Below are 66,479 nucleotides of genomic sequence, written 5' to 3'. Positions count from 1 at the left end.
GTCAAAACTGATAGAGAATGAGTCTCGCTTAAAACTTTTGATTTCCTTTGGATCGTTCGTTCACAAAAACTTGAAGTATTATACTTCTTTTCGTTGCTGCAAGTTTCGCTCACTGTATGCTGATTTAAACAAATGGAACTGTTTAACCAAAACTTATTGTTTTTTTGAAAAACTTCATATATCTTGTATGATTTTATCCAACAAGATTTATACTGTGACATAAATAAAGACAGTGATTGGCTTAACACATTTAAATCTTTTGCTTCGCATTCTGTAAGATTTCTAATTTCTTCATTCAAAAAATGAAATTGTTCGTTCATTTTAATAAACCCAGAATCTCTCATAATAACCACAAGTTTACTTCTCTAATACACAAAAAAATATAATGTTATAAAAAACATAATGTCTAAACCAATGATATATTAAAAATAACTAGATGTCTAACTTCCGCGTATTTTTTAAAGCAAAAGTGAGCCATTATGGGGGCAAATTTAAAAAATAGTAAATCACGGTTGTTTGGATCAAATAATATTCGAAATTTAATATTCAAAATTTATAAATCATGGTTAATTCTTTTTCTGGTTGCACTGGTTTTTATGGCTGCAGCTGGTTGCACAAATAGAGCAATGAAAAACGACAACAGAGCATTTCATAAATTTCCAATTATTAATAGGGAACTCTGTAAAAGGTGGATTGTTGTTATAAAACGTGAAACATTTATTCCTACTGAGCACAGCCGCACATGTAGCGATCACTTTTTACCTTCAGATTACAGTATACCTGATTTTAATAACAAGCCTAAATTAAAACCTTTTTCTATGCCATCTGTTATTATTGATTCAAAACCAAAAGTCAAAAGAAAGTTTAGTTATATATCGCCACAAAAAATAAAAAGAGACTCATTAAAAAAGTTTCAGAAACAGGCAGTCACCATTACATTGATTTCCATTCGGATATAAGTGATAACAATAATGTTGCTGCTAATAGAAACGAAATTTATATTAATAGTGTTATTTTAAAAATAACAGAGAGTATGGATTGCCAGGTGGATATAGATAGTAGCTTTAATATTATCGAAAGTAGTAACAAAATTATTAATGATGATACTATTATTTCTAAATGTACATTATCGACAAATGCAAGTCCAACTAAAGCAAAATTAAAGGCAAAAATTAAAATTCTTAAACAAAAGTTGCGACGAAAAGAAAAAAAAAAAAATTCATTAAAGGTTATGCTAAAAAATCTAAGCTGAAGATGCTGCTAATATTCTTTGTAAAAACTTTAGTGGATTGACTTTTGATATTATAAAAAAATCAGTTTAAAAACAATACCTCACTTCCAAAAGGGCATAGGTATACTGATGAAATTAAAAAATTTGCATTTTTACTCACCTAAAGCATACAATTATCTACGGCCTATACTCCATTTACCTGCTTCAAGCTCTCTAGCCAACTGGACTTCCTCTGTAGATTGTGAACCTGGTTTTTTTGAAGATGTTTTAAGTTATATTAGTATAAAAGCAGAGACTGACATTAATTATAAAGGTTGTGCATTAATTATAGATGCAATGGCAATCAAAACATCAATTCTAAACGATAAAAAGACAGGTCGATTCATTGGATTTACAGATTATGTAAAAGATATTGTTGCAATTGAACGAGATACACCAGCTACAGAAGCATTGGTATTTATGCTGGTAGGATTACGAGGTCATTGGAAAACACCTATTGGCTATATACTGTGTAGTAAAATAACAGCTGAAAACCTTTCATGTCTTATTAAAAAAGCATTAACAGTTTCCTCTGATAAAAAAATTAATGTACGTAGCATTACATTTGATGGTGTAAATGTTAACTTTAATTCCGTTGCATCACTAGGATGTACATTTGGGAAAAGACAAGAAAAAATATATGGAAGATTTACTTTTGAAGACTATAATCACTACTTGTATGTAATCCCTGACCCAAGTCATATGCTAAAATTAGCTAGAAATGCATTATGTGATTTAGAGGTACTTAAGGATTGTGATGGAAAATACATTAAATAGAGTTATATAAAAGCTTTTTATGAAATACAGGAAGAAGAAGGATTAAAATTTGCAAATAAAATCTCAATAAAACATATTTATTTCCAGCTTCACAAAATGAATGTTAAGTTTGCTGCACAAACACTTAGTAGTTCAGTTGCAGATGCAATTGAATTTCTGATGTTTTCCAAACATCCAAATTTCAAGCATGCTGAAGGAACTATAAATTTTTTAAGGGTCATTGACAAATTATTTGATATGCTGAACTCTAAAAATCTTTTTTCAAAATCGTATAAGAAAGCTCTTTTTTTGAATGATTATCCTTATTGGAATGCAACTTTTGATCAAATAATAAACTACTTATCAAAGTTGACAGATGCTAATGGTACTCCATTATTAAAACATAGTAGAAAAACCTTTGTATTAGGGCTAATTGTGGCTGCAAAAACTCTTCAACACTTAGCCTATGAGCTTTTGACTTTAAATGTTCATTCTTTTAAATTTTGCCTAACATACAAATTTTCACAAGATCATCTTGAGTTACTGTTCTCTTGTATTTGTGGAATGAATAGATTTAATAATAATCATCTTGAGTTACTGTTCTCTTGTATTTGTGGAATAAATGGATTTAATAATAATCCCGATGCCCTCCATCTTAAGTCATCTTTAAAAAGAATTCTTTTGCGCATTTCTATTGTAGGCTCAAAGCATGCAAATTGTTTAACATTTGAGGATATTGCAAATGGCTCTATTTTTGCATTAAAGTGGAGTAAAAAATATGCAATTTATTCAAATCCTGAAACAGATTTTTTAAACTTTGATATTCATATTGTTACAATTCAAAATTATCTTGATAATACCTCTCTCTATAAGGAAGCAATACTAGGATATATATCTGGATTTATTGTAAGAAGATTATTATCAAAGATAACATGTTCTGTGTGTGCAAACTCACTTTTTTCCCAAAACAATTTTGTGGAACATTCTTATGGAACATCAGTTCTTTCATTGATTAACATAAAAAATAGGGGTGGGCTTATTGCTCCAAGAAATGATGTTATACAAACTATAATAGTATGCGAGAGTGTTTTCAAAATTTATGTCTGCGGTGTCAATTTTAAAAAACCAAAAATGAATGTGGAACGAAAGCTTAAACTGAAAATGATTTATGCAGTTAATAAAATTATTAGTGAAAAATATTTTTTTAAAGACCTAAATGAACACAATGCTGAGCATGAAGCTGTAACTGAAGACATGCATTCCACACTGATAAAAATGTTAGCAAATGACTTTTTTAAAATCAGACTGCAAAGATATGGCCAATTATATACAGAAAAAGTTAAAAAAAAATCAATGATTGGTCTACGTCAACAATCTAATAAATTAATTACATTCAAAGGTTTATAACATTAATATAAAATAAACAAAATAAAAGGATAATAAATTACTTAAAAATTCAGTTTATATATATATATATATATATATATATATATATATATATATATATATATATATATATCTGTGTGTGTGTGTGAAAATATTATAAATAAAAATATTAAATTAAATTTTAATCACTGTTACTTTTTTTGATTTGTTATTTATATTGAAAGACTCGTATTTCAAAGGAAAGATATTCTTTGTATACCTGAATACCTATGGAGCTTTTTTTGTATTGAAAACCTTACTAGATTATAACATAACATTGAACTAAATTTATTTAAATATTGACGGTAAATCAATTATAGAAAAAAGTAATAATGATTTTTATGATAACAAGAAGTTTTTAACCATAAATAAAATTCTAACATTTCTAGAAGGAACCTCTAAGTTGTGTCACACAGAGCTTAGTTAATAATCAAAACAGTTTTATAAAATGTTTCATTACAATTTTTACCTTGCAGTTAACCTTACATGCATAACATTAATACCTCCTAGCACTACTGCAGAGGGTATTTAATGACTAACAGGTGCATAAAATGTTAATAGATTATAGATTAAAATCCAACTAAATCTAAGATTTGAGTTAAATGTTAAATTTTAAAATCAAAAAAACATGAAATAAGTATGATTTTGAAATGTTTAACAAAAAAAAAGCATATTTTACTTAATTATTAAATTTTAAATCAAAATAACATCAAATTTTTCAGATATCTGTGTATCGATTTTTTATTGATTACTTTAAATTAAACAATCTTAAACTTCGTATTTGTTTTGTTTTGATAAATAGCGTAAAGATTTTGCCCCCCATAATGTCCGATTTTTGCTTTACTTTTTCTTATGCCGATTTACGGCAGTTAGACATCTAGTTATTTTTAATATATCATTTGTCTAAACCGAAATCATATAAAAAGGTTAAAAAGGTTAACATCTCCTACTCCTTTTTTTCAAATAAATTTAGCCTTGTATATTATTTGTGTAATATTTATTCCATTGTTTCTTTTTAGGTAAAACAGTTATCATTAACTGGCAGTAAAAATTCAGCTGATATAATTAAAAATGTTTTGCAAATTATAATAAATATTATAATTTTTTATAATATATAAAAAAATTTAATTTTAACATTTATGTTTGACAGTATGATATTTATCATCTTTTTTATATATGTAAACTGACACTATTTTTTTAATCTTAAAAAAAAATGGAAATAAAAATAACTTGTATTGAGAGTCCAGAGAGCTATCAATTTAAATCTTCCTGTCGATTATTATTTTGCAAGCTTTTTGTGGAATATTTAATTTCAAAGTTATTTGCAATCAAGATGATTTTTCAACTCTAAAGCTTGATTTTAGTGGAATAGAAAAATTTTTTTCATTTACATACTTTTCCACTTGAAAAATAATTTTCCACACACATCTAAACTCTGTGCAATCATTAGTAGCACGAATATTTTTGAATGTTCGAAATATTTTAGACAACGTTCTTTTGAAAACTTCACGTTCTGGAAACCTTTTATATTAGGGAGTTTTGTCACGTGACATTTTATCGCGGAAAAAAATCGTTAATATATTTTTAAAAAACTTCGTCCAAAAAACGCCTGAAATGATTTTATGTAGGTGTTGAAGAATAAAAACCCACCCATGAAAATAAATAGTATATACGTACATGTAGATGCTATTTTTTTTAGAAAAGGTTGTACTACAATAATTTGTTTGGGGACGACGTTTTGGTTTAGAATTGATAAAGTTATTTAGTTTTAAATCTTTCAGTTTTGTTAAAATACAAGTAAGTTAAAATAATTCTTTCGTCCCCACGTAAAAACAAATTCTGCAATTATTTATTTATTAAGTGAATAAGTTTTTTTTTTTTTTTTTTTGTAGTCTTATAGGGTGGGTTTTTTGTTTTCTAAGTAAAGATTATTATAATTCCCCCCGTCTTTAGATATTTTTGGTAAATTTGCCGTTTCTTCTTTTACTTGACTAAAGATTTTTGCACACGTTGAATTCAATATTTTATACAGCTGAGATTTTATTATAAATTTTTACTAAAGGTATTCTAAAGTGAGTTTGTTTTGTGTTGTTAATGTGGTTTTTGCTAACCATTTGGTAATTGTATCACAGCAGTTTATCAGTAAGTCTTATTTGTAACTATATATATATATATATATATATATATATATATATATATATATATATATATATATATATATATATATATATATATATATATATATATATATATATATATATATATATATATATATATATGTATATATATATATGTATATATATATATATATATATATATATATATATATATATATATATATATATATATATATATATATATATATAATAAGTAAAAGACTTAAAATAATATATTTATATGTTTATATATTTTTTCAAATTGATGACTGGAAAATCTTTATTTATTTAGGTAAAATGATAAATGAAAGTATTTATGATTGGTATTTGGTTTTAAAAGATACATCTTATGATGCAATATATTGTAGATATTGTGTGGATTTTAAAGTTGAACTGTTCTGCTGCAAGAAAGCTTTAGCCAAAAAGATAAATAGATTAGTTGACACCATCAGAAAATTAAAGTAACAACGAAAAAATAAAAAATTGCCATTGTTATTAGGTAAAGCCTTTTTTCCACCTGTGGCAAATTTTTTTGATAATACAGTGAATGCATCCGAAATTCTTAAAGAAACAATACTGATAAGCGAAAACAAAATGCCTAAAAAAGAAAATAAAATTTTAAAAAGGAAAATGGAATCTATGATAGATTTACAAATTTTTTATTTTACACATCTAAAAGATTTTGAAGATATGTCAAACAATCTAAAAGTACTTATTTCAAAAAACTCTCTAATAGAAGCTGAATTAAACTTTATTAAAAAGTGTTATTGTGAAAAAGAAGAAAAGCTTAATAATATCGAAAACAAATTAGAGCTATTAAAGTCAAAAAAAGAATCATTTAATATTAGAAATTTGAATAAAAAAATAAAATATTGTGATACTCAGCTGGAAATAAAAAAGAATAAAATAAATTCGTTAAAAAATGAAGAAAAAAAAAAATAATATTGCAATTAAAAAATAAAATAACTGATATTAATTCAATTCTTGAAAACTCAGACATAAACATTTCTGAATTAAAAAACGAAAAAATAAAGCTGCAAAAAAAAGTGAGTAATTTAAAAGTTATTTTGCAAAATAAAACCAACTATATTAATGACAACAATATGAAAGATGTTATAAGTTTAGAGAAGGAAGTTGTTTCGTTATATAGTAAGACAAACATTTTAATAGAGGAGAATCTAGAACTTCAAAAATTGGTTTCTTTGCTGGATGATGACGAAGTAATAACATTTGAAGATGGCAGATACAGTAATGACATTCGAGAAACAATAATGAAACTTCTTTCAATGAACGTGAGTACGAATAGTGTCAACGAAGTCATAAAAGTAGTTTTAAACAAACTAGCCAAAAAGAACATATCTAGACTGCCATCAGCCGCTGTAAAATGTAGGTTAATGCAGGAAGCTTCAATTTTAGGTCAATTTCAAGTTGCGGAAGCAATGCTTGAAAATAATTTGATAAATAAAAACTCTAATATAGGCAATTGTTTGCATGGTGATGGTACTCAGAAATACCATAAGCATTATCAAAACTTTCAAATTACTACAACTAGTGGGAAAACTTTATTTTTTGGTCTGTCAGAAGTGGTTGGCAAAGATGCAGCAACTGTTTTGCATAACTTTACTAATATAGTAGATGACATTTGTGACGTTGTTAGCAACTCAGCTACTGAAAAAGAAATTAATTATTAAGAAGAGAATTATCGAATCACTTGAAAGTATATTATTTTTAAACCCTTACCTACTTTGCTTGAAAGTTAGACTTTCATCTCTTTGTATCGATGCATCTTCTTTATTGTGTGCTAATGGAAAATTTTTTGAGGATACCAATCTTCTTCATCAAGATGTGTTTTACACCAAGCTGTTTGAATGCACTCAAAATGATGAGTTTGATTCTTTGACTGTTCAATCACTTGAAATTATTTTCCACTCAATTCTTGTTATTTTGGAAAGTCAGTGTGCTGATCAATTACCAGGTGGTAAATATTGGAATCCATCTAATTCTGTTTCTGAAGCTGCTTCTAATGTCCCTGTCACTAATAAAGCATCAGAAAGCGACTTTGCCATTTTGGATTTAATGGTTCGCACAAAACCCAATGCAAATGTTCAAACTATCCAGGCTTTGGCAATGTGGTCTCAGAACCAAACATTAGAATGGCTTAATAGTAAATCAGATGAAGAAATAAAACAATTGCTTGAATATTCAAGAACTAAAGTAACATTAATGAAAAGCAAATATGATGAAAGAAAAGAAGCTCTTAAAAAAGGCACCTTCTAGCAAAGCAAGAAGAAAAAAATCGAGAAGAAATTAAACTACAACATAAAAAGGTTGCAGCTTGTAATGATTTGATAAATTTAAATGTAAGGGCATGGATATCATTAGAGGAAGCAGAGAAAACAGTTTCTAATATAGAAGAGCCATTGAAATCAAAAGTACTCCTTGCTCAACTTAATTTTTATCGCATAATCTTATGTGTTGAATGTGACAAAAAACATTTTTGTAAAACAAAAGTAGAAGGAAGCAAAAGAATAAACTTGTCTTCAGAGGAATTATATTAAAATCTTCTTATTGTTATTCAAGCAAATTTAACACCAAACAAACAATCTTTAAGTAATAATATAAGTAATAATTTAAAGCCTCGTACAATACGTGATGCAGCTGTTGAAAACAAAAAAAAAGAATTAATGGTAAAAATTCAGGATGCAAGACTAAACAAACTAATAGAGCAACAAAAAAAGCACTCCTTATCAAAATTTATTAACAATCCATCTGATTTTGTAGGTTTTTCTATACAAAATCGTTTTAGAGAAGAAGATGCTCTTAAAGTATCTTGGGAACGTGCGCAAGTGGTTCAAATTGATCAATTAAACGGTAGAAGAACTACGTACCTTGTTAAGTATGATAACGAACCTGATGAAGTATGGTCATTTCCTTTATTGATAAGATAATCCGTATAAGTATTTCCATGTGTCTGTTAATCTATGTAATCTCAATTTCTTAATACAAGAGGGGGGTAATAAAAGTGGATGGGGGGTTTAGTCAAGATTTAATGAACCGGGGAAGGAGAGGGTCAGAATTTACACTGAAAGTTTTATTACTTATCAGTAACTAGTATGTATTTTTTGATTTTTAAAGCTGATTTTTCACTGATTTTTTTTTAGTTTTTAGATATAATTTTTTTGTTAAAACAAGTAAAAATTAATAAACGGGAGGGGGTCTTAATAAGCTTAGTGTGGGTGGCAAAGTTTCCCAAAAATAATAAACGCCCCCCCCCCTTGAGTTAAGGACTCGAAAGTACACAATCAAATAAAGCCAAACACAATGAAATAGAACAATTCAACGAGTTTTTCATTCATTGTTTTCAAAATTTTTAAAAAGTTAAAAACCCTAACCCCATTAAAAAATATAACATTTTTTATATTATGATAGGTGCTGAAAACAATAAATTAGTCGAATCAGTAGACTATAAGTGGTTAAATCTTTTTTTGAATCTATAACAATACTGAAATTATTAACAAGTCTTTGACTAATTTCTTTTTTTGTTTGTGTAAAAATAAGTTGTAGATTTATTTTTATTTTGTACGTATTTTGACGTTTTCGGCGTGTATTATTTGGGTCCACGTTGTTCAATTGATAATTTATTAAAGAAAAATAAAATTAATTTAAGTTAATATTTATCATCAAAGTTTTGTTACGCTCAACGTATTATAAATTAAAACATTTGAAAATTTATTTTGTGTCAAAAAGTTTTAAAACATATTCAAACATATTATACAGTTATTTGACTACTTCATGGTACGTCTGCGTTAACCCCCCAAAAAATTCTTCTTATGAATTGTTCAAATAATTTAGATTTACATTTTATTTTCTAATAAAATTTTATTATAAGTTAGTTTACGCAACTTTTTACGCAAAAAAAAAAAAGATAAAAAATTTTTTTTTTTCGGTGCCAAAAATTGAACGAGATACTTTAAGAAAATATTTCATAAAAAGTCTATGAATTGAAAATATTAAAACACGTATATCCTTGGAACTAAATAAGCTACAGAGGTGGTTGAAACCATTTTGAAAAGGAAATATATTAAGGAATATAATGCATTTAATATAAAAAATATTTACATTTGCCATAAATATTGCCTAAACTCCCTATTTATATTCAAGACATTTAAAATAATGAAACATATACCTTATCCAAGTTGTGAATATGAGACGTATTCAAAACAAACTCACACTACATATGAGCAAGAGTAAATATATTAAACACTCTACAAAGTCTTAATAATGTAACAAATAACTGTTCTTTTATTGATAACATAAATGAATTAGTAGAGGTTTTAACTTTTCTTGAACTATTCCAGTAGGAGAGTTTAGCTGCAAGTAGATATTTATTATAAATGGTTTAAGTAGACTGGTCACATGTTTTAACATTATTAATATTTGAAGCACCTAAAGCTAAGGAACCATAATGATGGCCCAAAGTACTATTAATTTCAACTTTAATTTGACTACTTCCAGTAAAATCATTTTCTGTATTTGGCTTGCATTAAGACGGAGTATTACTTTTTATTTGAAAATCAACATCTTCCGATATCTTTTTCTTTGGTATTACAACGACATCGCAAATGGTTGGGTTTTGCTTTTCCTTTTGTTAATAGAGTTAACCTGATATTGTGTAAGATTTGCTTTTAATGGATTGGGATGGTCTTTAGAGGACCTTTGCTTTCGAAAGAATGTAACTAGAAAATATATGGGCAATTCCACGGCGGAAAATGAAAAAGTAGTAAATTTTTATTCTCTTTTTCGTCAACTTTTAGCAAATAAATACTGCTGTGAACACAAAAGTTTATTTAAAATATACTTTCAGTTACCGTAAGTTAACAAAGGCATGATAAAAATTTGTTTTTTCTAAAATTTAGGTAAAAATCTTGAGTTTTTTTAATAATATATGCGAAAGAATATTAAATGTTTTGTTTTTACATTTAAAGTTTTAAATAACGATGCTTAGTTAAGGCACATTTTAAATTTAAATTTGTGTAACGTAAGTTAAAACTGTAAGCATTTACTAAAGTTTTGAATTACGTCATTAAGTAATTCTTATTTCGTCGCGTTGGTTCGGAGAATGTAAAAGAAAATTTTTTTAGTTTTGTTTTAAAGTTTATTGAAATTATTTATATTATTTCTTTTTTATTTGTATATGTCTTCTTATTTTAGTTGACATAAATACACATATTAAATAAAAATAAGAGTTATATAAATATTTGTATTTAGACATTAAAAAAGAAAAAAGATTTATTTGCTATTCTCCTAATATAAAAAAAATCAGTTAGAATCTTATTTATTTTTGTTTTAGTAAAAGAAATCGTTTGTAAATGTAATTATGGTCATCCATAAAGCGCGTTACCTTATCTTTGTTAATTCTTAAGCCCTTCCCTCCTGTCACAAACGATCACATATACCTGAACCCCCCTCCATCCTTAACTGTGATGGAAGTTTTTTCATCAAAAATATTTTAAAAGATTAAAATGTATATATTTTCAGCATTTTAAAAATTCAGCCTAATGAAAGTAAAGTAATACATGTAAACATAAGGAGCGTAAGTAAAAACTTCGAAAAACCAAAGATTTTCTTATTTAACCTTTAAGTTTGCAGTACAAGCCTGGTCGCCGCGCAAAGTCCGACATCGCTATACTCGAGCAAATCATTGAGTCCAACATCGAGCAACAAAATCAATATCATATATTAAACACCTGTCCTATGAAAATCGACTCCAGCAGCTTGGTCTATCAACACTTGAAGAATGCCGTAAAAGAGCAGACCTAATCGAGCAATTTAAAATCATGAGTCAACTCAAACTAGTCAGTTTTTTCGTCTCGCAAAAACTTTCAAACAGTAAAGCCAAGTATATTTTAAGAGAGGATGATTAAAAACTTGAACGCCAGCTTGTACGAAATTGTGAAAAACGAAATAACATTTTTTTTAAATAGAGTTGTTGTCCGATGAAATACGCTTTCAAAAGCATCAGTGAACGCTCAATCAATCAGTGGTTTTAAAAACAGTATAACAAAGAAAATTTTAGAAACACAATTGCTAATTTGTCTGTAGCTTCTATGTATTTTTTTCGTCAGCATAGAGGGGCCTGGTGTCGCACCTCTTCATCAAACTATAAACAAATTTATTGTGTTTGGTTTTTTTTTTGATAACAGAATAATAATAATTAAGTAAAAAGAAAAAACTATAACTTATTATATGGTGCATTCCATAGAAACTTTAAAAAATCGTGATTTAAAAAATCTTTCTTTGACTGTTTATGCCTATGGATTATTATAATATGTACTTTAGATGTTTTAAAATTAATATAAATATATATTCAAAAGTTAGCTATGAGACACCTTTACGCTGCCAACATTATTGCCAATGTTATTGACGTTAAAACATTGTTATTGACGTAACGCAACTTTAAATAACAATTAATTACATTGTCACAGAATTTTTATTTTTTTATAATTTGAAAACTGTACTTTCAAACATAAGATTTACTTTTGAAAAATTAAATTACCATGCCGTGAGGTTTATTTTTTAATTGTTTAATAATGAAGTCGTTACATATAAAGTATAAAAAAAGTAATTTTGTTTTTATCATATAGTAAGTGACCAAAATAAAAGTCTGCGAAATGGAGGAAACAGAATCTAGAGGAAAATAAAACTCTAATGCAGGTTATTAAAAACTTATAGACAAAGATTAAAAATTTCGAAAATAAGAAATACAAAAAATAGCGAAAGGCAAAAGAAATATAAAGAGAAGAAAAGAACTGCTACGCGATCAACAAATAAGACAAGTCCTTTTTCTTGTTCTCATGTCAAAGTTAAGTTAATGAAAAAAGTAAAAAATGCCTTAGTTGGATCTCCAGAACAAAATGCTACCATTTTGAAAACATTATTAGAAAATCAACTGTTTCAGTTAGATCGCAGCAACTGTAAAAGTGTTTCAGTATAAAATCAGTGTATCACTATAAAATTAGCGCAAAGTTTTTATCTAAGCGATGATATAACTACAACACCACCAAACATATCAGACTATGTTGAAGCTTGTGAAAGCAAAATGAAAAAATTAGTTTTGAACATTTTATCTACCCTATAAAGGAAGTTTATGGAATATTTAAAAAACAGAATTCAAGTACTTTTATTGGATTAACAAACTTTTTTTACTTAAGACAATGTAATGTTTTGTCAATCACCAAAGTACCACATAAAGTTTGTGTTTGCGCTATTCATGAAAATATGCGTTTTAAATTAGTAACTTTAAAAAAGTTACATCCCATATTTGATTATTTGTTGACAGGCAATGACGCGCACTTAAACTTCACATGTGAGAATCCGCTTATTGAGTGTTTCATGAAGCTGTCGTAGGAGTTGATTTTGCAGAAACTTTTAAATGTATCACTTAAAACAAACCACAAAGTGCTTATTACGGCTAGACTTCAGTTTCAATATTAACCTCAGTTTTATAGCATCGGTGTTATTTGCAGTCACTTGCAATTACATTGGACCATCAAAAACATTCAAAAGAAACCGTGATTATTTTTTTGATGTCATTATGGAGAAGCTGCCAGAAACAGTCCAATAAGTTACATTTTGGAGTCATAATGCAACATCTCAGTTCAAAAATAAGTAAATAAACAAGTCTTTAAACATGTTAAAAAAACGACACAAGATGACAATTAAATGGACTTTTTTTGCACCCATGCACGGCAAATCCGTTGTTGACGGAATTGGAGGATTTATTAAAAGATTTGTAACATCCAGAATTTTGGCTCAAAATATCAAAGTAACAACAACATCCCAATTTGCAAAGGCAGTAGAAAATATGTATTTCAAGGTTTAAGCGCCTTTTCATTTTGGCGCCCACAGGATACGCCCCAAGGTTTACTGGAATTATATAATATATTTAATATACCAATTTTATCAAGAATAAATGTTATTAAAAAATAAAATAAAATTTGACTAAGCTAGTATGTTTTAAATCAACTATAATTCTCTGAGTTAGAGCGTTACGTCAGTAACGTTATGTCAGTAATTAATGAACTTCAGTATAATATCTTCTGCAAAGGGAATTAATACATCTATATAGCTTATATGTACATAAAATCATCTACATAAATGAGTCTTTAATTGAAAGTAATTTTTAAGTATTTTTTCTTTTAACATTCAGAAAAACTTGAAGTCAAATGTTAATATTAAGAAAAAATAGCAGATCGCAGCGTTAGGTCAGTAACGAACATATATTTTTCTACTTGAAGATAAATACGAATAGTCTGAAAATTTTATATGTACACTAATATTATCCATATATATAAATTTTGACTTTTATTACGATATATAATTGGAAAGTATTTAAATTAGGTATGAAAATTGCAAACGTTACATCAGTAACTATGGAATGCATATTTAAAGACACAATATAAATAACAAAACATGCACTTTAATAAAATTCTTGACTTGCTATGCCTTTAAAAACCCGTCTTCCCATTCTACAATACCCAGGGCCTTCGAGAGCGCCAACAGCGCCCGGGTCAGATATGGTGAGTGGCGCCCTTGTTTCAACCAAGAAAATACAAAATTTAAAGTTTTGTGAGCGAAGGAAATATTTAATTCTGATACAACACGTTGTATTTCTGCTTTACTATCAACTTTCTGGATTGAGAAACGGTTCATTATTTAAAACTGACATGTGAATCAAAACATTAGTTTTAAAACTAATAAACAAAAATTCAATCAACAAAAACTTCAAGAAAGTCAATTAAGGCGCTAAAATGAAGTTTTTGAGTTTTTCTGGCGGTCCAAATATCAAATGCATTGTTGTAGCTCACCTTTTCAGCAAAATCTTCTTCAATCAAAATAACCAAGTATCAGCGACGTAATCTTAACCCATGGTTAAACAGAGAAAGGTTTTTACAATTTTTAGTTTACTAGACGATTGTTCTCCCACAGCAACTGACTCAGGAATGGTGTTGAAAATCCGGAGCATGATGCAAATTTATGCCTAAAGGTATTCAAGCTTCTTTTCAAAGATTAGATTGAGTAGCTGCATTGGATTTCCTTGCTTAGAAATTGATTTGAGGGCATTGTAAAAACGGCGAACTTCTTCAATGTGATTCACTTTGTTCTTCTCGGATGAAAACTTATTTTAAACATTTATTTTAAACATTTTATTTTTTTTTTTTTTTTTTTTTTTTTTGTAGTTGTTTTAGGTGCTCCCAGAAGTCCTTACGGTCTTATCACGGAGCAACGCGGGAGAGCATTTAACAAGAAGTTTACGCCTTCTTCCGTACCAATGTCGCTTATATGGCTAGAGCTGGCATTGAACCTCGGACCTCTGGGTTCTGAGCCAGAACTCTAAACACTGCGCCACGGCTGCTCATAAATTATTTTAAACTTTTTATAAAAGATTATAATTATTTAACCAGACGAATGGAAACATCCAATCATTCTGCTTGTCTCAAATCTTGAACCAAATCACTGGATCAGACTATCAACATTAAAAACGTTCACTTTGAATTCCATTGTTTGGCAATCCATTGAAAATGGATTGTGTTTGATGCCTCATCGTGAAAGTGCTTTAGTTTGCCCTTTCTTTTAGTATTGATTTCAGTTAAGAATCCTAGCAGTCCAGCAAAAGTTACAGCCTCCTGAAAAATTTGCAACCAAGAGCCCCTAATCTGTCTAAGAATTTCAGCAGCTGTTCAATCAAACGTAGCTAATCAGGTACCCGGTTCGGACTCGGGGACCCGGCAAATCTGCTGTTTTACCGGATACCCGCTATCGGCTATTTGTTACAGTACCCGGCACCGGGTATCTTCTTTTTTATCTTAAATTAATTTTTTTTTAGTTTCTACCAATAAACTTCAACCAATAAACTTCTTGATATAATTCTAAGAGCGTTATGTAGTCGATATTACATGGTTAAGAAACACAAGAGTGTGGTGGCCCTAAAAGCCATTCATGATCTTGCATGAGTCTTTTACTTTTTATTTGAATTGAGTCTTTTCCCACTTTTTACTTTTTTCTGAAAAAAATCCACAAATATATTTATATTTACTTTTTATTTTATTTTTATTGAAAAGTGTTTTAGTATTAGTCTTTTAAAATTTAAAGTTTATAATGTTTTGTATCATATCATTAATACATTAGAAAAATAAGCAACATAGTTTTTCTGATATTTATTCATAATGTTTTCATCATAATGTTTTCTAGAAAAAATGTTAATATCTATTTTAGCATCATAATGTTTTTAAGCGTCATAACTGTAATTACTTAATATAACTGAAAATATTTGAGACCAAACGTCATTAAATCGATACCAAAAATGATTCCAAATTGCATCAGTAATATATCTTCAAGCAAAGAAATGATTGATGAATAATCTGAAAATGATGATGAATGAAATGACATGATGAATGAAATGACATAATGAAATGACATGATGAATGAAATGAAATGATCAAAAATGATCCCAAATCGCATCAGTAATATATCTTCAAGCATAGAAGCTTTTGATTTTGATCAGTAATATATCTTCAAGCAAAGGAGCACCATTTATAATAATGCTCTAAATTCTTGTGGGTTCAAAGATAAGATCAATTTCATTCCAAACATCCAAAATTATAATACAAAATCTTGAAAAAGAAACATCTGGTTTAACCCACCTTATTCGGTCAACGTCATAACAAACAAAAACATTTTTGAGTACAATTGATAAATGTTTCCCTAAAGAAACTTCACCAACTTTTTAACTCAAACAACTTAAAGGTTATTTATAGCTGCCTTCCAAACATCAAGAGTATTATTACTTCTCATAATAAAAGTATATTATTTAATTCTCATGAAAATGCCAATTAATTACGCAATTGTCGACCAACCACCTTATGCCCACTCAATGAAAAATGCCTTACAAAAAATCTTATTTATATTTGCAACGTAAAAACTCACCAAGAAGAAAAAGGATATTATTACATTGGCCTTACCAAGAAAATTCTAAGACAGGTGTAAACATAGAAACTCTTTTGTTTATAAAAGTAAGGCAAACTCCACTGAACTTTTCAAATTTGTGTGGGAATGCAAAATTAAAGCTTTAGAACCTGTACTAAAATGGTATATTTTTGATCAAGCGGAGCCATTCAAACCTGGTGGTAAATTTTGCTCGCCATGAAAATAAATTTCTTATAAAGAACCTTAGTGTTATCAAAACAGACACTCCAAAGCATTTTTTGTATATAATTTTTGTCATTACTTTTTTGTTGTTGTTACAAGTATATATATACATATATATATATATATATATATATATATATATATATATATATATATATATATATATATATATATATATATATATATATATATACAACCCTCGGAATTAGGAAAAATGAGGTCGGCAATAATTTGCCGACCTCAATCTTTTTGAGGTTAGGTCGGCATTGCCGAATGCCGACCCTAATTCCGAGGGTTGTATATATATATATATATATATATATATATATATATATATATATATATATATATATATATATATATATATATATATATATATATATATATATATATAAGTTTTAATTACCACCCCCAAGATGTGATACTGACCTGTAAAATAGAGTAGGTCCTTCTCAAGTTTTGCTCCAATGATAATACATGCCCCATTCTTTCATCCAGAGATTTGAGGCAGTTGTATCAAATGACAATCCAACAGTTTTTCTACCAAGTACAATTCTTTGAAGGCACTTACAACAGTGTTGCTTGAAATTTATTACTTTTACAACAGTCAACAGCTGTTTTTCACTCAAACTAGAGACTATGACAGGAAGTTGCTCAACATAAGTTTTAAATGTCATTCTTGCATCAGCTTGCAATCCCAATTAACAACTATAGGAGCATCTTCTTTAAAATCAGCTTTCAGTTTTTTAACAATCTAGATGCAGTGATTTATGCACTCACTACAAGTGAACGAACTAATAATCTTTTGTCCAAGGGATCTCAATGTCTCTGTCAACTCAATGTCTCTGTCAACTCAATGTCTCTGTCAACTCAAGCACTGCATTTATGTCAGAAACTTTAGACATATCTAAAGCCATTAAAAGTGCAGCAATGGGAATATTTCTTGTGGCGCTTTTTGCTCATTGGTTTTGGAATTATATCTCCAGGCAAAACAACAGAATTCTCCTTACGTAATTCTTTGTTACTAGTACTGCTGTCAGACGTTTCCAACTGGACTAAGTCAGCAAATGTAATGCTTCTTCAGCTTTTTGAGTGTGCCAAGATTCAGTGCGCCAATTCAAGTGTTTCCGAGCTTTTTCTTTGCTCAATTAGTGCTTCTTTAGCAGCTAGGATCTTGCCATTAATTCCATTACTCCTATTCTACCAGTTTCTCTGTGCAAGAAGAAAATCCTTGTCTTCATTACTTGTAATTACAATTACAGCATTTACACTAGCTATATCAAACAGATTTTTTACAAGTACCCAGTAACTCTTGATTACGCGCTGCTTAGTGTAGTTTCAAAGATTTAAGTCATTCAGGATGGTTTTGATGCCATTTTGATTGTACAAATCGATTTTATTTTTGAAATAGTGCATTATTACTAGTTGCTGCCAAAAGATATCTACCTTGCTGTGCTTTTATATAATAATAGGTTACCATTTCTAAGTGAAGGATCCAGGATTTTTTTGGTGGAAGGGGAGGAGGGATTTTTGGGTGGAAAGGGAGGAAGGATCCAGGATTTTTAGGTGGAGAGGGAGGGGGTAAATAGTGAAAATGTATCAACAGAGATAGTGTGGGAGGGGGATTATGAGCTTTTTTTCCTCAATATAGCTAAATACATTTTTACCCTTAACTTTTCAGAAAAATACTTACAGCATTTTTTTATTTATTTATAAAGACTAAGTAATAAAGATCGAGATCACTTTTTTTATCACTTATCACTTTTCCACTTAGATCATTAGTTTTATTAAGATTTAAAAATTATTTTCTGTTTGTGGACAATTTTAACACTCGCAAATGAGAAAATTTATTTGATTCGCTGAAAAATACTTTTTAACTGATTTAATTATTTTGTTATAATTTTTTTCAAATGTAACTTGCTTTCCTGAACTTTTTAAATGGTGTTCTATATCTTTGTTTCCAGCATAAACTCAGTAAACTAATAACATGTTTAAGCATTTTCTGCTTTTACAAAACCATCATTTCAAGACTTCCATTGCCATCATCCCCCTTCTGGATCATTATGCAATCCCTGGTCTACCACGAAGCATATCACTTTTGATAATAGAAACCAAATATTCAACAGATTCTTTGAATGTAGCATTGTATTGTGTTTTTAAACTCATATCTGATTTCTTAAACCGTAAAAAAGAATTAATAAACAGACTTTTTGTGGTATTGGTTATTTAAATGTTTTATTTGTCCATTATTTCCTGTCAATTAACTTTTTTGCTTAAGTTTTTTTTCAAATATTAGTTTTTTGAGTTTTGTAAGTAATATTTTTTGTTGTTCTGGTTTAGTAGCGTTACAATTTTCACTCAATTTTATTCACAAATAAAACACAAATGACACAGAGTTTCAAAAAGACACTATTGGACCGAATATGTGTTGGAAACCTGAATATTTGAAAGAATTCTTTTTGCGTCTTAATGCTTATCTGTCAGTTTTTTTTAATCCACCTCATTGGCTTTTTTTTAAAAAACTCAATATTTCTGTCACCCAAAAAAATGCAAGCACTAATGATGGATGACAATCTTTAAATGCCTTAGTACTGGATTCTTCAAACATGGCTTGAATAGGTACATGTAAGAGATTGTGGGAGGTTGTCGGCTGGTTCAATCAGCTTTGTAATGCTGCAATCAGATATAAAGATCTACATATAATACAGAATTATAGATGTACAAAGTGAATCATTGAAGCTCTAGAAGAAGTGAATCATTGAAGCTCTAGAAGGTTTTTTTTGGTAAAAATTGTAATCAAAAATCTAGATTTCTATAGCGGTTATTTTTTGCTTATTGATCTAGGAGGACATTACCCTATAAAATTTTTTTTTTTAAATTTTTTAGTTAATAATCACATAAAATGAGAAAAAATTTATTTAACGTATATTATTAGCATATAATAATAATATAACATGTACTATTAACATATATAATACTATATGTTACAATATACCTCATGTGTATTACAACATGTAATTTTGGAGGACATTATCTACTACAATATTTTTTTAGTTCTTTAGTTAATAATCACATAAAATGAGAAAAAAAAGTACTTAACGTATATTATTAGCATATAATAATAAAATAATATAAACTATTAACATAAATAATCTTTAAAATAATATAATATACCTCATGTGTATTACAACATGAAGTATTAACGTATCTTTTTTTTATTTATGGAATGAAATGATTAAAAAATTAATGAAATATTAAGCAGTTGTTGTATGTAAGATTTTTAGATAAGGAACACTGGTTAATATAATAAATTAATTCTGCAAAAGTCTTAGTCGCATAGTATACATTTAAAAATTAAAGTTATCAAAATAGTAACATTATATATTTGTTACTAATCTTTTGGGCTTCAGTAAAAGATTAACGTTACCAATACCATAGTTATTTTATATTTAGTAAATAGTTTAAAAATATAGTTGATTATGTAAGTTTTTATTTAAATATAATTTCTACAACCAGATATGTTGTAGAATTAACAATTTCTGGTGTAGAAGTATTAACGCATCTTTATTTTATTTATGAAATGAAATGATTAAAAAATTAATGAAATGATAAGCACTTGTTATATGTAAGATTTTTAGATAAGGAACACATGTTAATATAATTATTGCAAATCTTTTTGGGTTTTGAATGCATGGTAAGAGCCTGGCTGTTATTTAATAAATATTAGTTGTTGTTAACTAACAAATTTATAAACTTCATTAGTCACTTAAACTTCATTCATCACTTCATTCAGTACGACATAAAATATTAAGAAAACTTGGCTTTCAGCCTTGTTGGAAGTGAATTAGTATATAAACAATTTAATTTTTTTTAATAGTTTAAATTAATTCTGCAAAAGCCTCAGTCGCATAGTATAAATTTAAAAATATAGTTATCAAAATAGTAACATTATATTTGTTACTGAATCTTTTAGGCTTCAGTAAAAAATTAACATTACCATTACCATAGTTATATTATATTTAGTAAATAGTTTAAAAATATTGTTTTGTAAATATTTTGTTGGCCACGTCATTTAACTCAGTTTATAATGCCATACTTAATGCTATCTAAAATATGAACTTTAACATTAAAGATAGTGCCTTTACACCCAACAGGCTTTGTTTTTTATCTTTATGTTTTATCTATATCTTTTTGTCTTTAATCTTTTTTTCACTTTAAACATGTGAAAGTTTTTGTTTGCTAGGTAAATACTTTGATATATAATTTAGAAACTTCAAATTTACCAGAAAGTGCTTACAGATTTTCCGTCAATAAAGGTAATTGTAATGTTTACTTTATTTAAAAAACTCAACATTTACTGAAATTTCCAAAATGATTGTTTACAATTGAGTTTCAGTGTGCTTTGTTTACTTAAAAAGTACTATAAAAATGGTGACAGATTTTATTTCAGTGATTATTTATTTTTAGTATGATTTATTTAATATAAATTTATATTATAGTATAAATATTTTTAGTATAATTTATTATTTTTGAATTAAACTTAGTAACTTCTATAAAATTTAAAATCCTAAAAATTCAACTTTTTTCATTATGAATCTATATTTATGTTAGCTTAGTTTCATTTTTTTTATTCATTATAAGTACATTTTTACATGTTGGCTTCGTCATTATATTATACATTGTTGCTATTGCTGCAAACTAAACGTTGTTGTTTTACTATCGTTGTGGAAGAATACTATCATTGGTTGCTTTAAAACTATTTAAGTAACAAAAACTTGTTTTTCTTATAAACTAAAAATATTAATTTGTTAGTTATATATTAAAATTTTATAAAGTTTGTTATAATCATATATCAAGTGTTACATTATTTTGATTTTTCTTATAAAGATAGTATAACTATATTTTTTGATCTTCTTCTTTAAAACATAAAATTTGAAGAAAGACGAACAGGTCATTCCAGCTCAAATCAATTTATGCTTGGCACCATGCTACCTCAGATTTCGACTGAAATAATGAAAAAAAAACTTTTAGTGTCTAATTCTTATGGTTTCAGAGATATGGATACTGAGTCCCAATCTCTGTTTTGATAATTTTTTACCCTGCCATTTATTTTTTAAGCTGATTGCATAACCCAATTAGCTTTAACTTGTAAAATACTTGCTCAATAGTGCTGAAAATTTGTAACTTTTTTAGGGAGAGTAACTTAAAAATGATGGCTAAAACACTAACAATTAATGCTTCTATATAAAAATTCAATTTCAAAATGGTGTAACAATTTTTATAAGTTTTCTGATGCTCCGTACAAAAAAAAGTCTTGAGATGCCTAAAAGGTATGATTTTGAAAATTTTTCTTTTGTTTCTATATATAACAAATTCCTTGTTACAAAAAAACTGCAAGGGTTTTTCGATGCAAATAAATCAGATTCAAAAAAGAAAACTATGCAGTTTTTTTGTATTATGTTGTTACATATAGAACATTAGGAAAAAATTTCAGAATCATATCTTTAGGCATCTCAAGATTACACTGTTTAAATTTGATTTTTTATTTAGAAGCAAAAATTTTTTAGTGTTTTAGCGATCAAAAAGGAGATTGGGACTAAGTATCGATATCTCTGAAACCTTAAGGGGTCAGACATTAAATTTTAGTGAAGTTTTCTTTTGTAAATTTAAGCTTGTAATCCAAAAATCATCAAAATCCAAGATGTCATGGTACTGAAAATATTTTTTTGGATTGATTAGACACGAATTGACCTAAATCTCCTTGGTAGTACCTTGCTCAGTTTTTTTATCTGTGCAGAGACCATTGTTAGAGTTTTTTGAGTTTGTGCTTAAGAGCTATAGCTTAAAAGAGGGTTGTATCAACATTAAAAGTAAGATTTAAAAATGAATTAAGTATTTTATATATAGTAGCGGCCACCTTGTTGACCTTGCGTTGATGATGAATATTGGTTGGAGTTGAGGTTAGGCATTTGGTAAGCCATTGAGTTGGTGAATACAAAAAAAAGTAAAAAGTATGTTATAATTCATATATGTAGTAATATCACAATTTTGTTCATGTGAATTAGGGTGGTGCTAAAAACAACTTATTTTAAAAATGTCAGCTGACAACCCCTAAATGTGTTTTATATAATAAAATAATACTGGATTTAAAAAAATTTTGAATAAAAAATATTTTTACGGGTGCCACAAGGCCCTTATACATCAAACAGGTTCCTAATATTATAAAAAAAAAAGTTTTTCAAAAGTATGTCATGTTGGGTCTCAAATGATGCAAAAATATATGAAAATTTCAAAAATATGAATCATTTTATAAATATATTATTATTTTAGATTTTAGTAAATAGAAAATGACATTTTTAAATTTATAACAAAAAGAGGGAATTTAACAACATTTTTTTTAATTATAAATTTTATATCTCTGTTTTTTATAAAACAATGATTATTTTTGAAATTTTTACATAATTTTGCTTCATTTGAGCCCCAACATGATATACTTTAAAAAACTTTTTTTTTTATTATATTAGGAACCTGTTTGATGTATAAGGGCCTTGTGGCACCCGTAAAAATATTTTTTATTCAAAAATTTTTTAAATCCAGTATTATTTTATTATATAAAACACATTTAGGGGTTGTCAGCTGACATTTTTAAAATAAGTTGTTTTTAGCACCACCCTAATGTGAATAACCATTCAAAGGTTTTTTAATTTTTTGTATTAAATTAAATTGATAAAATAAGCTTATATAAATTTATGAATAGTTGTTACCAACTTATAAATAATTAAAAAAATCTTAAATCATCTTATAATATTTGGTGTTAAATAAACATATAATATTCACCAAATAACCCATCTTAAACTTTGATTAATGATTTTTTAATAAGGTATTAAGTTTTGAATAGCTAATTAAAGCAATATTGAATATTTTGAATTTTGCATATACACTAAAGTGGTTTTCTTGGATCCCATTATAACCATTGAACAACATTTTTACAGACTGTTATTTTCCACTACATTAGGACTGCAGTTACAAAAATGTAATGTTGAAAAACAGACAATGTATGTTTTAATAAAACAAAGACATAAGTTCATGGTTTAAAGACCTGATAGTTTTCAGAAGACATAAAATAGTTTTTGTTTTTTAAAACAAAGCAGCTATAACTACACAAATTTATTTCATCTGTTTTCAGCTAAACAATATCTATTACAACAAAAAATGTTTTGGCTTTTTAATTAGAAAAAAGTTATAAAAAGAACTAAAATGATTATTATTTGTTTTAATATCAATGTGCATTGAAATTAATTTTAAAGAAAAACTGTTTTTATAAAAAAAGTTATATATAAAAGTTATATATAAAAGTCTATATAAAAAAAGTTCTTATATTTTATTGTTTTTTTAAAAAAGTATATATATATAATTTTTTAACATCTTCGCTTCCAACGAGGCTGCTAGCAACTACTATTAGAGTTAGATGTTACTAAAAGAGAAAAGATAAAGTTTATAGAGCAAGATCACGATTGACAGACAACTTAAAAGCTTGCAAGTTATATTAATAAGGAAAGCAAGTTAAAGGAAGCAAATTCCAAAGAACTGATGTTCAAGGAAAAAAAACTAGACAAATAAGAGTTTTTCGAACACTTAGGAACAATCTACATAAAGGATGAGACTTGGCTCTTTACGCAGTGCCCATTATAGTATTTGTAGAAAAGAGAAAGAGAAGCAATATAACAACGATGTGATTGTGGTTGGAGGTTGGTTGTTAAAGTAGTCCAACTATGTTAACAATGTGTTTTTGCACCTTGTCCAACAGAGAAAGGACATCTTTGGATGATCCGCCCCAGATATGGCAATAGTATTCCAAAAAAGGATGGATTTGAGATTTATAGAGATAAATAATAGAATCTGTAGTAAGAAAGTGTGGAGCACAATAAATTGAAGCAACCTTACAGCAGTTTTTTTTTTTTAAACATCTTCGCTTCCAACAAGGCTGCAAGCAGCCACTAATTAAAGTTGGAAGTTACTGAAAGAAAGAAGATAAAGATTGTAGAGCAAGATAACGATTGACGGATGACTTAAAGGATTGCAAATTATATAAATCAGGAAAGCAAGATGAATAAGTGAATTCCGAAGAATTGATGTTCGAAAAAGAAAACTAGACGAATAAGAGTTTTTGGAGCACGCAGGAACAGTCACATAAAAAGGATGAGACTTAATTGAATGACGAAGAGTAACACGAGAATGAATTATAGTAGATGGCACAAGGAGATGCTAGCTCCTTAGAGCAGTGCCCATTATAGTATTTGTAGAAAAGTGAAAGAGAAGCAACATTACGACGATGTGATAATGGTTGGAGGTAGGCTGCAACAGCAGGTCCAACTATGTTTACAATGCGTTTTTGCACCTTGTCTAAAAGAGAAAGGGCATCATTAGAAGAACCGCCCCAGATATGGCAACAGTATTCCATACAAGGCCGGATTTGAGATTTATAGAGATAGAGAATAGAATCCGAAGTAAGAAAGTGACGAGCTCGATAAACAGATGCAACCTTAGTAGATGCTAATTTTGCAACTGATTTGATATATGGTTTCCAAGAAAGTTTGGAAGTAAGAGTTAATCCTAGAAGATGAAGAGTAGATGACTCATCGAGTACATCACCATTCATAAAAATAGGAAGATCTAAGTTATTACGATAACGATTGGCTGAAAAAAATTGAGTTTTATATGAATTAAAGTTCACCAGCCACTGTGAGCCCCATGCTGTAGCAGAAGTGAGATCCTTTTCAAGCTCAAATGCCCCTCCAAGCAATCAGAGATTGTTGGCTTCTTATCACGACAAGAACAAATGGTAGTATCATCAGCAAACAATGCTACCCTTGGTGTGAGAATATCTGGAAGATTGTTAATGTAAATTAAAAAGAGTATAGGGCCAAGGATAGTACCTTGAGGAACCCCTGAATTTACAGAATAAGAAGAAGAGTTCTGTCCATCGAGGACAACTTTTATACTACGATTGGAAAGGAAGGATTCAATAATCTTAAAGATGTTGCTAGATACACCATAAGAAGAAAGCTAATGGAGAAGACCAGCATGTCAAACTCTATCAAAAGCTTTTGAAATGTCAAGAGTGATGGCCTTAACCTCTCCACCTTTATCTAATGCAGGAAAAAACCTATCAGTTATTACTGTTAGCAAATCAGCTGTAGAATGAGAAGATCAAAATCCATATTGATGGTCAGAAAGTAAGTTATTAGATTCAAGATGGGAAATTAAGTGGTTGTTAATTAAAGATTCAAAAACCTTGCTTATGATAGGAAGAAGACTTATGGGACAGTAGTTAGACGAATCAGATCGTTCTCCAGATTTTTGAAGATAGGAATAACAGATGCTGCTTTCCAGCAGGCTGGAAAACAAGACTCAGATAAGCACTTGTTGAATAGTTTTGAGAGTATAGACGACAGCTCTGGAGAACACTTCTGCAAGACAATAACAGGTATGTTGTCCAGGCCACACGCTGTAGAAGAGTCTAGGCAGGAAATCACTTTAGATACAGAAGCTGGAGTGATATGAATGTCAAGCAATGGATCAACCTGTTTGTTGGCAATATCAGATAGAACGCAACTAGTGGAATCAAGAAATGATAATGATGAAAAGTTTTTAGCAAACAAATTAGCTTTGTCTTTGGGTGAGGTGACAAAGTCTGAACTATACAAGAGAGGTGGAATTAAAGATTTGCCCTTATTATTGATATTATTAAAGATTCTCCAGAAGTCACGGAAGCCTAATTTTTGAGATGAAATACGAGATTTCATGACCTCAGCATAGCAGGTTTTGGCATTAGACAAAACCTTTTTACAATTGTTTCTAGCAGTATTAAACAGACATCTGTTTTCTGGAGAATTGTTTTCCTGATAAATATGGAAGTAACGGTTTCGATTAGCAATTGCAGCAGCACAGTGCGAGGAAAACCATGGAGGAGAGCAAGGCTTGACCTGGAATCGCCGAGAGGTAACAAAAGATTCGATGCCAGCCTGAATCCACAAAGTTATGTAAGAAGCAGATTTGTCGACAGGAAGAAAAAAGATTTCTACCCACGGGCCATCACGAAGAAAATTACGGAAAGAATCCCAATCAGCTTTACTGTAGTTGGAATAGGTTCGATAATAGGGGGATTCAGGTGATAAAGAAGAATGAGATATTAGTTTTAGAGAGATCAAACTGTGATCAGAAGCACCTAAGGGTGAATGTGGAGAAACTGAGCACTGACTAGGATCAGAAACAAGACATAAGTCAAGTAGAGAAGGTAAATGATTCGTGATGTCAGGAAAGCGAGTTGGAAAATTGACTAATTGAGCTAGGGATTGAGGAAGGCAAAAGTTGTGGGCTTTAATGTCTGCAGAATCACTGGCACTAGAGCCAAGCCATTCAGAGTGGTGAGCCATAAAGTCACCAACAACAACTATATCAGCTGATGGATAAAGAGAGAGGACTTGGTCAATATGATCAGAAATAACATCAAAAAGAGTGCAGTCTTTAGATGAAGGAGAGCGATATAGAACAAAGAGAAAGGCAATAGAGTGAGGTGGTGCTAAACAAAAGCACATGAAAGAATAGTCTGTGGATTCAAACCTAGTTTCACGACAAATGGGTGAATTCTTACGAATGTAAATGCCCAGGCCAAGCATGTGACTAATGGAGTCTTTACGAAATAAAGGAAGATAACCTACAACACTAAGATCACAAGATGAGACTGCTGAACTCAAATTAGTCTCACAAAGAGCAAGTACAGTGCTGGCGAACTTTGCAAGAGATAAGACTCAACAGAAGTAAAGTTACTTTGAAGACCACAAATATTAGTAAATGATAGGGTAAGAAAACTTGGTGATGATGATGGTTTTTTGTGTTTTATAGTTTTTAAATTTGAGTTTATTCATTTTTAAATTAGATTGAAGAACTTGACTCAAAGTTTATATAAACCATATATCAAATCCATTGCAAAATTAGCAGTTGCTAATTTTGCAATGGATTTGATATATGTTTTAAGAAAGATCTGAAGTAAGAGTTATTCCTAACAGATGAAAGGTAAATGATTTATAGATTACATTACCACTCATAAATATAGAAAGATCTAAATTATTATATATTTATATAGTGGCTAAGATATTCCCCTTCCCCTTTTACATAAAGGTATTATTTGTTTCACATTCTAATCTTTTGCCTTTTACTCAAGATCAAAAGATTAGGGATCTATCTTAACAACTTTACAATCAGCTCTTAGTATCATCACTTCCATGTCTACCTAACTGGGCGGCTCTGTAAGTCACCTGTATGCAATCACTGTGTTGCAGAAACAATATTTATTAATTTTTTTGTGATTGGTGAGCTATGACTGCCTCTAATTTACACCACAACATCAAAACATACATAAGGCTCACTTGCTGGATGTGGTTATGACACTTAAAACATTACAACCACACTGAACACAAATGTACATATTTATTCAGTTGCTCTATAATCCACATCGGATCAGCGCTTGTATATTATGTGCTGAAATCTAAAATCTCATTTGGCAAAATGAAGTGACCTAAGAGTGAAGTAATGTGACTTAATGTAATCTAATGTAATGGTAACTAATGTGTTCAACAGAAAGTCCATTTTATAGGCAAACATCTTTAAGAGTCTTTTGTACTAAGAAATTTCTTAAAGTTTTTTGTTTCTACTCACTTCTTATCTGTTAATATGGTTAATTCTTTTGCCTTCTGTTAATATGTTAATTCTGTTGCCTTTTATTACTATGGTTAACTCTTTTGGTATTATGGTTATTTCTATTGCCTTCTGTTACTATATTTAATTCTATTGTCTTCTGAAGAATTTCAGTGACTTTTCAAGTGGCTTTTGATGGTTGCTATAGTTTACCTACTCAAAAAGAAAAATAGTAATATTAATATTATAAAAAACAAGTACAATCACTATATATATGTTATATCACTAATGTTATAATAACAAGTTTTTTCAAGAACTTTAGTTAATTTATTCTATAATTAACAAGTTAAGTTAAGATGTAGAATACACAATTTTTTAAATAGAAAACTGTTATTAGAAGCCACATTTATAACATAAAACGCTTTACAAACATTTAGTTCTAGTTTGATAAAATAGTTCCCTTTAAGTGAGAAACTACTAACTTGCTTGGTTTATTATTAAAAACACCATGCAACCAATGTTTTTCAATTATTTGTTAACCTAAAAGTTGTCTAATAAATTATTATTAAAATTGAAAACTGAATCATTAAATTTCTTTAAACAAAATTTGCAATCTGACAGAATTTAAAATGTAAAAATATTTTTTATTGTTTTAACTTTAGTTGCCACTATTATAATTATTGTTAATATATTTAAAAATTTATATTATTTATAAAAATATATGTAATATATTAATATATATGAAGCGTCCAAGTGAAAAACCAGTGATGTCACATATTAACAAGTTTTGAGTTAATATTCCCACCATGTCCACATCTTTTAAGAAGATGAATATTAAAAAAAAAAGTTAGATCATATCTACATTTCCATTTGTAAAAAGGGGTCACAAGGGGTAAAACATATTTGTCCAAATTGTTCAAGAGTTAAATCGGAGATGTTCACTCTGTATAGGAGCGCTTTTTACTACTATTTGCATAACACCCAATCAAATTTTATTTTGCAAAAGAAAAAACACTTGTTATTGTAAAAATGGAGGATAAATGTCAAATTCCAGATACTACAGAAATTCCCAAAAAAAGAAAAATACTTGGTCGAAAGTGGAAACTAGACAGATATGAACAATTATCTTCGCATACAATGGGCTTTCTGTGTAATTGCAAGCATTATATGTGTTTTCAGAATACGACAGTAGAAGAGAGGGAGTTTTTACTTTTGTACTTTAACAATTTGCAAAATAAAGATCATTAAGACAACTTTCTTGCTTCAATGATTGAGGTTTTAATGAACAAATGTGTTTTAACAAAGTTTCTCTCTCAAAAATAACAACAGCAAAAATAGATGTTATAAGAGCTTAAAAGTTAATAGTTTTGTCTTAGTTAAATTAATAAAACATTATAAAGCTTGTATATTTGATTATTTTTTAAGGAGTTTTCCTAAAAAGCACCAATGAAAACATACAGATTGACCTCTAGCCTTTTCAGACCATATTGTAAATAGTATTATTGATCATATCAAGTCTTTTAAAGGTCAAAAAAGTCATTATGCATTACATGACACTAAAAAGCTCTATTTACCAAATGATCTGGTAACTTATCAAATATGTAGAATATGTACAAGGAGTGCTTCCCACTGAATAAAGTTTGTCAAGAAAGCTACAGACATTTTAATAATGTGTGATTATTTCAGAATATTATTAGATATTATCTAATTTTCTACTTTTTTTTCTTACCAGGAAAATATTTGTAGAAAAGTTTAACATTAGCTTTGGTTATCCTTATAAAGATACATGCTTCACATGTGACAAGCTCAATATTATACTTAAAAACCAAAGCACCTCTGTAAAACAATTCATCAAGAGTCGTCAAGAAAAAGAGCTTCACTTGCGTATTGCAGACTGGTTTTATGCCAGAAAGAAACACGTTGAAATGCAAAAACTGCAATGCAAAAATGCAAAATGAAAATACCGGCCAAGCAGCTCTTGCATTTGACTTTGCTAAAAATATATATTGTCCTAATGTTTCTACAAACGATATTTATTATTGTAGACAGCTTTCTATGTACACATTTAATATACAATGCTTAGGATCAAGCAGTGCTTACTTGTTTTGTTATGATGAAACTTACAATAAATCTTCAAACTTTACTTTTTTTACATATTCTATAATACATATTTTATATACAAAAATATGAATAAAAAAAAATGAATTGAATTAGGTAAATTTTATTCAAAATTAATAAAGATTTTAATCAGGATAAGCAGATAGTAAAACAACAACAACAACAAAAGAACAAATTAATATATACAAAAAATTGTATATATTGTTTATATATATATATAACTTCAGCGTGAAGTGAGGGGTGTGTGGGATGTGACACACTCTTTCCCCCACCCCTCATTAAATGCATATTGACGCCATTAGTAGGCAAGTCATACATAAATCTTTTTTTATATACAGTCAGCAACACCTTGACTGTTTTTCCTTTTTTAACAATACTTACATTGTTATATACAAAAAAATTGTATTTTATACATAATTTATACAAAATAACAAAATAATATACTGAACAAAATTTATTTACAAAAAATATTCAATAAAAACTAAAATTAGGTTAACAAAGTACAAATTGTCATTAAATGTTTTCTAATCCTTTCTTAGCATCTTCTATATGAGGCAACTTTCATATAGAAGATGCTCTGAAATGAAACAAGGGATTTGTTCTTGTCCTTATTTCAGATCCATACTCTATGCTCCCCATAGGATGTTAGCCCTCTATTTCCTTTGATAGCATAAAAATACTTCATACAATAAATCTAACATGAAAATAGTAATGAAATAATTTTAAATTGCTTAAAATGACAAAGTATGAAATAATTTTGAAATTTAAAAAAATAAAAGTAATGAAATATTTTTGAAATATTTAAAATGAAAAAAATAATGAAATAATTTTAATGTTAAAAATGAAAAAATAATAAAATTATTTTTTCATTATAAACATATTAAAAACATATTTAATTCTCTTTGTTCTTTATCGTTCTCCTTCTTCCCAAGACCAAAAACTTTTAGATGTAATTTCTGATCAAATTGACCTGATCCTATCTTGTGTTTAGTTTAAAGGGTAAACAGATTCTAACTGTTAACCAGCCTCACACCCCTTCTTCATTTATTAGGCTGGCGCAGATGTATTTATAATACATTATTTCTAGTTTAATGTTGAATGCTAGATCTTTTTGAATCGATGTATGGGTTTTGCTTGTGTCTCTGTTTTTATGACTACTTTATGGCAACTCAATCTATTATCTCCTAATGAAGGTACAGCTCTAAACTCAGTTTTATGGTTCTAAAACCAGCTGGTAGTCAGGTTTCCTGAACTGTGTAAGAAAGGGTTTGAGGCTGGTCAATAGAATTATTTTACTTATTCCTGAAGTTTTCGCCTAGGATTGCCTATTTTACAAGGCTGTAGCTGTTAACATCTGCACAACTAACAACATGCAGTTAACATCTGCCCAATATATTTAACTTTATCTAGACACTCTCTATAGCCTTTACTTAACCAAGAGCCTCAAGGCAGGGGATTTTTAATTGGATACAGTTAGCATCTGCTCAAGATAAGTTATTTTATCAAGACACCATCTCTAACCTTTACTTAATCAAGAGCCTTAACAACAAACTCCAACATAAAAATGCCCTATTTTTATGTTGGAGTTTGTTTCTCCTGAATTAAGTTTCAGTTTTGTTTGTTTTAAAAGTACAATAGAAAATGATGATTTTATTTATTTCAGTGTTGTTATTGTGACTTTTATTACATTAAAATATTTAATTATTTTATAATTTTAATTATTCAAATTTTTTTTAAATATTTAATTATATTGCGGTAAAAAAATACTATAAATCAATGTCATTATTTTTTTCATGTTCTTTTAAATAAGTATACACCAATTTTTTTATATATTGTTTAGAAATTTCAAATTCACCAGTAAGCTCTACAAAATTTTCTGCTAAGAAAGGTAATTCATATGTTTTATTTAACATTAACAATCAGTACTTTTTAGAGTTTTAAATGACTACACTCTTTTTTCTAATAAGGGGTGCCAAACCTTGATCTCGCATATACAAAAAAAAATCCTTAAACAGGCCCTGATTTAATAAAATAAAACACAGCTATTAACTAATTAAAAATAATCACCATCCTAGGTAATTTTAAGTTTAATCATGTAATATTTCAATATAATTAGATCAGTCCGTCATTGGACATAGCATAAAATAAAGTTTTAAATAGCGGTAATTCAAACAGGTAACTCTTCTCAATTAGACTTATATAATAATTTTAAGTTTCATAGTATTATCTCTCAGCGTTCGAAAATTGTAAAGTTTAAAGTTTAAAATTTTATATAAATAAATATTTAATTAAATTGTGGTAAAAAAATAGTATAAATTAATGACATTATTTTTTTCATGTTCTTTTTAATAAATATATGCAAATTTTTTTACATATTGTTTAGAAACATCGAATTCACCAGTAAACTCTACAAAGTTTTCTGCTAAGAAAGGTAATTCATATGTTTTATTTAACATTAACAATCAGTAATAAGTATGCTTTGTTTGCCTTAAAATTATGTTATAAATGGCGATGGATATTTCAGATGATTTAGAGACAGATATTTAAGTGGTTATTGATAATATGATTTTTATTACATTGTAAAAGAATACTTATTACTGATTGTTAATGTTAAATAAAACATATGAATTACCTTTCTAGCAGAAAACTTTGTAGAGTTTACTGGTGAATTCGATGTTTCTAAACAATATGTAAAAAAATTTGCATATATTTATTAAAAAGAACATGAAAAGAATGTCATTAATTTATACTATTTTTTACCACAATTTAATTAAATATTTATTTATATAAAATTTTAAACTTTAAACTTTACAATTTTCCGAACGCTGAGAGATAATACTATGAAACTTAAAATTATTATATAAGTCTAATTGAGAAGAGTACCTATGTTTGAATTACCGCTATTTAAAACTTTATTTTATGCTATGTCCAATGACGGACTGATCTAATTATATTGAAATATTACATGATTAAACTTAAAATTACCTAGGATGGTGATTATTTTTAATTAGTTAATAGCTGTGTGTTTTTGTTTCTTAAATCAGGGCCTGTTTAAGGATTTTTTGTATATGCGAGATCAAGGTTTGGCACCCCTTAGAAAAAAGAGTGTAGTCATTTAAAACTCTGAAAAAGTACTGATTGTTAATGTTAAATAAAACATATGAATTCCTCTTTAGCAGAAAATTTTGTAGAGCTTACTGGTGAATTTGAAATTTCTAAACAATATATAAAAAAAATTGGTGCGTATACTTATTTAAAAGAACATGAAAAAAATAATGACATTGATTTATAGTATTTTTTTACCGCAATATAATTAAATATTTTTAAAAAAAAATTTGAATAATTAAAATTATAAATAATTAAATATTTTAATGTAATAAAAGTCACAATAACAACACTGAAATAAATAAAATCATGATTTTCTATTGTACCTTTAAAACAAACAGAAACTGAAATTTAGATTCAGGAGAAACAAACTCCAACATAAAAATAGGGCATTTTTATGTTGGAGTTTGTTGTCTTAAGGCTCTTGATTAAGTGAAGTGGTGTCTTGATAAAATAACTTATCTTGAGCAGATGCTAACTGTATCCCAGTTGAAAAATCCCCTGCCTTGAGGCTCTTCCAGTTTAAGTAAAGGCTATAGAGAGTGTCTAGATAAAGTTAAATATATTGGGCAGATGTTAACTGCATGTTGTTAGTTGTGCAGATGTTTAACAGCTACAGCCTTGCTAAATAGGCAATCCTGACAAAACTTCAGGAATAAGTAAAATAATTCTATTGACTCAAACCCTTTCTTACACAGTTCAGGAAACCTAACTACCCAGCTGGTTTTGAACCATAAAACTGAGTTTAGGACTATACCTAGGAAGGAAATAGATTGAGTTGCCATAAAGTAGTCATAAAACAGAGACACAAGCAAAACCCATACATCGATTCAAAAAGATCTGACATTCAACATTAAACTAGAAATAATGTATTATAAATACATCTGCGCCAGCCTAATAAATGAAGGGAGTGAGGCTGGTTAACAGTTAGAATCTGTTTACCCTTTAAACTAAACACAAGATAGGATCAGGTCAATTTGATCCAGCATCTAAAAGTTTTTGGTCTTGGGAAGAAGGAAGAAAAGAACAAAGAATTAAATATGTTTTTAATATGTTTATAATGAAAAAATAATTTTATTATTTTTTCATTTTTAACATTAAAATTATTTTATTATTTTTTTCATTTTAAATATTTCAAAAATATTTCATTACTTTTATTTTTTTAAATTTCAAAATTATTTCATACTTTGTCATTTTAAGCAATTTAAAATTATTTCGTCTCTTTTTCATGTTAGATTTATTGTATGAAGTATTTTTATGCTATCAAAGGAAATAGAGGGCTAACATCCTATGGGGAGCATAGAGTATGGATCTGAAATAAGGACAAGAACAAATCCCTTGTTTCATTTCAGAGCATCTTCTATATGAAAGTTGCCTCATATAGAAGATGCTAAGAAAAGGATTAGAAAACATTTAATGACAATTTGTACTTTGTTAACCTAATTTTGAGTTTTTATTGAATATTTTATAAATAAATTTTGTTCAGTATATTATTTTGTTATTTTGTATAAATTATGTATAAAATACAATTTTTTTGTGTAACAATGTAAGTATTGTTAAAAAAAAACAGTCAAGGTGTTGCTGACTGTATATAAAAAAAGATTTATGTATGACTTGCCTACTAATGGCGTCAATATGGTTTAATGAGGGGTGGGGGAAAGAGTGCTGTTCACATCCCACACACCCCCTCTTCACGCTGAAGTTATATATATATATATAAACAATATATACAATTTTTTGTATATATTAATTTGTTTTTTGTTGTTGTTGTTGTTTTACTATCTGCTTATCCTGATTAAAAATCTTTATTAATTTTGAATAAAATTTACCTAATTCAATTCATTTTTTTTTATTCATATTTTTGTTGTACATAAAATATGTATTATAGAATATGTAAAAAAAGTAAAGTTTGAAGATTTATTGTAAGTTTCATCATAACAAAACAAGTAAGCACTGCTTGATCCTAAGCATTGTATATTAAATGTGTACATAGAAAGCTGTCTACAATAATAAATATCGTTTGTAGAAACATTAGGACAATACATATTTTTAGCAAAGTCAAATCCAAGAGCTGCTTAGCCGTATTTCATTTTGCATTTTTGCATTGCAGTTTTTGCATTTCAACGTGTTTCTTTCTTTCTGGCATAAAACATCTCTGCTTTTCCGCAGAGTGAAGCTCTTTTCTTGACGACTCTTGATGAATTGTTTTACAGAGGTGCTTTGGTTTTTAAGTATAATATTGAGCTTGTCACATGTGAATAAGGATGACCAAAGCTAATGTTAAACTTTTCTACAAAATAGTTTCCTGGTAAGAAAAAAAAGTGGATATTTAGATAATATCTAATAATATTCTGAAATAATCACACATTATTAAAATGTCTGTCCTTTTTGACAAACTTTATTCAGTGGGAAGCACTCCTTGTACATATTCTACATATTTGATAAGTTACCAGATCATTTGGTAAATAAAGCTTTTTAGGTTCATGTAATGCATAATGACTTTTTTGACCTTTAAAAGACTTGATATGATCAATAATACTATTACAATATGGTCTGAAAAAGCTAGAGTCAATCTGTATGCTTTCATTCATCTTAAAACTCCTAAAAAATAATCAAATATACAAGACTTTATAATGCTTTATTAATTTAACTAAGAAACAAACTATTAAGCTCTTATAACATCTATTTTGCTGCTGCTTAGAGAAACTTTGTTAAAACACATTTGTTCATTAAAACCTCAATCATTGAAGCAAGAAAGTTGTCTTAATGATCTTTATTTTGCAACTGTTAAAGTACAAAAGTAAAAACTCCCTCTTCTACTGTCGTATTCTGAAAACACATATGATGCTACAGTACACAGAAAGCCCATTGCCTATACCGAGATAATTGTTCATATCTGTCTAGTTTCCACTTTCGACCAAGTATTTTTCTTTTTTTGGGAATTTCTGTAGTATCTGGAATTTGGACATTTATACTCCATTTTTACAATAACAAGTGTTTTTTTCTTTTGCAAAATTTGATTGGGTGTTATGCAAATAGTAGTAAAAAGCGCTCCTATACAGAGTGAACATCTCCTGAACAATTTGGACAAATATGTTTTACCCCTTGTGACCCCTTTTTACAAATGGAAATGTAGATGATCTAACTTTTTTTTTTAATATTCATCTTCTTAAAAGATGTGGACATGGTGGGAATATTAACTCAAAACTTGTTGATATATCACTGGTTTTTGGCTTGGGCCTTTTCATAATATTACATATATTTTTATAAATAATATAAATTTTTAAAGAAATATATTAACAATAAGTATAATAGTGGCAACTAAAGTTAAAACAATAAAAAATATTTTTACATTTTAAATTCTGTCAGTTGCAAATTTTGTTTAAAGAAATTTAATGATTCAGTTTTCAATTTTAATAATAATTTATTAGACAACTTTTAGGTTAACAAATAATTGAAAAAACATTGGTTGCATGGTGTTTTTTTAATAATAAACCACAAGTAGTTTCTCACTTAAAGGGAACTATTTTATCAAACTAGAACTAAATGTTGTACATGTTATAAATGTGGCTTCTAATAACAGTTTTCTATTAAAAAATTGTGTATTCTACATCTTAACTTAACTTGTTAATTATAGAATAAATTAACTAAAGTTCTTGAAAAAACTTGTTATTATAACATTAGTGATATAACATATATATAGTGATTGTACTTGTTTTTTATAATATTAATATTACTATTTTTTCTTTTTGAGTAGGTAAACTATAGCAACCATCAAAAGCCACTTGAAAAGTCACTGAAATTCTTCAGAAGACAATAGAATTAAATATAGTAACAGAAGGCAATAGAAATAACCGTAATACAAAAGAGTTAACCATAGTAATAAAAGGCAACAGAGAATTAACATATTAACAGAAGGCAAAAGAATTAACCATATTAACAGATAAGAAGTGAGTAGAAACAAAAAACTTTAAGAAATTTCTTAGTACAAAAGACTCCTTTAAAGATGTTTGCCTATAAAATGGACTTTCTGTTGAACACATTAGTTACCATTACATTAGATTACATTAAGTCACATTACTTCACTCTTAGTAGCTTCATTTTGCCAAATGAGATTTTAGATTTCAGCACATAATATACAAGCGCTGATCCCCGATGTGGATTATAGAGCAACTGAATAATCTGTACATTTGTGTTCAGTGTGGTTGTAATGTTTTAAGTGTCATAACCACATCCCAGCAAGTGAGAGCCTTATGTATGTTTTGATGTTGTGGTGTAAATTAGAGGCAGTCATAGCTCACCAATCACAAAAAAATTAATAAATATTGTTTCTGCAACACAGTGATTGCATACAGGTGACTTACAGAGCCGCCCAGTTAGGTAGACATGGAAGTGATGATACTCTGAGCTAATATAAAGTTGTTAAGATAGATCCCTAATCTTTTGATCTTAGTAAAAGGCGAAAAGATTAGAATGTGAAACAAATAATACCTTTATGTTGAAAAGGGGAAGGGGAATATCTTAGCCACTATATAAATATATATAATAATTTAGATCTTTCTATATTTATGAGTGGTAATGTAATCTATGAATCATTTGTTCATATCTTAGGAATAACTCTTACTTCAGATCTTTCTTAAAAACCATATATCAAATCCATTGCAAAATTAGCAACTGCTAATTTTGCAATGGACTTATATATGGTTTATATAAACTTTGAGTCAAGTTCTTCAATCTAATTTAAAAATGAATAACGTACCAAACATAAAACACAAAAAACAGTCATCATCACCAAGCCTTCTTTACCCTATCATTTACTAATATTTGTGGTCTTCAAAGTAACTTTACTTCTGTTGAGTCTTATCTCTTGCAAAGTTCGCCAGACCTACTTGCTCTTTGTGAGACTAATTTGAGTTCAGCAGTTCTCATCTTGTGATCTTAGTGTTGTAGCTTCCTTTGTTCATAAAGACTCCCATTAGCTACATGCTTGGCCTAGACTACCATTCGTAAGAATTCACCTGTTCGTGAAACTAGGTTTGAATCCACAGACTGATTCTTTCATGTGCCTTTGTTTAGCACCACCTCCTCTATTGCCTTTTCTCTTTGTTCTATATCGCTCTCCTTCATCTAAAGGTCCCACTCTTTTTGATGTTATTTCTGATCATATTGACCAAGTCCTCTCTCTTTATCCATCAGCTGATATAGTTGTTGTTGGTGACTTTATGGCTCACCACTCCTGAAATGACTTGGCTCTAGTGCCAGTGATTCTGCAGACATTAAAGCCCACAACTTTTTCCCTTCCTCAATCCCTAGCTCAATTAGTGAATTTTCGACTCGCTTTCCTGACATCACGAATCATTTACCTTCTCTACTTGACTTATGTCTTGTTTCTGATCCTAGTCAGGTCTCAGTTTCTCACACCCTTAGGTGCTTCTGATCACAGTTTCATCTCTCTAAAACTAATATCTCATTCTTCTTTATCACCTGAATCCCCCTATTATCGAACCTATTCCAACTACAGTAAAGCTGATTGGGATTCTTTCCGTAATTTTCTACGTGATGGCCCGTGAGTAGAATCTTTCTTCCTGTCGACAAATCTGCTTCTTACATAACTTTGTCATTCAGGCTGGCATCGGGTACTTGTTACCTCTGGCGATTAGTCAAGCCTTGCTCTCCTCCATGGTTTTCCTCGCACTGTGCTGCTCCAATTGCTAAATCGAAACCGTTACTTCCATATTTATCAGGAAAACAATTCTCCAGAAAACAGAGATACTGTTTAATACTGCTAGAAACAATTGTAACGGTTTTGTCTAATGCCAAAACTGCTTATGCTGAGGTCATGAAATCTCGTATTTCATCTCAAAAATTAGGCTTCCGTGACTTCTGGAGAATCTTTAATAATATCAATAATAAGGGCAAATCTTTAATTCCACTTCTCTTGTATAGTTCAGACTTTGTCACCTCACCCAAAGACAAAGCTAATTTGTTTGCTAAAAACTTTTCATCATTATCACATTTCTTGATTCCACTAGTTGCGTTCTATCTGATATTGCCAACAGGTTGATCCATTGCTTGACATTCATATCACTGCTTCTGTATCTAAAGTGATTTCCTGCCTGAGCTCTTTCTACAGCGTGTGGCCTGGACAACATACCTGTTAGTGTCTTGCAGAGGGCTTCTCCAGAGCTCTCGTCTATACTCTCAAAACTATTCAACCAAGTACTTTATGTCTCTGTTTTCCAGCCTGCTGGAAAGCAGCATCTCTTATTCCTATCTCCCAAAAATCTGGAGAGCGTTCTAAGTTCATTCTAACTACTGTCCCATAAGTCTTCTTCCTATCATAAGCAAGGTTTTTGAATCTTTAATTAACGACCTAATTTCCCATCTCTGAATCTAATAACTTACTTTCTGACCATCAATATGGATTTTGATCTTCTCATTCTACAGCTGATTTGCTAACAGTAATAACTGATAGGTTTTTTCCTGCATTAGATAAAGGTGGAGAGGTTAAGGCCATCACTCTTAGCATTTTGAAAAGCTTTTGATAGAGTTTGACATGCTGGTCTTCTCCATTAGCTCTTCTTATGGTGTATCTAGCAACATCTTTAAGATTATTGAATCCTTCCTTTCCAATCGTAGTATAAAAGTTGTCCTCGATGGACAGAACTCTTCTTCTTATTCTGTAAATTCAGGGGTTCCTCAAGGTATACTTGGCCCTATACTCTAAGAATTTACATTAACAATCTTCCAGATATTCTCACCCTTGAGGTTAGACATTGTTTGCTGATGATACTACCATTTGTTCTTGTCGTGATAAGAAGCCAACAATCTCTGATTGCTTACGGAGGGGGCATTTGAGCTTGAAAAGGATCTCACTTCTGCTACAGCATGGGGTCCACAGTGGCTGGTGAACTTTAATTCATATAAAACTCAATTTTTTTCAGCCAATCGTTATCGTAATAACTTAGATCTTCCTATTTTTATGAATGGTGATGTACTCGATGAGTCATCTCTTCATCTTCTAGGATTAACTCTTACTTCCAAACTTTCTTGGAAACCATATATCAAATCAGTTCAAATTAACATCTGTTCTATGTGTTTATCGAGCTCGTCACTTTCTTACTTCGGATTCTATTCTCTCTATCTCTATAAATCTCAATCCGGCCTTGTATGGAATACTTTGGCTATTCTAATGATGCCCTTTCTCTTTTAGACAAGGTGCAAAAACGCATTGTAAACATAGTTGGTACCTGTGCAGCCTACCTCCAACCATTATCCTCATAATGCTGCTTCTCTTTCACTTTTCTACAAATACTATAATGGGCACTGCTCTAAGGAGCTAGCATCTCTTGTGCCATCTACTATAATTCATTCTCGTGTTACTCCGTCGCTGCGTAATTCTCATCCTTTTTCTGCGTGCTCCAAAAACTCTTATTCGTCTAGTTTTTCTTTTCGAACATCAATTCTTCGGAATTCACTTTATTCATCTTGCTTTCCTGATTTATATAATTTGCAATCCTTTGACATCATCCGTCAAAATCGTTATCTTGCTCTACAATCTTTATCTTCTTTCTTTCAGTAACTTCCAACTTTAATTAGTGGCTGCTTCAGCCTTGTTGGAAGCGAAGATGTTTAAAAAAAAAAAAACTGTGAGGTACTTCAATTTATTGTGCTCCACACTTTCTTACTACAGATTCTATTATTTATCTCTATAAATCTCAAATCCATCCTTTTGAATGCTATTATGTAGAGGACAGTCATCCAAAGATGTCCTTTCTCTGTTGGACAAGGTGCAAAAACACATTGTTAACATAGTTGGACTACTTTAACAACCAACCTCCAACCACAATCACATTGATTATTATATTGTTCTTCTCTTTCTCTTTTCTACAAATACTATAATGGGCACTGCTCTAAAAAGTGAGTCTTTTACTGTGATTGTTCCTAAGTGTTCGAAAAAGTTCTTATTTGTCTCAGTTTTTTTTTCCTTGAACATCAGTTCCTTGGAATTTGCTTCCTTTAACTTGTTTGCCTTATTAATATAACTTGCAAGCTTTTGAGTTATTATCTGCAATCGTGATCTTGCTCTATAAACTTTATCTTTTCTCTTTTAGTAACATCTAACTCTAATAGTAGTTGCTGGCACCTAAACACGAAGATGTTAAAAAATTATATATATACTTTTTTAAAAAAACAATAAAATATAGACTTTTTTTATATAGACTTTTATATACTAACTTTTATATATAACTTTTTTTATAAAAACAGTTTTTCTTTAAAATTAATTTCGATCACATTGATATTACAAAACAAATAATAATCATTTTCATTTCTTTTTATAACTTTTTTTCTAATTAAAAAGCCAAAACATTTTTTGTTGTAATAGATATTGTTTAGCTGAAAACAGATGAAATAAATTTGTGCTAGTTATAGCTGCTTTGTTTTAAAAAACGAAAACTATTTTATGTCTTCTGAAAACTATCAGGTCTTTAAACCATGAAGCTTATATTATTTGTTTTATTAAAACATACATTGTCTGTTTTCAACATTACATTTTGTAACTGCAGTCCTAATGTAGTGGAAAATAACAGTCTGTAAAATATTGTCAAATGGTTATAATGGGATCCAAGAAACCACTTTAGTGTATATGCAAAATTCCAAATATCAGATGTTGCTTGCATTAGCTGTCAAAACTTTGATCCTTTATTTAAAAAATCAATAATCAAAGTTTAAGATGGGTTATTTGGTGAATATTATATGTTTATTTAACACCAAATATTATAAGATGATTTAAGATTTTTTTAATTATTTATAAGTTGGTAACAACTATTCATAAATTTATATAAGCTATTTTATCAATTTAATTTAATACAAAAAATTAAAAAAACCTTTGAATGGTTGTTCACATTAGGGTGGTGCTAAAAACAACTTATTTAAAAATGTCAGCTGACAACCCCTAAATGTGTTTTATATAATAAAATAATACTGGATTTAAAAAATTTTTGAATAAAAAATATTTTTACGGGTGCAGACAAGGCCCTTATACATCAAACAGGTTCCTAATATAATAAAAAAAAAAAGTTTTTAAAAGTATCCTACCATGTTGGGGCTCAAATGAAGCAAAATTATGTAAAAATTTCAAAAATAATCATTGTTTTATAAAAACAGAGATATAAAATTTATAATTAAAAAAAATGTTGTTAATTTCCCTCTTTTTGTTATAAATTTAAAAATGCCATTTTCTATTTACTAAAATCTAAAATAATAATATATTTATAAAATGATTCATATTTTTGAAATTTTCATATATTTTTGCATCATTTGAGACCCAACATGACATACTGAAAAACTTTTTTTTTTATAATATTAGGAACCTGTTTGATGTATAAGGGCCTTGTGGCACACCCCCGTTAAAAATATTTTTTATTCAAAATTTTTTTAAATCCATTTTATTATATAAAACACATTTAGGGGTTGTCAGCTGACATTTTTAAAATAAGTTGTTTTTAGCACCACCCTAATTCACATGAACAAAATTGTGATATTACTACATATATGAATTATAACATACTTTTTACTTTTTTTTGTATTCACCAACTCAATGGCTTACCAAATGCCTAACCTCAACTCCAACCAATATTAACGCAAGGTCAACAAGGTGGCCGCTACTATATAAAATACTTAATTCATTTTTAAATCTTTACTTTTAATGTTGATACAACCCTCTTTTAAAGCTATACCTTCTTAAGCACAAACTCGAGACTAACAATGGTCTCTGCACAGATAAAATAACTAAGGGGAACCATAAGCCAAGGAGATTTAGGTCAAATTCAGTGTCTAATCAATCCAAAAAAATATTTTCAGTACCATGACATCTTGGATTTTGATAAGATTTTTGGATTACAAGCTTAAATTTACAAAAGAAAACTTCACTAAAATTTAATGTCTGACCCCTTAAGGTTTCAGAGATATCGATACTTCGTCCGATCTCCTTTTTGATCGCTAAAACACTAAAAAATTTTTGCTTCTAAATAAAAAATCAAATTTAAACAGTGTAATCTTGAGATGCCTAAAAGATATGATTCTGAAATTTTTTCCCTAATGTTCTATATGTAACAAACATAATACAAAAAAAACTGCATAGTTTTCTTTTTTGAATCTGATTTATTTGCATTAAAAAAAACCCTTGCAGTTTTTTTGTAACAAGGAATTTGTTATATATAGAAACAAAAGAAAAATTTTCAAAATCATACCTTTTAGGCATCTCAAAACTATGGAGCATCAGAAAACTTATAAAAATTGTTACACCATTTTGAAATTGATTTTTTATATAGAAGCATTAATTGTTAGTGTTTTAGCCATCATTTTTAAGTTACTCTCCCTAAAAAAGTTACAAATTTTCAGCACACTCTGAGCAAGTATTTTACAAGTTAAAGCTAATTGGGTTATGCAATCAGCTAAAAAATAAATGGCAGGGTAAAAAATTATCAAAACAGAGATTGGACTCAGAATTATATCTCTGAAACCATAAGAATTAGACACTAAAAGTTTTTTTTTCATTATTTCAGTCGAATCTGAGGTAGCATGGTGCCAAGCATAAATTGATTTGAGCTGGAATACTGAGACCTTTCTTCAAATTTTATGTTTTAAAGAAGAAGATCAAAAAATATAGTTATACTATCTTTATAAGAAAAATCAAAATAATGTAACACTTGATATATGATTATAACAAACTTTTAAAATTTTAATATATAACTAACAAATTAATATTTTTAGTTTATAAGTAAAAAACAAGTTTTTGTTACTTAAATAGTTTTAAAGCAACCAATGATAGTATTCTTCCACAACGATAGTAAAACAACAACGTTTAGTTTGCAGCAATAGCAACAATCATAATATAATGACGAAGCCAACATGTAAAAATGTACTTATAATGAATAAAAAAAATGAAACTAAGCTAACATAAATATAGATTCATAATGAAAAAAGTTGAATTTTTAGGATTTTAAGAAATTTTATAGAAGTTACTAAGTTTAATTCAAAAATAATAAATTATACTAAAATTGTATTCTATAATATAAATTTATATTAAATAAATCATACTAAAAATAATCACTGAAATAAAATCTGTCACCATTTTTATAGTACTTTTTAAGTAAACAAAGCACACTGAAACTCAATTGTAAACAATCATTTTGGAAATTTCAGTAAATGTTGAGTTTTTTTTAAATAAAGTAAACATTACAATTACCTTTATTGACGGAAAATCTGTAAGCACTTTCTGGTAAATTTGAAGTTTCTAAATTATATATCAAACTATTTTACCTAGCAAACAAAAACTTTCACATGTTTAAAGAAAGAATTAACAAAAAGATATAGATAAAACATAAAGATAAAAAACAAAGCCTGTTGGGGTGTAAAGGCACTATCTTTAATGTTAAAGTTCATATTTTAGATAGCATTAAGTATGGCATTATAAACTGAGTTAAATGACGTGGCCAACAAAATATTTACAAAACAATATTTTTAAACTATTTACTAAATATAATATAACTATGGTAATGGTAATGTTAATTTTTTACTGAAGCCTAAAAGATTCAGTAACAAATATAATGTTACTATTTTGATAACTATATTTTTAAATTTATACTATGCGACTGAGGCTTTTCAGAATTAATTTAAACTATTAAAAAAAATTAAATTGTTTATATACTCATTCACTTCCAACAAGGCTGAAAGCCAAGTTTTCTTAATATTTTATGTTAAATGCGTACTGAATGAAGTGATGAATAAAGCTTGACTAATGAAGTTTATAGAATTTGTTAGTTAACAACAACTAATATTTATTAAATAACAGCCAGGCTCTTACATACATTCAAAACCCAAAAAGATTTGCAATAATTATATTAACATGCTCCTCCTTATCTAAAAATCTTATATATAACAAGTGCTTATCATTTCATTAATTTTTTAATCATTTCATTTCATAAAATAAAATAAAGATGCGTTAATACTTCTACACCAGAAATTGTTAATTCTACAAATATATACTGGTTGTCAAATTATATTTAAATAAAAACTTACATAATCAACTATATTTTTAAACTACTTACTAAATATAAAATAACTATGGTATTGGTAACGTTAATCTTTTACTGAAGCCCAAAAGATTAGTAACAAATATATAATGTTACTATTTTGATAACTTTAATTTTTAAATCTTTTATCCAAACTAGACTTTGCAGAATTAATTTATTATATTAACCAGTGTTCCTTATCTAAAAATCTTACATACAACAACTGCTTAATATTTCATTAATTTTTTAATCATTTCATTCCATTAAGAAAATAAAAAAAATACGTTAATACTTCATGTTGTAATACACATGAGGTATATTATATTATTTTAAAGATTATTTATGTTAATAGTTTATATTATTTTATTATTATATGCTAATAATATACGTTAAGTACTTTTTTTCTCATTTTATGTGATTATTAACTAAAGAACTAAAAAAATATTGTAGATAATGTCCTCCAAAATTACATGTTGTAATACACATGAGGTATATTGTAACATATAGTATTATATATGTTAATAGTACATGTTATATTATTATATGCTAATAATATACGTTAAATAAATTTTTTCTCATTTTATGTGATTATTAACTAAAAAATTTAAAAAAAAAAAAATTTTATAGGGTAATGTCCTCCTAGATCAATAAGCAAATAACCATTAGAAATACTAGATTTTTGATTACAATTTTTACCAAAAAAAACCTTCCTGAAGTGGACGTCACTTCTTCTAGAGCTTCAATGATTCACTTTGTACATCTATAATTCTGTATTATATGTAGATCTTTTTATATCTGATTGCAAATAGCCACAATCTCTTACATGCTACTCAAGCCATGTTTGAAGAATCCGGTCTAAGGCATTTAAAGATTGTCATCCATCATTAGTGCTTGCATTTTTTTGGGTGGAACAGAAATATTCCAGTTTTTTAAAAAAAAGCCAATGACCATAAAAAAGAAACTGACAGTAAGCATTAAGAGCAAAAAGCAAAAAGAATTCTTTCAAATATTCAGTTTTCCAACACATATTTGGTCCAATAGTGTCTTTTTGAAACTTGTGTCATTTGTGTTTTATTTGTCAATAAAATTGAGTGAAAATTGTAGAAACGCTACTAAACCAGAACGACAAAAAATATTACTTACAAAACTCAAAAAACTAATATTTGAAAAAAAACTAAGCAAAAAAGTTAATTGACAGGAAATAATGGACAAATAAAACATTTAAATAACCAATACCACAAAAAGTCTGTTACTAATTCTTTTTTACGGTTTAAAATCAGATATGAGTTTAAAAACACAATACAATGCTACATTCAAAGAATCTGTTGAATATTTGGTTTCTATTTATCAAAAGTGATATGCTTCGTGGGTAGGAACCAGGGATTGCATAATGATCCAGAAGGGGGATGATGGCAATAGAAAGTCTTGAAATGATGGTTTTGTAAAAGCAGAAAATGCTTAAACATGTTATTAGTTTACTGAGTTTATGCTGGAAACAAAGATATACAATTTAAAAAGTTCAGGAAAGCAAGTTACATTTGAAGAAAATTATAACAAAATAATTAAATCAGTTAAAAAGTATTTTTCAGCGAATCAAATAAATTTTCTCATTTGCGAGTGCTTAAAATTCTGCCACAAACAGAAAATAATTTTTAAATCTTAATAAAACTAATAGAAGGAATAAGTGATAAAAAAGAATTGACTCGATCTTTATTACTTAGTCTTTATAAATAAAAAAATGCTGTAAGTATTTTTCTGAAAAGTTAAGGGTAAAAATGTATTTTGGCTCCAATTAAGAAAAAGAACTTCATAGTCCCCCTCCCACTATCTCTGTTGATACATTTTCACTATTTACCCCTCCCACCTAAAAATCCTGGATAGCTTGCTCCCTTTTGGCCCAAAATCCCTCCTCCCCTTCCACCAAAAAAAATCCTGGATCCTTCAGCAAATGATAGGTTTAAACCTATTATATAAAAGCACAGCAAGGTAGATATCTTGGCAGCAACTAGTAATAATGCACTATTTCAAAAATAAAATCGATTTGTACAATCAAAATAGCATCAAAACCATCCTGAATGACTTAAAATCTTTAAACTACACTAACCACAACGTAATCAAGGTTTACTAGGGTACTTGTAAAAAATCTGTTTGATATAGCTAGTGTAAATGCTGTAATTGTAATTACAAGTAATGAAGACAAGGATTTTCTGCTTCTTGCACAGAAAAAAATGGTAGAATAGGAGTAATGGAATTAATGGCAAGATCCTAGCTGCTAAAGAAGCACTAATTGAGCAAAGAAAAACTCCGAACTTGAATTGGCGCTGAATGTTCAGGGCACACTCAAAGTTGAAGAAGCATTACATTTGTGACTTAGGTCCAGAATAAAAGCAACCTCTGACAGCAGTACTAGTAACAAAGAATTACGTAAGGAGAATTCTGTTGTTTTGCCTGGAGATATAATTCCAAAACCAATGAAGCAAAAAAGCGCCACAAGACTCCATTGCTGCACTTTTAATGGCTTTAGATATGTCTAAAGTTTCTGACATAAATGCAGTGCTTGAGTTAACAGAGACATTAAGTAACAGAGACATTGACAGAGACATTCAGATCCCTTGGACAAAAGATTATTAGTTCTCACTTGTAGTGAGTGCATAAATCACTGCATCTAGATTGTTAAAAAACTGAAAAGTAGTTTAAAGAAGATGCTCCTATAGTTGTTAATTGGGATTGCAAGCTGATGCAAGATGACATTTAAAACTTATGTTGAGCAACTTGCCTGCCATAGTCTCTAGTTTGAGTGAAAAACAGCTGACTGTTGTAAAAGTAATAAATTTCAAGCAACACTGTTGTAAGTGCCTTCAAAGAATTGTACTTGGATAAAAACTGTTGGATTGTCATTTGATACAACTGCCTCAAATTCTGGATGAAAGAATGGGGCATGTATTATAATTCAAGAACAAAACTTAGAAGGACCTCCACTCTATTTTACAGGTCATCACATTGTTTGGGGGTGGTAATTAAAACTTATATATATATATATATATATATATATATATATATATATATATATATATATATATATATATATATATATATATATATATATATATATATATATATATATATACAACCCTCGGAATTAGGGTCGGCATTCGGCAATGCCGACCTAACCTCAAAAAGATTGAGGTCGGCAAATTATTGCCGACCTCATTTTCCTAATTCCGAGGGTTGTATATATATATATATATATATATATATATATATATATATATATATATATATATATATATATATATATATATATATATATATATATATGTATATATATACTTGTAACAACAACAAAAGTAATGACAAAAATTATAAAATGCTTTGGAGTGTCTTATACTTTGATAACACTAAGTTTCTTTATAAGAAATTTATTTTCATGGCGAGCAAAATTTACCAGTTTGAATGGCTCCGCTTGATCAAAAATACTCCAGTACAGGTTCTAAAGCTTTCATTTTTGCATTCCCACACAATTTGAAAAGTTCAGTAGAAGTTGCTTACTTTATAAACAAAAGAGTTTCTATGTTTACACCTGTCTTAGAATTTTCTTGGTAAGGCCAATGTAATAATATCCTTCTTTTTCTTCTTGGTGAGTTTTTACGTTGCAAATATAAATAAGATTTTTTGTAAGGCATTTTTCATTGAGTGGGCATAAGGTGGTTGGTCGACAATTGCGTAATTAATTGGCATTTTCATGAGAATTAAATGGTGTTCTTTTTATTATGAGAAGTAATAATACTTCTGATGTTGAAGGCAGCTATAAATAACCTTAAGTTGTTTGAGTTAGGAAGAAGTAAGTTTCTTTAGGGAAACATTTATCAATTGTACTCAAAAATGTTTTTGTTTTGTTTATGACGTTGACCGAATAAGGTGGGTTAAACCAGATGTTTCTTTTTCAAGATTTTGTATTATAATTTTGGATGTTTCCCAAATGAAATTGATCTTTGAACCCACAAGAATTTAGAGCATTATTATAAATGGTGCTCCTTTGCTTGAAGATATATTACTGATCAAAATCAAAAGCTTCTATACTTGAAGATATATTACTGATGCGATTTGGGATCATTTTTGATCATTTTCATTTCATTCATCATGTCATTTCATTATGTCATTTCATTCGTAGATCTCATTTCATTCATCATCATTTTCAGATTATTCATCAATCATTTCTTTGCTTGAAGATATTACTGATGCAATTTGGAATCATTTTTGGTATCGGTTGATGAGACGTTTGGTCTCCAAAATATTCAGTTATATTAAGTAATTACAGTTATGACATTTAGAAAAACATTATGATGCTAAAATAGATATTAACATTTTTTCTGAAAACATTATGATGAAAACATTATGAATAAATATCAGAAAAACTATGTTGCTTATTTTTCTAATGTATTAATGATATGATACAAAGCTATAAACTTTAAATTTTAAAAGACTAATACTAAAACACTTTTCAATAAAAAATTAAATATAAATATATTTGTGGTTTTTTTTCAGAAAAAGTAGAAAAGACTCAATTCAAATAAAAGGAAAAAGACTCATGCAAGATCATGAATGGCTTTTTGGCCATATATTTTACTTAACCATATGAATGATCTTTTCAGTTTTCTAACCACTAAAGTGGCTCTGTTTGCTTAATGAGATGACAACTATGCTCAAAAAAGTTATAAGATTATCATTACTTCAAAAAAGCAGCCGAAGATCTTGAATACGATCTCTCTTCTAAGAAAGAAAACTCTAAGGTGCTCCTGTTTTAGTTTTTTACACCTCATTCCATTCTATAGCTATAAATCTAGTATTTATCCTTATATGGAATCACAAATACTTGGGTTGGTTCTTCTAATAATGCTCATTTTCTTTTAAACGTAATTCAAAAACGTGTTATATAAGAATGCAGTTGAACTTGCTCTCTGCTCCTAAGTTTGTGGTTCTGTTCCATTTGTTATATGATTGCACCCCTTTTTCTATTATCTAAAACTATCATGGTCACTGCTGCAAGACAATGTACATCTCTCACACATCTCTTGTTTAATCTCAAAAACTTTTATAATACTTTTTACCTCAAACACAATACTTTAAAACTACAAACACTTTAGAATATTAACACAATCCTTTCTGCTCATTTGGTTTTCTTTATTTATACAGTTTACAGTTTTTAAAGTCTTAACCATTTTCTTGTTATTTAACTTTCTTCTGTGTTTCCTGTTGCCATCATAAATAAAAATATTGATTGCAGCTTTATTAAAAGTAAATTTGTTATTAAAAATATATATTAAAATGTATAATTTTGTCTTGTAAATAAAAAGACAAAATTATTTTAATATATAAATCATAATACAGGATTAAATTTTTTAAAAAAAGCTATTGGTTAGAAAATTAGTAAATCAATAAAAAAAAAGATATCAAAAAAAGTGGAAGCTAAAGCTGATCTTGATCATCCAGCACACACAATATATATACTTTTTGTAATTCACCTCCCCAAGCCCAAGAAGGCTACTACAGATAGAGGAGGCTACATGTGGTTATAACCCTCTCTCAACTCTATAACTCCGAAACATGAACCTTGATAAACAAGGCCGCTGCGCGAGAAACAAGGTGAACGCAGTCCTACCAGGGACGTGGTGAGGAATGCAAAATAGCGAACCTCTTGCTTATGAAGCAAGCGCTCTCGACAGCATAATATATACATATATATATATATATATATATATACGGACCTTGTTAAGAAGCATTACGCTGTTTCCATTACATACAAAATGGTTTTACCTACGCACTAAATCATTTTTAAACATCATCACTTCTAACAAGGCTGCAAGCAAATACTATTGAAACTCGGAAGCTACTGGAAGGAATAGATAAAGTTAATAAAGCAAGATAGCGATTAACAGAAAACTTACAATAAAATAGATGGCACATAAAAGTAGCATCTATTATAGTATTTAGAAAATAGAGAAAGAGAAGCAACATTATGACGTTTGTCAATGATTGAGCCACTTTCTTATTCAAACCAACAAGATTAATCTCCAGTTCAATCAACCAAAATTCTTTCTTACTTCCTTGTCATTCAGCAAAGTTGTGTCTTTTTTCTGTATCTGTGTTAATATGCTATAAAAATTTGTCTCGTTTGTTTCACCTCCCACATCAACAAAACCTAAAAGCTTCTACCTGTTCATGTTTTATGAACTCATACAACATGCAACATTTTTTTAAGCTTTAATTAACCATTTCCATGCTGTTTAAATCTTTTTCTTTGTTTTCTATTAACTTATAACTTGATAGTAGTTGCTTCAAATATCAAAAATTGGAATAAATTATATTCTTATTTGAGCTTGTATCACAAATATCATCAAAATCTAATATGGTATTATGTCAAAACAATTTTGCTTTGGTTGAACTGACATGGAATTATCAGTATAACATGTAATAAAAATTGTCAATATGTTTATAATATACCTTTGTTTTACCGAGTATATGAAAATAATCTAAACATAACTTGATTCCTCATTCAGCGACGTTAAAAACTATTTTATTTTATATTTATTAAACAGATTTTATACATTTTCATAAACTTGACATCTCTAAATAGAGATTTTTTTAAAAATACATTTTTGGGAAAGAAATATTGCAGAGCAGTTGTCAGTAACTATTCCTAGAAATAAGTCAAGATTTATGACTACGAAATAGAGACACAGGATATATCAATGTGATAAGGTGCTACAAGTAAATACAAGTTGTTGTATTTAAACCTTTAATTGTAGTAACAACTTGTTTTTACATAACAATTGTAGTAACAACTTGTACATAATAATTGTAGTAAGAACTTGTTCATAATAAGCAAAACAAAACTGTAGAATCTTTTTATTTTAGTATACAACTTTTATTAGTAACAAAACAACATAGTATAAGCAATGCATGAGTATACTTTTATGTATAACTTTTTATCATTTCAAAAGTATACCCACACTTTACTTTGATAAACATTTACTTCATACACAGAATGTCTGTGGTTTGAATGCATTTTAAAATTTAATTTTCAACACAATGTTTTGTGTTGAAAATTAATTTTAAAATGCAAAAAATTAACTTAGTTAAATAAATACTGAGTAACTAGATAATCCAGGCATTATACATACTTTATTGAAATTATTACTAATATATCAAGTTTTAAATAAAAATTTGCTTGATATGAGTTTCAGACTTGAAAAACCATAATTTATTCAAGTGTTTAACTTTTGTTATGAAAAACGCACATGTACTTCAAATTCAAACAACAAAAGTTATACTAGACATATTTAAGAGTATTTCTTTTGTTTGTTTAAAACTAATTTTCTACATCCAGCAACACAGCCATACAAATGACCTATGATGGATATAGCATCCATACATAAGATTTATACTATCTTCTGGTTCCTATAAGCCACTGGATATTGTTACAGAAACAAATTTGAATTAAGAAATTACAGAAACAAACTTGAATTACTTTGAATTTAAACAAAGTTGACTAGATATTAAAAAATATTGGTGGGTTATTTTTTTTGTTGCTTAAAACTAATTTCATGCTCCGAAACACTTTTTGTTTTAATAACTTTTAAACATAGAAACTTGAATTTTTGATTCGAAAAATATACTGGGCCATCTAGAATTATAAATGTCTTTGAGAACAATTCTACAAATACTGGAACTCTAAAGGTGTGCATGAATGAAATTCACACAAAATTTCATATGCTTATGTTAAATTTTTTTTTTGTCTGTTTACAAAAAAAAGGAAAAAGAGAAATAATACTCAATGCAGCTATTATAAAATTGTCTCCTGAAAATTTGTATGATACTGTGGCTAATTCTAGTATAAAGCATGTAAGATGATTACCTATTGGTTGAATGACTACACTAAAGGGTGTTTCATATTTTATCAATTTTTGAAATTGAACTCGCAAAAATCGAAATTTCCATATAGAATTGATTTATATGAAAATAAGTTAAAGCATAAGAAAAAAAAAAATTATAATTTTTGGGTTCTCAAATTGACCAGTTGATTTTGCGCCAAAAATGTTGGTGTTTCAAATGCCTCACAAGGACCTTAAAATTTATCCTAATTTTTTATTTCTTTGAAAATATTAGATGTTAGATTAAGTATTTATCACATAAAAAGGACATGTTGAAAAAATTAAGAAATTAGTCTACAGAAAATCTCTCTGAAAACCGTAAAAAATCCAAATTTTTCTTTTACAAAAAACCAATTTTGTAACTTGTTGGAAATCAAAAACATATAAAAAATGTTTTTGATTTTCCTAATAAACCATTTTCAGATGCTGAAAAAACAATAACCTGGATATTTTTCATACTGTCAAATGAGGGTTTATTTAGGTCTTTAAAAAATTTTTCATTTACCCTTGGAGGTAACCTGACTCTTACACTAACCTCAATAGCCTAATAATAATAATTTATTTTAGTTTTTTTTTAAGAATAAAAAATCCTAATGAACTTACTGCAACATGGTTAAAGTAGTATTGTTGTTATTAGTTTTGTTGCAATTGCTAGAAAAAATATTATTTATTTTGAAATTGCTTCATATGCTGATTCAAATCTGTGACTAGTGGATTTAATTTAGCACTTTTGAAGCCTGTTGGAGGAGAGAACAATGCACCACTATAAGGTTGTTAAAAGAAAACTTCAGTACAGCAAGTTGGTGGTAACAGCACTTATAAAAGTTTTTATCTGCTATCATATTATATATTATACAGTCTTTTTTTTTAATAAATGATTATAGTAATAATAACTAGTAAACAGCACACTGATAGACAATGTAGTAGTTTGACTCTTTCAGTAATAAGTACATAAGAGCCAGTTTGCATATAGCTCTTTGCAATCTATGTGGGGAAAATGTTTCCTTTAGAGCCATCTTCAAAAGTTTGCATTGCCTCAAGTTTATGGATTTCTAAGAAAATGTTAGAGTGCTCCTACAAAATTTTGTGTTCTTTTTTCTACCACATCAAAATTGAAACTTAGCTGAGATGAACCTTTGGGAAAAAATGGTGTAATTATAGGGTATGAACTCTCTGTTGAAGGTATAATGGCATTTCTTTCTTTGTATGTTTGAACTTTTTTTTCTTTTGATAAATATAAATAATAATATAAATATTAAAGCTAAAAAAAGTAAAATCAATATTTTCCATGATTTGGCATTTTAAGTATTAATATTTTTGTTATACTTTGTTTGTATATTTTTATTTATATACATTTTGTCAAGATAAGTATTAAGAAAAAGAAAAACTAGATGAATAAAGATTTTTTGAGTATAAAGGAACAATAAGGATGAGATAAAAGCTTGAGCAGCAATAATAGTAGTATTTGTACGAGAGAGCAAGAAATGCAATCTTTCAACAATGGACAAAAACTCTGCATCTTGAAAAATGCTTGGCATCTAGAGTTATCCAACTATATTTTCTATGTGTTTTTTGACCTTGTTTATAAAAAAAAAAGGACGTCATTAGAAGCACTTGTCTAAATATGACAACAGAATTCCACACAAAGATGAATAAAAGGTTGATAGATGTAGAGAATGGAATCAGAAGTAAGAAAATGACAAGCAAGGTAAATGATGAACTATAGTAGAGACTAACTTTGCAATGATTGAATGTTTCCATGAGAGTTCAGTTTTTTGAATTGAATTGAACAGTTGATTGAATGTTTTCATGAAAGGTTAGTAAAAGAAATTTAGAGAAGATATTAAGTAAAAAACTCAAAAAGAGTGTCTCACTCATTGAAAAAAGTGTGAATGAAAAAAAGAGTGAGTGAAAAAAGTGAGTCAATATAGAAGCAAAATGAAAATATTTTTTTGCAGTAACTGCTCCTATCTGTCACAGAAGAGATCTTCATGATGGTTTCATGAAGGAATCGTGAAGTAAATCTCAATAAATAAATGAAACATCATGTAACATCATAAAGGAAATAAAACATCATGAAGAAAATCTCAATGAATAGATAAAAAAAAAATTGATATAATTGTGTTGTTTAACACGCACTTATTTATTTCAAATTTTTATATAACAATTTATTTCAAGTTTTTATAAAACAACTTAAATACTGCGGTTAGAAAAGAATGATTCAATAATTTTGAAATTTTTCTGAGATGTATCTTATAAAGAAAGTTTATTGAGAAAACCAGCATCAAAAACCTTTATTAAGATATATGATAAATATCAAAAGAATCATATCAATAAACATATCAATCAACCATATCAAGAGAGCAACCAAGAGGCAACACTCTTGCCTCACTTTATCAATGTCTTGCCTCGCTGCCTTCTACCTAATCTTTTTATCTTTTCGTTACTATTGTTACAATGAGTCAGCAGTAAAACAAGAAGATTAAAAGTATTCATTTATGTCTCAATTCAGATAATTAAATAATAAATAAATAATATTCAGGTTTAAATTTAATTTCAGAATTAAATTTTTAGACTCAAGATGAGATTTTAGAAGTATTTTACTGGTAATAGTCTAGTAATTAATAATAATAGGAACTAGGCAGCAGTTAGAAGCGACAGAGCCATCACCAACAAACGTTTCAAACTACACCTCTAACTTCCAACAAGGCTGCAAACAACCACTATTAAGTTGTGAGCTACTAGAAAAATATATAGAGTTGTATAGCAAGGAAAGGGTTAGCAGAAGACTTTAAAATTTGAAACTGAAATGTTACTTGAAACTGAAAAAATAATACAGTTATATAACAAGCAGATAGACAGAAGACTTGATAAGTTGAAGGTTGAATGAGTCAGAAAAACATGAAGATGGGAGAGAGTTCCAAAGAGTTAAAGTGCAGAAAAAAACAAGACAAATAAAATTTTTTAGAGCATGCAAAAAAATGAGACTTTGCTGAATGGCAAGTCAAACAAGAATAAGTTTTATTTGATGGAGCTTGAGATGATAGCTCCTAGTATTTGTAAGAAAGAGATTTGTAAAAAAGAAAAGAAAGAGACTTTATTAAAACTTTAGACTTTACATTAGATGGGAAGAAGCTCAAGCTTAGCAGATAGAGTCCAACTTTACAATGCACTTTGTCTAGAAGAGAAAGAGCATCATTAGAAGAAATAGCCAAAATATGACAGCAGTATTCAATACAGGGATAAATAAGAGATTTGCAGAGGTAGAGAATGGAACCAGGAGTAATAAAATGGTGAGCACGATAAAAAGAAGCAATCTTAGCAGATGCTATTTTAGCAATCAGTTGTATATATAATTCAATGAGAGGTCAGTAGTAAACAATAATCCAAGAAGATGTAAAAAAAAAAAAAGGACTTAGAAAGAGGGTTCCCATTCATCAATTTAGGAATGTCAACAGTATTGTAATAATTGTTTGCTGTGAATAACTAAGTTTTAGTGGAAATTAAATGGAATTTAAAATTCACAAGTCACTTCAAGCCCCAATTTGTTATAGAACTGAGATCAGATTCAAGATCAACTGCCTGTTCTTAGCCATTGAAAAGAGAAGATTTTTTGTTAAGGCAGGAGTATAAAGTTAAATCATCAGCAAATAGAGCCACTTAGATTCAAGGTTGTCAGGACGACAATGTAGATAAGATACAAAACAAGACCAAGGATCGAATTTTGAGCTACCCTTAAAGTTACTGGAACTGAAGAAGAGTTCTTTTTGTTGTGCATAAAGGATTTTAATAAAACGAATAGAAAAAAATGATTTGATAATTTCAATATCTTTCCCATATACACCATATGAAGCAAGCTTGTTGAGAAGACCCGCATGCCAAACTTTATTGAAAGCTTTAGATATATTAAGAGCAATGGGCTATTGCTTTGCCTTACTGCCTCCATCTAATGCACAATAGAATCTTTCAATCACACCAGTTAGCAAGTCACCCATAGGGGAAGAACATCCAAAATTGTATTGTCTGACAGTAAGTTATTTGACTCAAGATAGGATGTTATAAATTTGTTGATTAATAACTCAAAGACCTTGCTAATGACAGATAGAAGACTGATTGGACAATAGTTAGAGAGGTCAGGATGTTCTCCAGAAATTTTTAAAATTTTATATGCCACCGAGTAATTGGTTTAAAATCTTTTAATCTATTTCTGAAAATCTCGTAGACTAATTTCTAGTTTTGACAACATTTAAAAAGTATTTTTTAAAAATATATAGAATCATGGAAATGTCATGGAATTTCATTTGGTCTTGAAACTTTTTTAACATTTATAAACCCTTACAACATTTAGTTTGAAATTTTCACAATAATCTTATATGAATATGTAAAATGTTTTTTTTGTTTTTTTAGTTGATATTAAAAAAAAAAAATTATAAAGTAATCATTTTTCAATATACATTTATTTCATTTTTCAATTTTACACTTATTTTCTCCTCTGCTCTGGTTTTTTGTAAGGGTGAAGCTGTCTCTTAATTTGACTTCTAAACTTTCATTGATGGCTCTGATAAAAGTTTTTACTGACCTTTCCACTGATTTGCAGCCTCATTGAGAGCTACCACAGAGTTTATAAAAAACCTGACTACCAGCCGGCATCAGAACCATAAAACTGAGTTATAGAGCTGTATTCTTTTTTGGAGATAATAGAATGAGTTGACTAGTCATAAAAACAGAGACACAAACAAAACCCATGCATTGAGTCAACAAGATCCAGCATTCAACATCCTTAACTGAAAACAATATATTATAAATACATTAACGCCAGCCTAAAAAGTTGAAAAAGGGGTGCCTGATTTATAGGGAATAGGGATTTTTTTTATATATATTTAATATTTATAAAATACAAGTAATATATTTAACATTTATAAAATACAAGTAATATGTTTAACATTTATAAAATACATATAATATATTTAGCATTTAAAAAAGTCTTAGAAAAAAAAATCATCACCATTAAAATTGTTTTTATTAAAGTGGTATTTCTATAATTTTAATTAAAAAACATCTTACACAACAAACATATTCTTAATTATTATTTTATTATTTATTCTTTTCATCATTCAAGTGTATAAAAGAAGTCTGAAGTTTAATTTAGATTTTTTTAAGGGAATATCTTTTTCCATCAAATTTTTAAATATGGTTCTTTGTTCTTTGATATTCCAGTATTCGAAGGAGAATACTGGAATATCAAAGAATAAGGAGATTTTGTTTAGAATTGCCACTACTTGTTTCCTCATTATTATTATTATTGTTATTATTATTATTATTATTATTATTATTATTATTATTATTATTATTATTATTATCATTATCATTAGCGTCATTGAAAAAGTTATGTCTTTAAGCTTTTAATTAAAAAACTTTAAATACCTCATCATTAAGACTAACAATTAGATTTTATCTCTAAAAATTAATACAGATTTTAAACCTCTTGTTTGCCAACTCACCTTTCAACTAATATAGCAGAAAAGTTCAATAACACATTAGATAAAGATGGTAAAGGCTTTTACTCTAGACATAAAAAGCTTTGCATATAATGCAATCTTCTTCATAAGCTGGCTTCATATGGTGTAGCTGAGGAAGTTTTTGGAATTGTTAAATCATTTCTTTCTAAGCACAGTATTGATATCAGTCTTGAAGACCAATACTATAATTTAATTCATTAACTTCTGGGGAATTATAAAAATACATTACACTATATCTGCAACTTAAACTTTAACTTGAGCAATAAGTTATAACTTTAATTTATGCTATTTTAAACTGTAATGTTATGCTATTTTAAAGCCCGCCAAATGAGAATATTATGAAATAATATTTAAATATGAGATATATTAAGTTAAAATAATAATAATTACTAACTAATGTAAAAAATATACAATTTTATGCTAACACAATCTCCCTTACCGCAAAGTGGCGCAAGGGATAAAATAGAGAGAGAGGTGGGGGAGGGGGTCAAAATTTATTTTGAAATTATATTTGATGTATATAAAAGGGGTGCTTGTCAACAGATAGAACCTATTTACTCCTTAAACTTAAACTTAAACCCCTTTGCTGCTTGTTAGAACTTGCCTTGCCTGAACAACCCTTAAGTCTGAAAAAAGATTTTTAATTAACATAATGTAAAATTCAGTATCTCAATATTTTATCCATAATTTATACATTTTTTATTTCTTAATACATTGCAAAACTCTTTTCTGAAGATTAAATCATTAAAAAATAGAAACACAAGAATAAGAATGGCACTTATGTTGTTAATTTATTAAATTTATGACGTGAAAAGTTTTATATGTTGTTTTGTATTTAATAATATTTTAATAGATGCATAAAGTATACTTATTTTGTTTTTCCCAAAAAAAAGGATCTTTCTGACAATCTTTAAAGTATATTTATTTGCTGATAGTTCAATTTTATACTCCAGTATATAAAAGGTTTTTGATTGTTTATAACTGATGATCTTAAATGTAATCTCTCTTCTGTGTGTTTGCAATGACTGATAAATTTTAATACAAACAAAAAATTTTTACTGCTTGTAATTATTGCAAAATTTTCAATGATTTTATTTACTTTTGAGAAGATCATGAAGTTCAAAATTTTTGGAGATCAGAAGTTTGTTATAGCTGTGTGAGTTTGTCATAAGTAATTAGGACTATGGCCAAACTCTTTTAATTTTTAAGGCTGGAACAAGAGCAAGAACAGTTTGGCATTTGGATTGTTTTAAAAGGCGCTTGCAGATATGATCATAACTATATATGATATAACTGTGTGAGTCATAAGTTGTAAGACTATGATATGGATTTTAGACTTTACGTCATATATATCATAATCATACTAACATAGTTAATATGATTATCATCATCATAATGATGATTATAATGATAATTATAATGGGATTCTTAATAATCTGGTTTATCTTAAATAGTACTAAAATATAATTTTACTACTATTTAAGACAAACATAGTATAAAAAATTATTTTAGTTAGAAAAATACACTGTACAAGGAAGGCAGGGTGGCCAGCAGTCCTTAAAAACCTGGAAAAGTCCTGGTCAAACACGTATTTGAGCAATAATTTTTGGAAATCCTGGAACTTTTTTTCTTAAAAAATTCAATATTTCATTATCATATTTTTATCTTTTATAGAGTGTAAAAGATAAAAACATGTTAATTCAAGTTGTTATTAATTTTGCTTAGATTTATACTGATTTTATAATTATGTCTTTTCTGTAATGGAAAAAATTTTTTCTTTAGCGTTACTGTTAGTATTATTAACATTTACTATTTAGTTGTTTTTCAATTTCATATTTTTTCATTAATCAAAATATTTTATAGGAAAATATTGTATAAGTTTTTATTATTAGAATATTTTGCACCCTCAACTCCTCAACTACATGTACATGGTAAAACAGAGATTTTTATTGAGTGGGATCCTTCTAAAAATCTTCTTGGCAGATTAAATTATTATGAACTTAGAATGGATAATATGGTTTGTTGTTTTTTTATGTATTTCTACTTTAATTTGTTCTTAGTTTGAAATCTAACCAGAAATTCTCTGGTTCTTAGTAACACTAGTCGTGACATGAATAAAAATTTTTGATAGAAAAAGTAATTTAACATTTAACAATGGAACACAGAGACTCTTTAAGTTTTTTTCTAATCATGCGAGGAACTTTATTGTTACTAGAGTCATTGCTTATGCATTTTTCTTTGTGATTTTTGTCACCATTTACATTCTTTCTTATTGTTGTTGTTTTTTTCTTTTGCTCCCAAGAAAAAACCATATTATGCTTAGAAGTTAGAAGTATGAAAAAGTACCAAAAGTAGTAAAGAGAGTTAAAGAAAAGAAATCTGTTGATAGAAGTCTGTAACTTAAAAACTGTTGATAGAAGATTTTAAATTAAAAACTGTTGATAGAAGACTGTAAACTAAAAACTGTTGGTACAAGACTGTAAATTAAAAACTGTTGATAGAAGTTTTTAAATTAAAAACTGTTGATAGAAGTCTGTAAATTAAAAACTGTTGATAGAAGACTGTAAATTAAAAACTGTTGATAGAAGTCTGTAAATTAAAAACTGTTGATAGAAGACTGTAAATTAAAAACTGTTGATAGAAGACTGTAAATTAAAAACTGTTGGTAGAAGACTGTAAAATATATAAGTCAGGAAAACATCAAGACATGTGTGATTTTCAAAGAACTGATGCTTGTGGTAAAAACTATTTAAAAGTTTTTTTTAACAGAAAAGGCTAGTAACACAAGATTGAGTTAAACCAAAGAATTAAATCAGGAAGCAGAAGCAGAGAATTGAATCAGGATTAAGAAACTAGATAATAAGGATTCATTGCATATATGGATTCAATAAAAGGTCAGTAGAAAAGAATAATTCAAAGTTTTACTTCCATATCTATCAGCAAAACAATTCTTCTGAAAACAGATGTCTGTTTATTATTGCTAGAAATCATTTTAAAAACGCTTTGTTTAACGCCAAAGCCCACTATTATCAAGTCATGAAATGAAATTTAAGGATGAAAGCTAATAAAAAGACAGTTATCTCAGGGCTGACGACACGGGTTTCAAAGTGGAGGGGCACAATCGTCAATTTTTCAAAAAAGTCATCTATATCTAGAATTTTCTTTGAAAAAAAAAAAGGGGGGGGGAGGGGCCGGTGTCGTTGGCTCTGTTATCTGCTGGTTTGACAATCAGAAATAGGCTTAAGCGTATTAAGAGATGAAAATTGATAAAGAAACGGCACTACCGACAACTTTTTCTAATGAAAAGTTGTTCCTGGTTAAGCGCCCTGTTAATTGACAAAATGATTGAGTTTATAGAGTTAGTTTGAATCCCACGTTATGTAAGAGCTGTTTCGAAATGCAGCAAAGGTTATATTTTTGGTGCATTTTCCAAAGGCAAAAAACTCGCACTAAATTTTTTAATTTATATAATAATTTATTGATAAAGAATGGTTAATTTAAGTAGGAGTTCTATTTTTATATTCTATTTTATATTCTATTTTGTAAAACCTCATACTAATAGAATGTTTGGCGTTCATCTATCAAGTGCATTTAGTAGCAACTACTTTACCATAGGAGTTTTCATTGATCTGTCAAAAGACTTCGATATCTTTAATTATAATGTACTAGTAAAAAAACTTGAACACTATGGAGTAAAAAATAACAATTTACTTTGGTTCAAAAGTTATTTGACCGATAGAAAACAATTTATAGTGTATGAACAAAAACAAACATTTTCGTCTGCTGTAACTTGTGGGGTTCCCCAGGGCTCTACTTAAGGACAACTGTTGTTCTTAGTGTACATTAATGATTTAAATTTAGCAACAGACTTATTAAATTGTGTTATTTTTGCAGATATTAATACACAATGTGATACAACAAACGAACAATTATCAAAAGTTAATGAGTGGTTTATAAGTAATTAACTTTTTTCTAAATGTGGATAAAAACCAAATTTATTTTGTTCCACGAAGTGAATAAACCAAAAAATATTCCCATCAAATTGCCTAACCTAATAATCAATAACACTAACATTAAAAGAGAAAACTCAGTAAATTTTCTAGACGTAATCTTAGATGAACATTTACGTTGGAGTTCATATATAAAAAGTATTGAAAATAAAATATCAAAAAAATTAGCAATGATATATAGGACTAAACCATTTTTAGACAATAGTTCTTTAAAAAGTTTATATTTCTCTTTTATTCATTGTTATTTAATTTATTGCAATATTGCATAAACAAGTACAAACCATGCAAAATTAAAAAAATTGTACTGTAAACAAAAACACGCGCACAAAACAATTTTTGGAGCTGATAGAACTGTACCTTGTGTGCCTCTTCTGCGTTAACTTGGAACATAAAATATATATAAAATCAACTTACACCAAGTTTTAATGTTCATGTATAAAATAAATATAGGATTATCTTCTAAAACATTTCAATCCTATTTTGACAAAATAGTTCATAAATATTCACCAAATTTTCAAATAACAACTTTGTTGTCCCAAAATATAATTTAAAACTAACTTCGTATTCAGTTCTATACTGTGGACCTTACTTGTGGAAAATGTTTCTAAAAATTGTAAAACTAGTATAATGCAGTTTAAAATGAATCAAAACAGGCAATCTTACTTATGGATTTTAATTAATCCAATTTTAAATGCTTTTTTTTTATTAAATCTCAAATACAAAAAATAATTAATACAAAAATTATGTCACTGAATGTATCAACGTTTTATTTTTTCATTACCTTAATTATGGTATTACTTCTATGGCGTTTGGTAATTTATTAACGTTATTTCTATGAAGTGTACTAACTTATTTATGTTATTTCTATGGTGTATATTAATTTATTTACTTATTAAATTTAAAATCTTAATTTAAGCTTTTAAGTTTTAAGTAAATGATAATATCTTATTTATTTTTTCTTTTTCACTTGATCTTACTCTTTCCTTAAATTTTAATTCTTTAAATTTTTCTTTAAATGACAACGAATTGTTATCTATTTTACTTTTATATTTTTAATTAATAAATGTTTTGTTAACTATAGATACTTAAATATTAAGGTTTTTGTAAATACGTGAGAATGGGGCTTGGTGATAAGGCTTAATAAGTCTTCTTTTTGCCCCGCCAATATTTATTTTTATTTATATGTTTCGAAACTGTATATATTATTGAACGGCAAAAAAAAACAATTAAAAAAAAATCTACTTTCCAGCAGAATTTAGCGTCCAAAAATAATGCATAAACCGCTCAAAAAAAATATTTCCCTTGTTTCATTCCTGTATCAGAATGGCCCGCTAACAGTCCAGATTTGAGCCTATTGGTTATTGGATGTTTTTCATGTTGGAAAAACTAAAAAATGTAAAATGCAATAACTTAAATGATTCTAAGAATTTACTAGTCAAAATTTGGGATGAAATCCTTGACGGTATCGGTATTCTCATCTGTTATACATTTTTCAACAGAGTTCATATGTGTATCAAAGAAAAATTTGAAATAAAATAATTTTTTATATTAAATATTAATGTAAATTTCAAAAAAATAGTCATTAAAAAGTGCTCTAATTTACCAAACACAAAAACTGTGACATTTGTAAATATATATGTAAAATATATTGTAAAATAACATAATAATTAAAAAAATATTTTTAATACTATAAATGGGTTAATATATAATATTGGTATTATTATAAAAATTGTAATTTAAATTAAAAATTTAGTATATAAAAAATTTCTATAAACCAAATTTTTAACTTCTTCGGGTCTGTAGTTTTTCAAGTTAAATTAAACCGCATACTTCATTTAATGTACTAATTAATTTTAACTTGTTTTGAAAAACTACTTACTCAAGACGAAATTTAAAGGAGAAAATAAAAACGAAAATTTAAAGGAGGAAAAACAAAATATTATTTTTCGCTAATCTTAGTTTTTTGTTAAGAGTAAATGATATAACATATCAGAAATGATTTATGATATCATTTCTGCTAAAACTTCAGCTTTAGTTTTTTTTATTATTTGTTTCGCATAACAAGTAAGTTTGGTATCAGACAGATGCAGAATTTACTTCTTCATGTAGAAATAAACTGGTTTGTAAGTTCATCAATTCCATTTTTATTCTGGAGTTTTAAAAGATTATTTGGTGATTCTGAATCAATTTAAAGTCATCTAGATTATGTAAATAGTTTCGTAAGCAGTCAATAATATAACTTTTTTTTTAGTAATTTTCTAAGTAACAACAGCAAACAATTTTTGACTGTTAGTTTTTTTTGCTCTAAGAGTTTGTCATAAAAACAAATTAATTTTATCATTTTTTGGTTCCAAATATTGGAGCCGAAATTTGGTTTCAATTTGGAGCCAAATAGTTTTATAAAATATTGATTTTTTATCAAAATTAGAATTTTTCTAATTTCAAAAATAAATTAAAACAAGTTATTTTCTCAATAGATAATATATTCGAGTTCTTTTGATCTCGTTTCTCTTTTATAAGTGTTATCTAAATGTAATTTAAAATATATATATATTTTTTATTGTTTTGTTAAACGGTGTTTTATAATTAAGATACCTTATCTTATTTGTATGTATGTTTTCTTAAACGGTAATTACATTTCATTTTATATTTTTTGAAATAATTAGTTTATTATTGTTGTATTGTTAAACGTTTCTTGCTGACAGGATCTTATGATTCTTCTCGACTTTCCATGTTTTCATATATTATATACGCATTTTACTAGAAAATATTGTTAAAATACTTAAATACTTGCTATATATTAAAGTCTTTACAATCATATTTACAATAAGATTGTATAAAAAACTTTTTTGTTGTTTTGGAGCTTCACTACTTAATTTTACTCCAGGGCCCAGAGCCAGCTTGATGCGGCCCTGTATAAAAATCAGTAGTTATTAAGGTGCTTTTAGAGGTCCTTACTGTCTTATTACAGATCTTATTACAGATTACAGTTATAATTAGAGATGTTATACTTCCTAAAATTGCCAATCACAAAGCACACTGCCACCTGCAAATAATAAAATTTTCTAAGCAAGTTCTGTTAGGATAATGCTTTGCGTTTGCTGACCAACACTTGTAAGGGTTTGCTGTTCAATTTAAGCGAACGATTTGAGGTAAAAACTAACATCATTTGCAGTTAGAGTTTATCTTTATCACATCTTCATACTT

General features: G+C 28.2%; 1 long non-coding RNA gene across 1 annotated transcript; it reads left to right on the top strand.

Moving 5' to 3' along the window:
- Positions 1-21,087: 21,087 nt before the first annotated feature.
- On the top strand, positions 21,088-33,072 carry LOC136076390 (uncharacterized). The gene is made up of 3 exons (XR_010636228.1): positions 21,088-21,131; positions 32,471-32,518; positions 33,014-33,072. It is a non-coding gene; the product is annotated as an uncharacterized LOC136076390 (long non-coding RNA).
- The last annotated feature ends 33,407 nt before the right edge of the window (positions 33,073-66,479 follow it).

This window comes from Hydra vulgaris, chromosome 02 (assembly GCF_038396675.1).
Source record: "Hydra vulgaris chromosome 02, alternate assembly HydraT2T_AEP".
NCBI classification, from domain to species: domain Eukaryota; kingdom Metazoa; phylum Cnidaria; class Hydrozoa; order Anthoathecata; family Hydridae; genus Hydra; species Hydra vulgaris.
The sequence above is the reverse complement of the archived record's forward strand: the minus strand, read 5'-3'. Positions and strand labels throughout refer to the sequence as shown.